At 36.8% G+C, this 59,172-nt stretch overlaps 6 protein-coding genes and 1 pseudogene across 7 annotated transcripts; 2 read left to right on the forward strand and 5 right to left on the reverse strand.

The window, feature by feature from the left end:
- Positions 1–780: 780 nt before the first annotated feature.
- LOC110701197 (DUF724 domain-containing protein 6-like) lies at positions 781–14,644 on the reverse strand. Its single transcript, XM_021878796.1, has 3 exons — positions 13,719–14,644; positions 1,504–1,947; positions 781–1,218 (listed from the first exon to the last, which is right to left on the reverse strand). Exons 1-3 carry the CDS (start codon positions 14,142–14,144, stop codon positions 1,198–1,200), a joined length of 891 nt encoding a protein of 296 aa, XP_021734488.1. The 5' UTR covers positions 14,145–14,644; the 3' UTR covers positions 781–1,197.
- A 1,343-nt stretch (positions 14,645–15,987) lies between these two features.
- On the reverse strand, positions 15,988–19,027 carry LOC110701198 (putative pentatricopeptide repeat-containing protein At1g56570). The gene is made up of 2 exons (XM_021878797.1): positions 18,223–19,027; positions 15,988–17,827 (listed from the first exon to the last, which is right to left on the reverse strand). The coding sequence occupies exons 1-2, from the start codon at positions 18,814–18,816 to the stop codon at positions 16,616–16,618; spliced, it is 1,806 nt and encodes a 601-aa protein (XP_021734489.1). The 5' UTR covers positions 18,817–19,027; the 3' UTR covers positions 15,988–16,615.
- A 585-nt stretch (positions 19,028–19,612) lies between these two features.
- On the reverse strand, positions 19,613–25,096 carry LOC110701199 (alkaline/neutral invertase A, mitochondrial-like). Its single transcript, XM_021878798.1, has 6 exons — positions 24,055–25,096; positions 23,349–23,514; positions 22,924–23,135; positions 21,418–21,911; positions 21,281–21,329; positions 19,613–20,353 (listed from the first exon to the last, which is right to left on the reverse strand). Exons 1-6 carry the CDS (start codon positions 24,778–24,780, stop codon positions 20,030–20,032), a joined length of 1,971 nt encoding a protein of 656 aa, XP_021734490.1. The 5' UTR covers positions 24,781–25,096; the 3' UTR covers positions 19,613–20,029.
- A 1,594-nt stretch (positions 25,097–26,690) lies between these two features.
- Positions 26,691–29,311, forward strand: LOC110701201 (psbP domain-containing protein 1, chloroplastic-like). Its single transcript, XM_021878801.1, has 3 exons — positions 26,691–26,924; positions 27,867–28,301; positions 28,857–29,311. The coding sequence occupies exons 1-3, from the start codon at positions 26,760–26,762 to the stop codon at positions 29,076–29,078; spliced, it is 822 nt and encodes a 273-aa protein (XP_021734493.1). The 5' UTR covers positions 26,691–26,759; the 3' UTR covers positions 29,079–29,311.
- A 96-nt stretch (positions 29,312–29,407) lies between these two features.
- LOC110701200 (AP-3 complex subunit mu-like) lies at positions 29,408–33,702 on the reverse strand. 2 transcript variants are annotated; one of them, XM_021878799.1, is made up of 8 exons: positions 33,401–33,702; positions 33,130–33,232; positions 32,910–33,020; positions 31,635–31,724; positions 30,870–31,117; positions 30,424–30,633; positions 30,116–30,323; positions 29,408–29,958 (listed from the first exon to the last, which is right to left on the reverse strand). In XM_021878799.1, the coding sequence occupies exons 1-8, from the start codon at positions 33,433–33,435 to the stop codon at positions 29,713–29,715; spliced, it is 1,251 nt and encodes a 416-aa protein (XP_021734491.1). In that variant the 5' UTR covers positions 33,436–33,702; the 3' UTR covers positions 29,408–29,712. The 2 variants fall into 2 exon arrangements, with proteins under 2 accessions (XP_021734491.1, XP_021734492.1); XM_021878800.1 differs by lacking the exon at positions 33,401–33,702 and having other exon boundaries at positions 33,147–33,232.
- A 1,020-nt stretch (positions 33,703–34,722) lies between these two features.
- On the reverse strand, positions 34,723–40,856 carry LOC110701202 (Golgi apparatus membrane protein-like protein ECHIDNA). Its single transcript, XM_021878802.1, has 6 exons — positions 40,660–40,856; positions 39,889–39,945; positions 39,561–39,764; positions 39,366–39,425; positions 38,956–39,082; positions 34,723–35,185 (listed from the first exon to the last, which is right to left on the reverse strand). Exons 1-6 carry the CDS (start codon positions 40,672–40,674, stop codon positions 35,097–35,099), a joined length of 552 nt encoding a protein of 183 aa, XP_021734494.1. The 5' UTR covers positions 40,675–40,856; the 3' UTR covers positions 34,723–35,096.
- Positions 40,857–42,203: 1,347 nt separating this feature from the next.
- LOC110701203 lies at positions 42,204–46,138 on the forward strand (annotated as a pseudogene).
- The last annotated feature ends 13,034 nt before the right edge of the window (positions 46,139–59,172 follow it).

Consider the following 59,172-nt stretch of genomic DNA (forward strand, 5'->3'; position numbering starts at 1 on the left):
TCAAAACGTCTTCTTGTTTGGCTGACCAAAAAATAAATTCTGGTTATTCTTGCTCCTCTGAGAATAAGGTGCTAGGTAAGTCCTTCCGCCTTCCGAATTGCGGAGTACAACTTATTAGGATTTTTGTCAACCAAACAACTTTCCAATATGCTCTTAGTCAAACGACCATAAAGCAGTCACAAATTTTCGCGGGTCTTATGTCTCTTAACCAAAAGCCAAATGAATTAACCCCCTGCCTTAACCTGGATCTAATACAATTTCATGCAGCAATTTTCCCTAAACCACATATGCATGTAACGCATCTCCCAGTTACCTATGCCATCTACATTGCAACAGCCTTGGCATATCCTCAAAAGTAAACCTCTATAACAGATAATGGATACCATAAAGTTGGTTATAAATGAGATCTGCAACTAACTCAAATATGGATGCACATCATGCAATTGAATGGAGGTTGTCTGCGTATTAGAAACCAATATTAATTATGGGAAGGTTGCCCACACAAGCACCTCGAAACACAAATCATTCAAGTTGACACTGGTAGCCTTATATGTAGAGCTAATCGAGTATGGTCCAGGCGGCTAGCCTAATAGGCAAGGCCCTTTAGGGGCTGTGGCTGTCGCCCCATCATCGATGGCAATGTATTGACCATTTTGGTCGAAGGCCGCCTGATGCAGTCTGTCCCTATTTCCACATGTTCAGGCTGACTTTTTTCATAGCCTGAATTGTCACTTGTCTCCATGGTCAATCTCAAAAGTGTGAAATCTAAGATCAATCACATAATCAGTAATCTGTTCTTGTTCAACTAGAATTTACAATTGAACAATGTTTGCAGCTTAATTGTATGGGGTTTTATTAAATGGAAATTCAATAATATACACAACAGCATCACCAAGGGAGGATGCCACCATTAACACATGACTAAGTCTACAGAATAACCATTACAATTTTGGGTCATCTTACCAGACCACTTGATAGAAATCACATTGAATAGGGAGCCATTGCTAATCAAGCTCCAGCAAATCGGCCAAAGTGTGATGTTAGCACACTATTCGGAGAAATTTCTCATTCTCACCCAAAGACAAAAACATGGCCTTGAAAAGAAGATGATGACAATCAACATATAGTTCAGAGTTTATAATACAATGGTTACCTACACATGGATCAGTTCAGGACACTCTACGCAGACCATTCTCTTCAGCCTGACAAGTCCATAGCCTGTAAAAAGAGTTCACTGAAATATTACTTCCCAGAAAAAACAGTCAAATATGAATATGTGAAATGAATAGATAGAAAAAATTTGGAACTCCTTCCAAATTCCAAGTGAATGAAGCTAGGAATGACCGAATGACCCAATTTGCCTTCTCCGTGGAAGTAGAGTATATAATTATAAGGAAATTAATGTAAAACATACAACTATCTCTTCCACGCAACAAAGCAATTAAAATGAATTCAAAGAGTTTTGCTGGGAAAAAAAGTTTGTCAGCAACTTATAGTTATTACCTTAGAAGCCATAACCCACTTTCCCTTGATCCAATCTTGATGCAGCCTCAGTTCATCATCCTTAAACTCCAGTTCCTCGTCAGTGGTTTTAAAGAAAACTTGATATTTTGAGCGACCAAGGAATTTGGAAATGATGCCCACCCACCACCCATCATTATAAAGGGCATCAACTTCTTCAAACTCCTTGAATTTGTCAATTTTTCCTGTCTTTGGAGGACGTGGCCTAATGTGCAGGGCATCAACCTCTTCTCTTACGAACTCTTTATCATCCTCTGTTTTAAGATCCTTATATTCGACAAGGAACTTGCCCTCCCCAAGCACCTCAACAACAGATGCAGCAAACCAAGCACCTTCAAAGCCATCTTCGTCACTGCTCACTTCAACTAAGCTTCCTTTGCAGAAATGGTTCTCTTCTTTCTCCATGTCTTCTGTTGGCAGCACTGCCTGCAGTCAAATTGCCAATTATACATAAAAAGCATGACAAGTAGTTAAAAAAAAAAGAGTAAATATGTTTAGTGCAAACTGCATGTATTGTTTCAGACAAATAGATAATCAGTTTGATCTAGCAAATTGGCAAAGAAAAAGCAAAAAGTAATCATCCACTGAACCTAATTAAAGCTTTTTGCTAGATTGGTCATCACCAATGGATTAGCAAATTACAATATCCAAATTCATTATTCTGATATGCGATAACAAATCACTACTTTAAGTGTCAATGTTTCCGATTATCCCAAGCAGAAAAATATGGAAATTATGGCTATATTCATCACATCTAGATGTCCTTTCATGGAAGACAAGCAAAACCAACAAACCAACACAACTAAAGGGAAATCTGCTTCATATCTTGAGTCAAACTCATTTAGCCTTCCTCAATTGTTAGACTGAGCATCATTAACAACATAGGGCCACTATGAGATCCAAATCTCAGATCTAAAACCTCATTAAAATTATTGATTTAGGACCACATCCTAAGTTATGGTGTAGCCTTCAATACAGAAAGTCATTAATAAAATGGGGCTTCAATCCTCCATATTGTGCTAGCAGGAATTGTGTAAACCCAGGTCTAAAAAGCCGCATCCAAGCCATCTTTGCGATTTGTGAACAAGATTCTGGCGTTATTCATCGTGGGATTAGCAATGAGTGCATAATTTTGAGTACACATATGTCGACATGTACTTGCCTAGCCATTACACATATTATACCATGCCTCAATTCATGATTTCATGAACAACCAGAGGCATGCACTTCTCTTTGCAGTGCTGCACATACATACTTATAGTACAGATATTTATATGAGACAGGATGCATACGTCTACAACTAGTGGCTTTATGTAACTTCAACCCTTTTATTTATCTTACTAACCAATGTTGGAGACTCTCAATAATCCAACCAGTATGATATCCTTACCTGACAATTAGATTATCTTGTCAACTCCTTAATTATTGTGATCCACATGTGTACAGGAAAACTCTTAAAAGGGAAAGAAAAGAAACTCACATGAAGAGTCATTTGCTCACAAAGGGGTTTGTTAGGCTTAAGCCTTGAGACAAGAACTATAACCAAACAAGATCACAAGTAAGGCCCCGTTCACTTCACCTTATTTTAGCTGAACTGAAATTATTTTTATTGAACTAAACTTATTTTTGCTGAACTGAAATTACTTTTACTGATTTTCTGTTATATTTCTTCTTTAAATTAACTAATTTTTACTGAAATGAAATTATTATGAATTATTTTTACGAATTGAACTTATTTTTGCTCAACTGAAATTATTTTTACTAAATATTTTTTTTAAGGTGAAGTGAAGAGGGCATAAATCGAAAACATATGAATACTATGTCACTTGGACTCGGATGGTGTCAAATTAATCACGGGTGTCCAACCATCGGACTCGCCCATTTTCTTGAAAAAAAGTTGTACTTTTAGTCAAAAATGAAGTGTCCAAGTGTCGGTGTCGACACGGACACGTGAGGTAAATGAAAGAGTCCGAGTAACATAGTATGAATGTGTATTTGTTATTTTGTAATGTAAAATGAAATGCAAAAGTTTAGAGAATTAAGGCAATTTGGTAACCACGAGAAGCACCTCAATACCTAATCTTGTCGGTTCTAAAAATATTCTCCATAAGTCAAATTTGAAAGCTATAATACACAAAATCGAACCATTTACAAATATTTGAGACCAAGTGTCGAATACAGTGATAGTAGGGGGTGCTTCCCGGGGTCATGTCATACAATGTTGTTGGAACCATATACGTTCACTAGTTGGTCACATAAAAGCCTGTTGAGGCCTTAAGTTAATACAAAACTGGGTAAATTGACATTATAAAGGTAAGTATATGATTCTAACCACCCAAATGACCTCCTAGAGTCTCATGGGGTCCATAACAGCACCCCATTCTCTCTAAAAGTAAAAATTAATCTAAATTGAAGGTAATAGTCAATGTTTTCAGACCTATTTAGGAAAAATTTTCCAAATATAAAGTGAATGTGGGGGATGTCCTCTAGGGACATATAAATTGGTTTTGAACCATAGTAGGCCTATTAATAAGTACATTGTTCTAAGAATAAATTAGGTTCAAATATTTGGTTATTTTGGAATTGCTTACATTAATAATTAAGAGATGTAAGAGATAGTTTCAATCTCCACCTCGTATCTATTAAGGTGTTAGAGAATCCTTTGTTATACAAAACAAATTTAACCATTCTACATACACCAAATCATACCACTCAAGTAATGGTAAGGGATGCATTCCAAGGTCATATAACATATTTAGCACTATATAGTAGCCTTGAATTTATCAAAGGCAGCGTCTACAATATCAACGAAATCGGTCGTTTAAAAGTGAAGTAGATGATTCCAATCGCACAAATGGCCTCAAAGAAACTTGTCTATACCATAGGAAACACTATGACCTTTTTCTTTTTCGAGCCCAAAGAAGTCGAAAATTGTCCAAACTAAAGGCTATAATCCATGCTTTTGGACCATTTTCGGAAAAATAAAATCCGAAATTTAAATATATGTTGGGGGTATCTCTTGAGGTCATACAAGTTGGTTTGAAAATACAAATTGAGATGTTGCTATTTCGAAATATTGTTGCATTGAGGTTTCAATCATCAACTTGATATTCTAGGGTCTTATTAAAGTGCATGGAGTCTTTCATTGGGTTATCAAACCTACTACACTCACACATTCACTACTTATCATCCCATTATGTTGTTGAAAAATGCATAACAAGGGTTATTTAAATATGTACATGTATCTAGAGCTGTCAATTCGGGTAAACGAGTTGGTTTTTGGTCAGGTAAGAATGGGTCGGGTCAACTCGAGTCAGGTTAATTCGGATTAATTCCATAACCCATGCGGGTCAGGTTTGGGTTAGGTCATGCTTGAGTCAGGTCATACTTCTTATCAGGATTGGGTCGAGTTTAGGTCGGGTTAATAATAGGTCAGGTTACATTCGGGTCGGGTAAACAATACGTCGGGTTTAATTCGGGTTTTCACGGGTTAAAATGGGTTAGAGTAATTCTCAAGTTCGAGTCAGGTTCGGTTCTAAGTCAATAATTTGCGGGTTAGAATCAGGTCGGATCATTCTTGGGTTTGAGTCGGGTTCGGTTCAAATCAATAATTTGCGGGTTATAATCAGGTGAGGTCATTTTCAAGTCTGGTCATTCTTGGGTTCAAGTCCGGTTCGGTTCAAGTTAATAATTTGCAGGTTATAATTAGATTGGGTCATTTTCAAGTCGGGTCATTCTCGGATTCAAGTTGGATTATGTTCAAGTCAATAATTTGCAAGTTACAATCACGTCAGGTCATTTCCAAGTCAGGTCATATTCGGGTTCAACTAACTATAAATAGATAATGATCATTTTTATCAAGCTAATAATTTCCTTTGACAATAATAGATACGGCAATATACTAGGGAACTATAGTCTATAATTTAGGAAGATAATTATCTCCATTAACCATACAACAAATATATACTATATTTAACTCTTAAATTTGAGGATGATGATCCTTTCTTTTGCTGGCGTGGACCGACTTGGTCTCTCTAGACAAAATGCTTTGACCAACAATAATAAGGTGGTCTAAGTTGCATTTAAGGTGATTTGAAATCAGGTCATGAACAATTTGGGTTGAATTTAGGTCGGGTCAATAACAAGTCGTGTTAATTTGGAGTCGGGTTACTAACAGATCGGGTTGAATTTTTGGGTCGGATAAGTAATAGGTCTGGTAAAATTCGGATCGAGTCAATAACAAGTCCGGTTTGTAACAGATTGGGTTAAATTCGGGTAGGGTTAGGAACTGGTAGGGTTGAATTCAGGTTAGGTTAGTAACAAGTCGGGTTAAATTCGGGTTTTAACGGGTTAAAATGGGTTTGGGTCAATTTTGGTTGAAGTCGGGTTCAGTACAAGTTAATTAAATTGGTCGTTGTAAATCGATAAATCGGCCGTTTAGAAGCAAATTGGATGGTTCCACACATCCAATTGGACTCCTAGAGGGTATTAGGGACCATGGTAAACATTTCGGCAATTTTTATTTCAGTGCGAATAAATGTCAAAAAATCCAAATTTGAAGACTAATATCCACGTTTTTTGAGAAATTTTGGAGGTTTCGGTGCCCGATGTCGAAAAGTCTTGAAATTTTATAGGATACATCTCGGGGTCATATAATGTCGTTTGGAACCATATATGATCATTATTTGTTGTCATAAATGTTCGTGATAGGCTTGAATTAATGAAATTGGTGCAAAGTGTAAACCGGTAAATTGGTCGATTAAAGGAAAATTGGTTGGTTCCACCCACCCAATTAGACTCCAGGAGAGTATTAGGAACCATGGTAAACATTTCGGCAATTTTTATTTTAGGGCGAAAAAAAGTCAAAAAAATTCCAAATTTGAAGGCTAATATCCACGCTTTTTGAGAAATTTTGGAGGCTTCGGGGCTCGGTGTCGAAAAGTCTTGAAATACAAGGGGATACATCTCGGGGTCATAAAATGTCGTTTGGAACCATATATGATCATTATTTGTTGCCATAAATATTCATGGTAGGCTTGAGTTAATGAAATAGGTGCAAGTTGTAAACCGATAAATTATTCGTTTAAAAGCAAATTGGATAGTTCCACCCACCCAATGGGACTCCCGGACGGTATTAGAGATCATGATAAACATTTCAGCAAATTTCCGGGCGAAAAAAAGTCAAAATTTTAAAAATTGAATGCTAATATCCACGCTTTTTGAGAAATTTTGGAGGATTCAGGGCCCGGTGTCGAAAAGTCTTGAAATTCTAGGGGATACATCTCGGGGTCATATAATGTCATTTGAAACCATATATGATCATTATTTGTTTCATAAATGTTTGTGATAGGTTTGAGTTAATGAAATCGATGCAAGTTATAAACCGGCAAATAGGTCGTTTAAAGGTAAAATGGATGGTTCCACCCACCCAACTGGACTCCCGATGGATATTAGGGATTATGGTAAACATTTCAGCAATTTTTATTTCAATGCGAAAAAAGTCAAAATTCCAAAATTGAAGGCTAATATCCACGTTTTTTTGAGAAATTTTGGAGGTTTCGGTGCCCGATGTCGAAAAGTCTTGAAATTCTATGGGATACATCTCGGGGTCATATAATGCCGTTTGGAACCATATATGATCATTATTTGTTGTCATAAATGTAATCCCTCGTATTTTTTAAATATTTTATAAATGAAAATTTATTTTATTTATAATATTTATTTGTTATTTTTCATAATTTAATTTCAAAAGTTTCAAATTATTAATCTGGGTTTATTTGAACAAATTATTTTATGCACTTTTATTCTACAATTTATGTCCAATCACACAAGCCTAACCCATTTGTTTACTTAATCGACCCATTATTTTTATGAGGCCCAATCTTTCTTTTTACCCTACAATAATTCTCTCCTATAAATACCCCATGAATCTCCAAAAATTTCCCACACAAAAAAGTTAGTCTTATTTTCATCCTCCTTTGTTTCATTATTTTGCTTAATGTTAATTTAATTGTTTTGGGTTTTGATTTTAGTATAAAGATTATATTTTTAGTATCAAATTATATTTTAATGGTACAAAGATTATAAATTTCAGATTATATTTATGTTATAAATTTCATATTTTATGAATATAAACCTAGGGTTTCAATTTATTGAAAATCAAGATTTTAGGGTTTTTATGAACAATTGATTTAGGGCTTTTATAGTAATGATGTTTTGAAATTTTGGTGATTATAACTACTGATTAGTTTAACTTAATTCCAGATTATTTTGAACACGTAAATTCGTGTTTTAATTTTTAGATTTTTGTTCGTTAATATTAATCCCGTTTTAATCCCGATCAGAGTCTGAACTCATCCGATTTTGATGAAAAAGTAGTGTTTTTCATGTGGAAACAACGTTTTAAGAAAGACTCATTACCTTTGGTAGTGAGCACTATCCTCTCGTGGCCAAATTCAGCTTCTAAATATGATTTTTGAGCAGTTTTTGATTTTATACGAAGTTTTTTTTATACTTAAAATATTATCCTTGAGTTTGATTAATAAAATTAATTATGTTTAAAGTTAATTAAACATAAATATATGTTTTTATTGAAGTTTTAAGTGTTGGAAATAGTTTCTAAGTACTACTTTTGATGTTTTATAAAGAGGGTTTAATCACCCATTAAAAAGGGAGATTATTAGGGGTTTTTATATAATTTTCAGATTTTTATTAGACTTTGAACTTGCTGTAATTTCATGTATAAGAGTGTATTTTAAGGTTTTTATGAAGAAAATTTAAAGAACTATATATAAGCCTTTAATTTTAACTAAAGGGAAGGTTTTAAAGTGTTGTTTGATTTGGATTTTAAAGGTTTTAAAGTAAGTTAGTATTGCTGTAAATTTGATTGATTGAGTATTGATTGAGATGTTATTATTTGGCTTAGGAGAGGAGTTTATTGAAGGTGATTTCTAGTTAGTAAAGTGGCATACCAATTCGTTTGCTCAAGGTACGTACAAGTTACGAAACCTTTCTTTTAGGTGCATGTTTAAGGACGACGGATCGAGAACTTAGTATCATGTATAGGGATGACTGAGTTAAATTGTTTGGTTATACATTGTGAATTTCGTATGACGTGCACTATTTTATATTGCAAGTATTATTTGTGCTCTAATTATGCAAGGTGCGCTTAAAGGCAAAGGTATATGATTGGTGTAATGATTAATTTATTACTCATTCATGATTATGCAAGCAGGATGAGTAAAGGAAGAATTTAAGTCTTCTAAGACGAGGTTTAGGGTTTTGGGGTGCCTTATACACTCAAGGTGTTTATACACCGAGGTAGTAAAGGAATAAATAATAAATGTTGCTTGCCACTAATAAATCAAGAATTGAAATTGAAAAGTTGTTTTACTTGATTGCATTGATATTGGATTGATTGTATTGTTATGCATATGAGTCATCACCAAGTCTAAACCTGTAAATCACGTAAAGTGCAAGATGGATGATCAATAAAACTCTGGATTGGTGCACTTCTGGAGTAATATGGGGTACATAGGGTATTAGCCGTGTACTTTTCTCGAGGCCGTCTGATCTACGAGTCTCTTATTTCAAATATTTTTCAAAACTAGGAGTTAGGTGAGATCTCATACTAACTACGGTCACGGAGTCGCGCCCGTGGTCGTTGGATGTTTATTGATGTTTCCGAAAGGAGGCATGGGGTTTTTCTTTTATTGATGTTCCAAATGGAGCATGGGTTGGACAACCTTGTCTATTGCGTAATCCAATGAATAAAAATAATGATTTACCTATTATTAATTATTGGAATCTTAGTAATGTAAGCAGTTGAGTCGTGTGTTGAGTCTATAATTTAATGATGCATGATGATTGATTATTAGTAGCATGTTATGGATTTCTTAATTTATTTCGCAGCTTGTATGTACACAGCTTCGCTGATTGCGTGCTTTGTGTGTCTTTCTTTGGTCATGGCCTTCGCCTTTCAATGACCCTATGACGATCCAATTTTTACACTTGTAATATTGGGGAGCAGAATTGCCACAGGTTCTTACACATGCAGCATTCATCAGGGTTGTGGGATCTTGAGTAGAGAGTTGGTTGTTTGCATTTTATTTCTTTTGCAAGTTTGAATTTATTTTAATTCGATTTTATTTGACACTATTTCTTTTGGGTTTGAATTTATTTGAACACTGAATTTAATCACTTACTACTTTTATTGGGTTTTGAATAAGGGCCTTAATGGTTCCAAATTGTATGACTTAATTTGGTTTCATTCGTTGGTATTGAAATTTATTTATAACTGATTTAGTTTTTCCGATAAAGCCTTAACGTTTGAACACGTGGCGGTAGCACGCCAGTAATTCTCTTGAATATTGTTCAGGGTCTTCACAGGTTTAAAGAGAGAATTATTGGGGTGCTACAATAAATGTTCGTGATAGGCTTGAATTAATGAAATCGATGCAAATTGTAAACCGGTAAATTGGTCATTTAAAGGCAAATTGGTTGGTTCCACCCACCCAATTAGACTCTAGGAGGATATTAGGGACCATGGTAAACATTTCGGCAATTTTTATTTCAGGGCGAAAAAAAGGTCAAAAATTTCCAAAATTAAAGGCTAATATCCACGCTTTTGGAGAAATTTTGGAGGTTTCGGTGCCCAGTATCGAAAAGCCTTTGAGATTCTAGGGAATACATCTCGAGGTCATATAATATCGTTTGGAACCATATATGATCATTATTTGTTGTCATAAATGTTCGTGGTAGGCTTGATTTAAAGAAATCGATGTAAGTTGTATGCCAGTAAATTGGTCGTTTAAAGGCAAATTAGATGGTTTCACCCACCCCAGTGCACTGTCGGAGGGTATTAGGGATCATGGTAAACATTACGACAATTTTTATTTTCGGCAGAAAAAAAAGTCAAAATTTTCCAAAATTAAAGGCTAATGTCCACGCTTTCTGAGAAATTTTTGAGGTTTTAGGGTCCGGTGTCGCAAAGTCTTGAGATGTTAAGGAATACACTTGGGGGTCATATAATTCCGTTTGGAACCATATATGATCATTATATGTTATCATATATGTTCGTGGTAGGCTTGAGTTAATGAAATCGGTGCAAGTTGTAAACCTGTAAATTGGTCGTTTAAAGGCAAATTAGATGATTCCACCCACCCAATTAGACTTACGAAGGGCATTAGGGACCATGGTAAACATTTCGGCAATTTTATTTTCGAGCAAAAAAAGTCAAAAATTTCCAAAATTGAAGACTAATGTCCACACTTTTTGAGAAATTTTGGAGGTTTCGAGGTCCGATATCGAAAAGCCTTGAAATTTTAAGGGATACATCTCAAGGTCATATAATGTCGTTTGGAACCATTTATGATCATTATAGGTTGTCATAAATGTTCATGGTAAGATTGATTTAATGAAATCAGTGCAAGTTGTAAACCGGTAAATTGGTCGTTTAAAGGAAAATTGGATGGATATACCCACCCAATTGGACTCCCGGATGGTATTACGGACCATAGTAAAAAATTTTGACAATTTTTATTTCCGGGAGAAAAAAAAGTCAAAAAATTCCAAAATTGAAGACTTATATCCACGCTCTTTTGAAAATTTTGGAGGTTTCGGGGCATGGTGTCTAAAAGCCTTGAGATTTTACAAAATAGGGGTCATATAGTGCCGTTTGGAAACATATATGATCATTATATGTTGTCATAAATGTTCGAAGTAGGCTTGAGTCAATGAAATCGGTGCAAGTTGTATACCGGTAAATTGGTCATTTAAAGGCAAATTGGATGGTTCTACCCAGCCAATTGGACTCCCGGAGTGTATTAGGGACCATTGTAAACATTTCGGCAATTTTTATTTCCAGGTGAAAAAAGTCAAAAAATTCCAAAATTGAAGGCTAATATCCACGCTTTTTTGAGAAATTTTGGAGGTTTCGGTAGAACTGTCAATTCTTATTAAAAAGGTCGGGTTTGGGTCGGTAAGAGTGGGTCGGGTCAATACTGGTTGGGTCAATTCAGATTAATTCCATAACTTATGCGGGTTGGGTTTGGGTTGGGTCATGCTTGAGTCAGGTCATACTTCTTATCCGATTTTGGTCAAGTTTAGGTCGGGTTAATATCAGGTCGGGTTACATTCGAGTCGGGTGAACAATAGTTCGGTTTAATTCGGGTTAAAACGGATTAGGTTAATTCTCGGGTTCAAGTCGGGTTCGGTTCAAGTCAATAATTTGCGAGTTAGAATCAAGTCGGGTCATTCTCGGGTTTAGTCGGGTTCGGTTCAAGTCAATAATTTGCGGGTTATAATAAGGTCGGGTCATTTTCAAGTCAGATCATTCTCATGTTTAAATCGGGTTCGATTCAAGTCAATAATTTGCGAGTTATAATCAGGTTGGGTTATTTCCAAGTCGGGTCATTCTCGGATTTCAGTCGGGTATTGTTCAAGTCAATAATTTGCATGTTACAATCAGGTCGGATCATTTCCAAGTCAAGTCATATTCGGGTTCAACTAACTATAAATAGATAATTATCATTTTATCAAGCTAATTAAACTCGGGTCGGGTTAGGACCGGGTCGAGTTGAATTCAAGTCAGGTTAGTAACAAGTCGGGTTAAATTGAGATTTTGATGGGTTAAAATGAGTTTAGGTCAATTTTGGGTCAAGTCGGATTCTGTTCACGTCAATAATTTATGGGTTACATACGTGTCGGGTCATCTCTAGGTCGGCTCGGGTTCAGGTCTCACATACTCGGGTCTAGGGTTGGTTTCAGGTCGGGTTTGGGTCACTTTTTTTTCGGGTTTAGATGGGTCGATTAATAATCGGGTTTGAGTCGGTATTTCGGGTTGAGTCAACTTTTGACAGCTCTGCATGTATCTATTCCCACAACCATATCCAATTCCATGTAAACTTAAAACCTTGAAACCTCCGCACGTCTAACTTTAAGACATGCACCTTGAATCAACACTATTCTTAGGGGTCGTTTGGTTGGATCATTTGAAATGGATTGGAATGAAGTTAGAATCCATTTCATCTAGTTTTTTGTTTGGTTAAGGTTTTTAGTAATGGAATCTCATACCCAAGGGCTTCTAACTCCCCCCATACCCACCCCTCCCTCCCTCCTTAAAAATTCACAATCCATTCAATTAATGAAGGATAAAATTCATTCTAACAAAAAAACCAAACAACTTTGGAGAAGTATGAGTTTTAGTATCCATAACTTTATAGTATAAGATTTCATACCAATCCACTCCAACTTGATGAACCAAACACCCCCTTAATAACACATTAACATACTAGCACAATGGCACTACTAGTAATTATACCTAGAGGTGGTGCGTGTACATGCATGTAGTGCTATTGCGCTTGTACACTCTTCACCAACACGACTATGATTTAGAGATTAGATCCATGAAGATTCCAAATGGAAATAACATAAAGATTAGAAATTTAAGATCTCGCACAAATGTAAAGAGTGTTTGAATTGTCATAAGTCAATGTCAACAAAAAGAAAGAAGAAAGGATATTATTTTTAATTGCAACAATTCTCATTTAAAAGCTTACCAATGTATAAATTCAATCATTAAAATCTTTTAATAAATATGTTAAAATTATACCTCCTCTAATTTTTTATACTTACAACACTTTTCTATTCACATTAGTCATATTTCAATCATTAATATCTTCAATTACTCATATGTAAAAATTATAAACATATAAAATTAAAACAATATGAATTGAGATAAATCTAACATGATCCAAATGACTATATTTTTGTTTAGCTATAGATATCAAAATAATCAAAGTGAAACATATAAATAATATAAAGTCAAACGGTTACAAGTATATATAAAAAAAAAAAGGAAGTATAAATTTGATATTATGAAAGTGTAAGTCAAGATGAATTATACTTGTATGTGACAATATTTTTCCTCAACTATCAATCATCAATTCATCATTCTAGTCAAAGTGCTATAAGTAGTAAAACAAAGGAATAATACTTTAAGAAATGAATGGTCTAAATTACTACATGCAACCTAGTATTTGAAAGGAAAAAAATTAGGATCTTCAACCCATAAAAAAAACACAATGCCCAAATCCACAAATCCACTAATATAGAAAACAATAAATTCAATAAATAATTTTATTAAATAAAAAAAAATTAATAAAAAAAATTTAAAAATAAAAATAAAATGCTCATACCTCTTCTTCCAATGGAGGAACCCAATTTCCATGAACCCACTCTCTATGGAGCCGCAAATCAGCATCTTTGAACTCAGTTTGCTCTCTTGTAGGTCTAAAATAGACAGAGTATTGACCACCTTGAAGAACTTGAGTGATGACACCTTCCCACCACCCATCATTGTATGAAACATCAACTTCATCATTCAATTCATAAACCCTTTTGCTTTCTCTTGGTGGGATTGGCCTAATTTGTACCAAATCGACCTTCTCTTTTAGAGGGGTTGATTCATCTTCAGCCAACAATGTCTCATATTCCACCATTACTTTCTTGTCATTTTTTGCAGGTGTTTTTACCACTGTTCCTGAGAACCACGCCCCTCTAAAACCATCTTCATCAATGCTGATTTCAACCTTTGTGCCCTTTTTAAATTGGAAATTAGCCATGCTTTTATGAATCTTGATTTTTGTTTCTTTATGATAAAAACGGGGGAAACCAAGTGAATTGAAGGGAAAGTTGATTTTTATCTTTATTTTTTTTTTTATTTTTTTAGTGGGAATGTTGATGGATATGTGATGGTATGGAGTTGTGAGGTGAGAAAGAGAAACAATTGGAGGGAGAAGAGAGGAGTTGAGGAAGGTAGGAATTAGGGATAAATTTAGGGTTTTAAAAGTTGATTTTATATAGATGTGATAAAAAATTGTGTTGGGTCGGACTTTTATATATAGACTTTGTTTTCAAACCCACAAAATAATGTCGAGCTTATAAGGCCCAAGGTGGCTTTTTGGGCTGTTATTGGATTATGCTCGAGTTTTAAACTAAAACGGTTACAAGGCTTATTTAAACCCGCATTTTTTCTAGGTCGAACCATTGATGAACAACTCTACTTTGTATTTGAAAATGTTTAAATTCAATGACTTGATTTGATCTGGTTTGAATCGATTATAGATATAGATACAATTAAACTAATTGTATTATTTTTTTTTTCCTATAAAATCTAGTTGATGGATCTAGATGTAACTAGATTCATCAAATTGAATGATTTTTTACTCAAAAAGAGAAGATATTGAATGATTTAGGATTCATGGTGAGGCGGATATAATTTAATATTTCCTCCGTCTTAGAATATCTGGAACGTTGAGATGGACACGTAATTTAAGTAAAGTTGAGTGCGACCATTTAATACATTTATTTATTGTAAAAATATTCCTTTTGATTTTTTTATGTGGCTGGAATTAATCCTCAAAAATCAGTGTGCCATGAAAGAGTAGAAGAAAATGGTTTTAAAAAATGGTCACATGCAATATTTAACAACTTGTTAATTTTTCTGGGATGAACGAAACTATGAACTATGCTGGGATAGAGGGAGTGTAAGCTTTTGAATATCTCAACTTTTGAAATTTAGATATTGTATAGGTTTGACATTTTATAAGGAGTGTAAATTTATGAAAATTTCACGCAAAGTATTGGACATATCTATTTGTTTTTTGGTGGATTGACTCATGGTGAAAAGAATCTTTATGACATAGTTAATTTGTTTACTTTATCTAACTCTTCTATCATTTTGGAATTTATTTAAATTTTTATCTATTTAAATCGGAATGAGAGGGGATTTGAACCTGCAATCTATCGTACAAATACCTTCGATGCTTTCCAGGATAAGACCTCGTTAGTTTAACAATTATTTTGTAAATATTCATTGTCAACATGTTATAGTTTGTTTTAATGTAATTGTTCATGATATACTGGTTTCTAATGGGCTATGGTGTGTTTCTTGGTTTTACATTGAAAGGGATTGTTGAGAGGGCACCAGAGATCTTCTCAGAGATTAAATTATATGTATTGATTTAAAATGAGTTCACTTTTACTAGGGTACTATGAGTGTATAGTAGATAATGATCAGCACCATTTCAATCACATGGTGAGAGAGAACAATATGGAACCAAATGTAAAAAAACTATGGATGCATGGTAGACCTCCTTGGATAGGCAAGTTCTCTACAAAACAGAGCAATTTGTATGCCTACGAAAACTGAAGTCACCACTTCAGGTGCACTGCTTGGTGCTTGTCAAAAATACGGTCACAACATTATAGGATAGCGGATTGGAAGGAAGCTCATTGCCTCGAAAGGTGATTGGACTGATGTACTTGAGATCTGGCACAAAAAGGGGTAATGTGGAGCAGAAAATACTCCAAAGTGGGTCTTTATTGAGGGCAGTGGCTGTGCTTGAGTTTTTAGGCAAATATTTGGTCACATCTTGGGACTAGCAAGATTAAAAAGTGAGTGAATTTGAGGATTAAATCAAACTGATTTGCATTAGCAAATACAAGTAGTTGAATAACAGAAACCTCAATCAGGCACATAATGTTACACAAGAATAAAGAATGTAACCTAGTATACTTTTCTGTATTTCTTTGTTTCAGGTCTAAAATATTTGGTTAGAAACAAAAATCTTCACTTTCAGTTGAAAAGTCCTCGCAACTGACTTGTGACTTGGGTTTTATGCTTCCTCGTTCAAAATTTCTATAATTCTCTATTCCGCCAGTCATTCCAAGACTATTTGCTATGAGATTACCAATCTTTTCTCCCACAATAAAGATGAAATCCATATACAAGTATAAGCTTCCTGTTTGTATTAACTGATGCACCAGCTGACATCTTAACTGCTTGACTTGTGAAATTATGATTTGGCAGCCAGAAATGAGATTGCCAGAGCATCCACCATATACCGGTGAAGCCAACCAACAGAAAGGATATATAATTGATGCCAGCAAGAAAAGTTGCTAAGAACGAAGCTTAATGAATGTTGAGCATTCTCTTATCCGATTCGCCCAAGCTTCATCAAGTCAAGTACCCTATGAACCTTTATCTAAAAGACTGTCAGTTACTGAAAATGTGATAGAAATATGCTCTTCACTATGTCCCAACTTCTAGGTCATGTAAAGAATAGTTTAGATCAGGAACATAGCCAACTGCTTCCATATGCAGAATCATCATGCTCAAAACCTCATAGACCATCTCAGTTTGATGTCCTAACTTATCCCCAACCGCAAAGCTGTAGACATCACTATTTAATTCAATCCAACTGCAACCAGGCTCTTTCCTGCCTCCTAATCCTTTCATTAATTTCCTCATTTTCGCAAAATCTTTCCATTCCCCTTCTGATGCATACAAATTTGATAACATCAGGAAAGTCCTAGCCATGTCCGGCCTTGCCTCTAACATGAATTGGGCAGCCAACTTGCCCAAATTTGGAAGCTTATGTGCCTTACAAGATCCAAGGAGTGCCCCCCAAACTGAGTCGTCAGGATCTACTGGCATATTTTTAATCAGTTCATAAGCTGCTTCAACTTTCCCAGCACGCCCCAGTAAATCCACCACACATCCGTATATATCCTGATCTGGAACCATATTATACTCTGTCACCATAGAGTTAAAACACCTAAGACCTTCAATTACAAGGCCAGCATGGCTGCAAGCACTTAATACTGCCATGAACGCGACTCTGTCAGGCCGTATGCCCGATCTGATCATTTCATTGAACAACTTGACAGCTTCCTCTCCATAACCATGCACTCCGTAAGCAATCATCATAGAAGTCCAAGAGACCAAATCTTTTAAGGACTGGAAATCAAATATTTTCCTAGAGTCACTAATGCTTCCACATTTTGCATACATGTCTATGAGGGAATTCGCAAGTGCCATATTCCTATCAAGGCCTCTTCGAAGAATATTCGCATGAATTTGCTGCCCACAATTCAAAAGTGATAAATCAGCACAAGCTGCTACTACACTAGTGAATGTGAAGCAATTGGGAGCAAAACCTTGTGACTCCATTAAGGTAAATACAGAGAGACACTTGGTGGAATTTGATCTTTTGTAGCCAGCAATCAAAGTGTTCCAAGTGATTAAATCCTTTTGAGACATCTCAATGAAGCATTGACTAGCTTCAGATAGACACTGACACCAACAATACATGTCTATAATGGAATTCATGACAGGGAGACTAGAATTAAGTCCATATTTAACAAGTGTAGCATGTAATTGCACACCGTGGGAACTTGCTCTAGTTAAAGCACAAGCTTTAACAGCAATTGAGAAACTAAAGGCGCTTTGCTCAGCTCCCTCCTGTTAAAACTAAAACAGCATTAGGAAGTAGCACAACCCATTTAGGAAAATAAATTATGTGGCATTTTAGGAAGCAATTAATTCACAATACCACTCTTCCCCGGAAAGTCTGCCACATTCAAATTACAGTTATGATTGTAGGATAGAATTAACTAAAAGGTTCACATGTTCCAAAAGGTTCCAGTATCATACTAACGATTATCATTCATGTTATGCTAGTGGGTAGTTACACTTCCGTATCCTCAAATAGACTCTTAGATACTAACAAAGATGATTGAACTCTTGGCTCAGCCAAATTAACTAACCAATCCAAAACACAAGCATTGCACTATGGGAGCAGCAAATTGAAAACAAAAAAAGATATCACCCCATAATATGAGCTTTTAGATACTTACAGATAACATCTGCTGAAAAGCTCTTAATCCACCATATCCATCACCTCGATGAGTGTATCCTGCAATCAAAGTTGTCCATGAAACACCATTTTTCGGATAGACATCGCGAAAAACCATGCAAGCTTCATTCATAGTATTACAGCATGTAGCATAAACATCCATCAAAGAATTATCAACATAAATAGAACCCACCAAACCATGCTTAATAGCAAGTCCATGAACTAAAGTCCCACAAGAATAACACTTCATCCCTTTACAACACTTTAACACACTAGAGACGGTAAAGGCGTTCGGCTTAACCCCTTCCTTCAACATCTCATTAAACACAGTCCAAGCTAACGAGTCATAGTTACAGGATGTATAACCAGCTATCATGGTTGTCCAAGCAACAACATCTCTTTCAGGCATTTCGTCGAACAGTTTGCGTGCATCCTTGATTAAACCCTTGTCAAAGTATGATTTGATGAGATTAGTAGCTAAAAAAGATGGGTTTTTGGGTGAGAATGATGGGTTACATTGGGTCCATTGAAGGGCATTGAGCACCATTGATGGGATTGGACGAATGTAAGGGGTTGATAGTTTGATAGTGTTCATCTTTTTTGTGCAACATCTGATTTTAAAACCCAGAAAACCAATACAATTAGTATTGATTCTAATTTTTTGAAGTCTGGTTTGTAAAGAATTTGCGCCAAGGTGTAGGCGTCTCAAATTTAGAGTTACCTGTCCAAGCGTTATTCAAGTATATTTCATGTAAGAAACTAAGAAAAATTTAGATTAGTGCTACTGCGTAAATACTAAATACTGTATTTTTTTTTACAAAGAATAAAATAAATAATACCAAGTATGTTGTTAGAAAGCTATTGAAATCTGCTTTCTAAATCAATTAGAATCAGGTTTAAATAGTTTGTATAATAAAAGATATGTCCGAAATAGTGGGACGGTGTTAGTTTTGGATAGAGTTTCGTATTTGTCTTATATCTTTTTCGTTATAGCTCGAAATTAATATATCATTACTTATATCATTTAATAATTTCTCATTTTTATCTTACCCCGTTATCCTTCTTGTCATTTATCCCTCATACAAAACACCACATAATGATGCGTTCGATTGTTAGAAATAAATGGTGGTAATGGTAATGATTTCATAAGTAATACGGTGTAACTTTGTAAAGAATGTTTCATGTCAATGTCCATGATAATGCTAATTCTTCTATAAGTACCTCATTTTCTTCACAAATTTTCATTATCATCCATTACTACATACATGTGGTATTGTGGTGATGAAAATTTGTAATAAAAACAAATGTTTAGGGGTAGAGTTCCATTGATATAGTAAAGACCATAGGATATCTTTGCAAAATTATATACAAATAATACTTGTACACACAAATCCACAATTATAACCTCTACTATAAACTACTTCATACAAACAATATCTGAACTTACAATTTACTGATACTGTCAAATTTTACAAACAAGAGTAGCTTTTAAACAAAAAAAACTTAAACTGAGGAGCAAGAAATCAGAAATGTTTGTATAAATTTCGTCCTATTTTTCTCTGTAAGATCACCCAAACTGGGTCAGTAATCATCAGTCACAGTATATACAAAAATATGGCCAGAGCTTCCTCAATGCTCTAGCAATCGAGCCAACTTTCCCATTAGCTAAATAATGACTTAAGGAAGCTACTGATTGACAAATTTCTGTGAGGGACAAAAAAAAACAACCCCCATTTCTCTAGCTAAGAAATACGTAGTATGTACTATACAATGTCTTTTTTTCAAAGGTATATCTGCCTCCAAAAATTCTAGATAATATGAGACTTTGCAGCCCAACGAGAGCACTTTTTGCGGCCACTTTTGGTTAACCCACAAACACAAATCTCCAGAAGCTCATAATCCTCATCCCAATAAAGCAAGGATGCCATATGTGGATTCTGCAGCATCATTTTGGAAGCGAGGAACCCAGCAATTGTCCAGGTTTGGTAAAGCCGTGCTTGCTTCCCAACAAACTTTCCAAAACGGGTATCGTAATATTCAGGCCATCGATCAGCAGGAAGCTGCTTTTCTGCCATTTCAACTGCCTTCTCTGCCAAATCTGTCCGGCCCATTTTGATACATGCCAATGTAAACTGAAATAAGATAGCAAAAGGTAAGATGGTTCATTCGAAAAGCCATACATATGATTCTGCATTTACAGACAGATGTTAATATCCCAACTTCGTAATAAGAAAGTTCCTAATAATATCTCAAATAGTAAGATATAACAAGCTTGGTGGGGAGAAGAAATTCCCCATATCTTAGGTGCTGGAGAAATTAGTACAAGATATTAAGTGATGCACTGAGGGAGGCATTCATGTAATAAAAAAATTAGTGAGCAATCAGAGTACAGACCAAGTCTCTTTCAATGGAAATCCATCACAATCAAAGACTGATACTTTGAATATTAACTAACGATGGCCTATCCAACATCAAATATACTGTCAATGCACTCTCAGGACAATATAAGGAAACACAGGTTGAACAAAACACTCATTTCAACAATTGTGAGTATTCCTCTCCATGGCAGCAATCTACCATAGCAACAGCCCACAATTGATCCAGTAACACAAAAGTACCACAATGTTTAACAATTCAACAACAAACATGTGAATGTGATTGCACTAAGACACAATGGCAATAAAATATTACACGACAACCACCTTCACGAGTCCATAGTCAAGTTGAGTAACATATACATAATTGATAATACCAATACCAATACCAACAACAAAATGTTCTGGGATCAGATAACATGAACAGATACAGGGTAAAAAAATTTGAGAACAAACACGAGTATTTTCCAGCTGTTTATCCTTAACCAAATTGGCCTTAATGAGTCAATGCAAGGACTGTAGTAGCAGAAACCCTAATCTGCTGCAGGGAAAGCAGGTAACAAATACACTTATCTACCATGTTCACATGGCCAAAAGGATGCATTGTCGATGGTTAAATATTTTGCTTTAATAAAAAAAATAAAAAATAAAAAAATAAAAAACAAAGATGTTGTTCAAGCCTACCTGCCATAGAAGCGTAGGCCAAGTTCCACCATTGTGATATGACCAAGGGCTGTGAGAACAAGATATCAATTCATGTCACTAGATAACCAAAGATTATAAGACACTCAAAATCAGAGAGATAGTTCAAAGAAACTCACGTATTCTTTGGGTCACTGCCTGTAATTATACGCCATTCCTCATTCTCCACAGCAGGATAACATATCTTTAGAGGCATCTGCCCAATAAAGTCATCCCACTTGGCTTCAATCAGGTTCAAAATTGCTTGATTCTGTTTTGGAGTACCCATGGAAGAAACGATACTCCAAAGATTTCCAAGTGTGAAGAATCGAAAATCCATGTGAGCTGGCTGAAGGTTACCAAGCATATATCCACCTTCACTTGGAATCCAATCCATCAACCAATGAGGGATTTGTTCAGGGTAAATGTTGAACTTGTTAATAGCATCCATGGAATATTCTTCTGTTTTATACCGGTAAATTTCATTGATCTTTTTCATGTCTACCCAATAGTATTCTCGGATATGAAAAGAGAGGGCACTCAGTCTATTATTGACAGCCCTGATGAGATTCTTAGATCCTTCATCTTCAACTAGCATCTCACGGGAACAGCGCAAGGCTGAGTAAAATAATGCCTATTAAAACAAAATCATGGATTACAAATTAGAAATGATTTCATTACATCCAAAACATCAACAATGATGATGCTGGTGAAAATTAAAAAAGAAACCTACTATTCATAGTTAAAAATGCAAAATGTGTAGAATGAGAAAATATTTAGGCTAGAAGAAAGTCAAGTAGTTGAGTTCCTGCACCTCCAGAGTCCAGACCTCCAGCCAGTTCAAGATTAGACCGGGTTTCATAGTTGCAAAAGTACTTATGACTGAGCCTTAGATCGTAGTTCTCCTACTATATTACCCATGGCTATACTAAAAATTGGGTTAGGATAAGGTAAACTACTATCCCTTCAGCCTTCTACGTTAACACCCCTCCATCACTTAAATAATGTCACATCACTTAATTAAATGTGACTATCAAGGTTCTATGTCATAGAAATTCCAGATACTACTCCCTCCGTTTCTAAATGTTTTTTACATTTCCATTTAGGGTGTTCCTTTTTATTCTTTACATTTAGTATCTTTCCTATTTTAGTCATAAAATTTGGACAAAATTACCCTTGTTTTATAATTTTTTTACTCAAAAGTCCTTACTTTTCCATGTGCTATTGTACTTTTTGTACTATTTTAATAGTTTTTCAACACTTATTATTACTCTCTCTCTCCTCTCTCCTCTAATTTCTTCACCCTACATGCTCAACATTGTATTTTTCAATAAAATTGTACTTTCAATCATTGAAATATTCCAATATACCTCAACTTTACACAATTTCTTAATAACCGCGCATAATTCCAAACGTAAAAAAATTAGGGAATGGAGGGAGTACTAATTAAAATATTAACGGCTAATTCTGTACAAAGAGGTCCTCCTCAAAGTTGAGCTTCAAACAGCTTTTAAAAAATCTGGGTAGCTAATCATAACAAATTCCAGAAGAATACCTAAATGTGGCTACAAACTATGAGCATGTCAGCCAAATTTGGAATATGACAATAGAAAAACTTCAATGCAAACAAAGAAATATGAACTTACTTGAATCTCAAGGGGATGCCCATGTATACCCATTCGTCGATCTATCATGCAAGATCCATCAGTGACCAGAAGTGTAGGAAACATATCAAACCCATCGCTTAAGCACAAATTTAAGATCAATCTGATTCCAGTCTGGACATCCACCCTCTCTTGCAGTGCGAAATCACCAGTGAGCTTTCCATAAGCCCTTAGTAAGATGATCCACCATAATCCTAGCAACATTACCAAAAACAAATAAATTCAAATCCAAAGACAACTATCGTCTCACAAGTTTAAAGCCTTAAAAGTCCTGATATTACCAAGTTTAACAGGAGATTTGAAGTGCTAGCTTAGGTAAGAACATAAGATTGACCATGAGTGTAATACTTCTCAGTCTAAAGACTTGCACTTTGTATTCAAAAATGATAATACGTATAAGTTCTTACCAGAATCAACTGGCGCAACACGACCAATAGCAGATTCACCAAAATCAGGATCTAAAACCTCTTCAAATTTCCCACTACTATCATCAAGTGGTACAGTCCTAACTTTGAAGCTTGCAGGCATCAACCCTTGTCCTGGGCTGTAGCAGTCAACAGTTTTCTCCCAACTCTGAGCACAGTCAGCGGGTATAACCATCAGAACAAGTATTGCATTTAATAACTGGTTTATTTCAAGGTATATAGGAAAACCAAATAAACACCAGGTTATAAAGCCCTTTCATAAGTGATCAACAATAGTCATACTGTGCATGAGGAAAGCATAAATATTGTACATTCAATTATTACTTTTTGGATATCACACATTTGCTGTTGGATTCAATAACATAATTATAATCAAAATCCTATAGAAAGGACAAAGCTTTAGAATCATGATTGTGAACATTATAATTAATATCTATCAGAAGCTGCCAACCCCCCCTGAGAGTACCACTGCCCCCAATACCCCTATATTCACAATCTTCCTCTGCTATCCCCGTTATTTCTAGACTCAAGAGTACAGATAAAATGTTTCGTTGTTCCCAAAAATCAACATGTTCAAAGTCTTCAAACAACCATTACGATAAATATGCAAGTAGAAACAATATTTAAAGATACAGATTAAGTATAGAGCACTTTGAATATTATAAACATAAAACAGATTCAGAATCACCTGCAGCTGCAAAGTATAGAGGAGGAAATTCTTGACAATCTCCCCTTCTCCCTTCATCAAGAAAGCGAGTGCTGAGGGGACAAAATCACGAAGAAACACCTGATCATAATTAAGCGGCGTTTTGTCATTTGGATCATTTGCAGCCACCGTCCCAACTGGGCTGTTGCAATAAGTGACAATGGAATTCCGCAGCAGCCTCCAAGCCTCTTTCTCAATCTCCGACTCCTCTGTCTTTCGACTTTCAACCCTTAAATCCTCATCACTCTCATCCTCAACAGTTTTTTCAATAACATCCCCTTGTTCCCCCTTTAAAATTTCTTCATCCTCAGTTGTTTTCTCAACCACAAACGGCTTAACATTCACCCCTCCCTTCAGATAAACACTCTCAAAATTCTTATCATTCACCCCGGGTTCAACCGATGTCGAATAATCCCTCACATCAGAGGAATCACATCCAACCAAAAACCTATTTCTACCTAATCCAACCATAAAACAAATCCTAGATTGCCCAAAACTTGGCTGATTTGAGCATAAATTTTTCTGGGTATGATGAAATTCACTTCGAAATCCAAGTAATTGAAATGGGTAGCTATGAATTTTGCGATTATAATCAAAAACCTTGAATTTCAACAAATCCCCACTTGGCAAATGTGGGCAAATTAGGGGTTGTTGAGCAAAACTCCTTAGATTTCTACATTTTGATAGGATCCTACAACTAGGTTTCATCTTCCCAAATAAGAAACAATTATTTCAAATAAGCAAGATAATAACCAACTAAATTCAGATTTTATGATAATATAAGAAATGATTCATACATATGAATTATGTAATAATAAAATTTGAAGCAACTTAAATTATGCTAATTCAAGCAATTTATTCGAAACAAAAAATCAGATGAATAATTAGAACTTACTGGGAAGAATAATCTGCGAATTAAGGCAAATGGGTAAAAAAAATGTCCGAAAATTTGGAGAGAGAAAATGAATTAAAGGCTGCGGATTTATAGACAACTCCTAATGTTAGGGAAGAAAAAAAAAAAAAAAAGCGTCGAATTTATTTAATTTTGGTTTTCTCGACGCCGTAATTTAATTTCCCACTATTTTTCATTGAAATTGACGGATTAAAAAATGGATAATGTAGATATTAATAATATTATCCGTTAACGTGTCATGTAAGAATTGAGTTTATTCGAGGTTTACGAGCCATTGTTATGAAGCCACGTTTGTGTTATGCTATTCGTCTTTTCATAAGGCTACTTTAATTTGCAAGTTGCCATATAGAAAAATAAAAATCTTACTCCAATGGAGCAAAGTATTTTTCGTAAGAGATAATGTCCATATATTCATCTAATCCAAAATTATAAACTGTAAATTTTTAATTTAATTTCTACGAGAACAAGTTCAATGAAAAAAAAAAATCAAGCAATTTAGGGTATGTTCACATTTACTGAACTGATCTGAATTGAACTAAACTGAACTGATTGGAGCTGAACTGAACTGAACTTATTGGAGCTGAACTAAACTGAGCTGAAATGAATATTTTATGAGTGAGAGAAATTAGAAGCTGAACTGATTGGAGCTGAACTGAACAGAAATTAAGTAAATGTGAACAGACCCTTAGTTAGAATGATTCGGGATTTCAAGGCATAGCTAATCCTAGACGTGAACAAATTTTGGGACGGGCTAGACCTAAACGTCAAATCTTATGCCCAAACCTACAAAAAAGTTGCAAGCTTGTCGGGCCAAAGCAAGCTTTTCGAGCCGGGTTAGGATTTATAACTTAAAATTTGTTTTTAGATATGCTCAAACCCCGCACTTTTTTGGGACGAATCGATTAGAGTTAGTGGGACGAGCCATAGTTGATCACCTCTAGCTAGCTTATCCTACAATAGTTTCGCAAAGCATATGAGTCAATTCCAATAAAGAGACTCAAATCGACTCAACCTCGTTATCTAATCCGTTATTTAATCCACCCCATATTATTAGCTAACCAATTCATGACCCTGTTTTCTTCTATAGAAAATGGAGTACTTCAAGTTCCTAATTTAGATTTCGTGCCATTAGGCAATATTGATAGACAATAATCCAATATGCATTTCCTCCCTTGCAAGGCTAGTACAACATCTAGATTTTCTATACAATTTAAAAGCATCCTCATTCACATAACTAAATCTATCATAGGTAATGTGTCTCAACTCAACTTTGAATATAAAGGTGTATACACATTAGTCTACCTATATAATTCCTAATCTGTGTCAAAAATATATAATCCCTAATTAAACCACTCCCATTTGTTGGACTAGGCGTCCCCTTAGCAGTTTTATTAAAGTTCAAGGCAACTCATCCGGTCATTCCATAGGTTGAACCTCTCACTTAATAAAATTGGCCTAACCTAGCCAAACGGTGGCAATAGTCCATGCATATACATCATCTTTGAAATTTGGCACAACCCGACATGAGTATTAGCTAGTTGGCTTGCCATTTTTAACCAATTTACTAAGATTTTAAATTTTTAAGGAACTTGTTATTTGCTAACACGAGTTACACGACATGACACAATATGAGACGAATTTTCATTGGTTCATTCCCGACACGGCCCGGTTAAACCCGAGGCAGGCTTAATTACTTTGTGCTTTAATCTATAATCCGTAGTAGTCTCTTGAAACAACACAAAGTAGGAAAGATAGTCCCAAGTAGATAACGAAGATGGCGTACATCATCATCTTCAAATCACTTCCGGCGCCTTCTCTCTCCTCAAGTTTTCTGCCCACCAACACAATTTCTTCCAGTTCTCAAATGGGGTCCTTTGTTTTCCCACATTTATCTCCTCAATTGAAGCCTTCTTTCAGGAGTTTTTGCAAAGCTCAAACTGTAAGCCTGTTTGCCATCTCCTTATCTTCTTTTTCTTATTCTCTGATTGTGAATTTTTGGTTAATGGGCTGTATTTTTACTTTTAATTATACTTAATAATGCTTTTATTTACTATATGTGCTTTAATTTCTGATTATTTGTGGCCTTTGTGGGTTTTCTTGCACATTATGAACTGCATTTGGTGTCATTGGTGATAGTAATGTATCATGTATGATTTGCTAAATGGGTGTAAGAACAAGAAACCCATTACACTAATTAGTAAAGGAATTACACATAAATCATGAATTGACCATCAAATTAGGTACAATCTGAAATTTTGATTAAGATGGACTTCCCATTTCCCAACATCACGTGGTTTAGTGGTTATGCCCAAAAGATTACAGGAAAAATTATATGTATTAATCAACCTTTGTGCTTCATAACAGTACCTGAATCCGACACCCGTATCCGAGTTCAGCATTACATATTCAGGAGAGGGGGAGAAAGTTTGAACTACATAGATGCAGTTTAGTTACTGAGAGCACCTAAACAAATGTGTTTTTTTGTTTTTTAATAATTTGATCAAATGTCCTGCTTAAAATAGGGAAAAAGACCTTGAGATGCCAGTATGTATTGGTTACTTGGCTTCTTTTTAGATTTTGGAGCTTGTGTTGTGTATTCTGTAGCTTTAATCATGTTGTAATCAAGATATACTTTGAATTGCAGGCAAATTCATCTGTCTACAGAATCGCCGTAAAGAATTGAATTTTGAATGTACTAATATAGACGTACTTTAGGATGCTCTTTGATCGGCTTTCTTGTATTGAACTTTTGAATCATACATTCATACATCTAGAGGTTCATTGCTTTAGCTTCTCCAATGATTCTCATGTATTTCATTAGTAACATTTGCATTATTACTGCAATGGGCTTCTCACAGGACATTTTCTACCATATAATCAGACTCCAACTTTTGCTGTCTCAAGAAGGAATGCAATGGTGGGGCTTTTCTCTGGATGCATTGCTACACAAATTATAACTAACGACCGTGCACAAGCTCTACAATCTGTTGGTTTCAGGGAGTATATAGATTTTTTCGACGGTTATTCCCTAAACTACCCTAAGAATTGGATTCAAGTGAAAGGTGCTGGGGCAGATATTTTCTTCAGGGATCCTTTTGTTCTCGACGAAAATCTTTTTGTGGATATATCTTCACCCTCATCATCTAAGTACAAGAGTGTTGAGGATTTGGGTCCACCAGAAGAAGCTGGGAAGAACATGTTGAAACAATATCTAACAGAGTTCATGTCTACCAGACTTGGTGTTCGACGTGAGTCAAATGTTCTCTCCACATCTTCTAGAGTTGCTGATGATGGGAGGCTCTATTATCAAATTGAAGTAAGGACCTTACTTATCTGAAATGTTGTAGACTGTTATAGTTTCATAGTTTGTTCTGATCATGTGTCTGGCTCACTTTGGCCTTGAACTAAACATTAGATGTTTACTCGAACATGAAATGAATAAGAGTGCTGGAATTTTAGGTTCAGATATTTAGGATTAGTAATAATATTGGCTTTCCTAGCATACTATATCCACTCAGATTCAGCAGAGATGGAAATATGATGTGTGAACTGAATTGGACTTCTGGCCCTAGGTCGTTGGCATTCTTGGCAAGTAGCTAAATAAGCTGAGCATGGCATTATGGTTCTGCCTTGCTTTTGATTGCTATTGTGTTGAGCTTGCAATTGATACTTAATAATGTGATGGTGTCTCCATTCTTGAAACTCTAGCTCGCAGGACAATCCATGTTCTTTCTATATCTATGAGCATGTCTATCATTCTATTACTTTCAGAAATCGTAGTATTGTTGATTTGTTGTCATATTGTAGCTACTGAGTATTTATGAATTTTGATAACTCGTTTGCTTATTTTGTATTGTAATGCCGTAAACAGGTGAACATAAAGTCATATGCCAACAACAATGAGTTGGCTGTGATGCCTCAGGAACGTGTGGTTAGGAAGGAATGGGATCGAAGGTACCTTTCAGTTCTCGGGGTGGAAAACAACAGGCTGTATGAGTTGCGGTTACAAGTACCCGAAGATGTATTCCGAGATGAAGAAAACGACCTTCGTCAAGTAATGGATTCCTTCAGAGTGAACAAGATTACTGCTTAATTTATTGTGTGGAATTCATTTTTTTTTTCTCAATTTTTACACAAAATTCAGTACAACAAAGCAAGTTTTATGATTCCAACTCCATCCATTGTCCTCCATTTCCAATCTCAATGAGCTGTATAATTTTGAATTACATTATTGCAATGTTAAGCAGCTCTTCTGTAATGATCATGAATGCAATTAGTTGTATTTGCTGGTCTATTTTAGCAGTTACTTCTACATTTTAGAATACAGTATCATGGGTAGAGAAAGCAAATCACGTAAAAAGATTTTATTAGCCTCCCGTTGCCATCGGAATTACAGTGGTAATTGGGAAAGGAGAGAAGGATAAAAGGGTCAAGAACTTGAACTTTTAAACCCTGTGAATCTCTATTTCCTTTTGAAGTCTACACACATGATACAAGTATCTCATAATAAATAAATAAATCAACTACTCTTAACACACCCAAAAGCTCTAAAGATGGCTCACACAAATTGATAAACTAACATCATGCAATTCCGAGCACCAAGGTCCAATGAATGATTGAGATACGAGGAGGAAACACCCTGTTTTCTGCAAAGCTTCAAGAAGACAGATGTTCTTTGTACAGTCGTTTCCCAAGGTCTCGGGGCACATATCCAGAGTCTTTTAACTTTATGACCTCACTTGATACTCCCCTGCTCGAGTTAGAGCTTTGAAACCCTTGTAAGGCCGATTTGCTACATTTGACACTTCAAGCTTATCTATTTTCAGGCCAGAAAGAGCAATACCCATGATACGGAACTCTGCTACAAAAGTTGGGAATACATGAAGCTTTTCCAAGCCTGCTTCAAGCATTAATGTTCCTGTCAAAGAAGGGGCTTTGTCCTTCGGTATTCCGCCAATAGACCAAGAACAGACCTGGATTTGTGTACAATGTAAGTTCATGGATCAGTCAAGTCTAACACCTCCCCCCACAGAAGAACAAGAAAGGAAAAAAACAATCCATCATTCATTCAAAGCTAAAAAAGTTAAGGTAATCTTTGTACTGATAGCTGGAATCATATAAAAGTGTTACCTTGTTAGCAAGGATGTCCACTGTTCCATGATTTGCTGTCAGATCTGAAGATACAACACAAGGGGGCAGTTGAAATTTCACTGTTATAGAATCGATTGTCTTTCCAGGGTCATGCCGCATTCCAACCATAACACTAACACGACATGCACCAGAATCTGAAGTGAATTGTGGTTTGACATATATCGGGGTACTCTTCAACTTTTTAACCCTGCAAATAGAAAAGAAGATAAAATATAGTAAAATCTCAAGGAATAAGGAAGCCAAAGCATGGAATAATTGGAAGTATATCTGAGTGTCTATATACTCGCCTGTAACTCATAAGCTTAAACTGTCCATCAGGTGGCACAAAAGACAAGATTTGATGTGACTCCCATGGTCGAAACCGGACACAAGGATGGAACCTTACATCATTTAAGATGCTGGGATTTGCAAATGATAATGTTAAGTCAGGGACACCTGAAAGATGGCAAGTGACTTGAACTTCACCATAAACCTCACACTTTACTAAAACGCCATCCCTGAGCAACATCAGCAAAGAAAATGTAGTTAAGAAAAGTACTTCATAATTGTTAAACTGTATCTAGCTAACGTCAAATTAGCACAAAACAAATTACCAGAAACTAATGCTTTGGCATTGATAACACTTAAAATAGACAAGATGTATAAAGATCATCAATTAGAGAACATCTAAGCCTCAATACACTATTAAATATTCCAGGACAAAGGGGAAGAACAATCAAATAAAAATGCTAACCTATTTATGATTGCATCCATTTCTTCAACGAGGTCAACATACACTTCATTGCTTGAATGCTTAAGTTCTGTTGTCCTCCATGGCACACATGATGCTGTTGCACCTGGGAGCGTGCCGCTAACATTGGAACTATTACCAGTCACAACACTCAATACTTTGCTAATAATGTTTGGTGGTGCAATCATCTCTCTCAGGATGTTAGGCTCTGTTGTCAGAGGAAAGCCATTATCGATCATCTCATCAAGAAGCTGCAAGGCAACTTGAGTCACTTTGAATTCTTGTTAGAAGCAAACCCCAAAGACAGCCTTGTACATATGAATAACACATATTACGGACTGATGGAATAAATTGAAACACAACCTTATATTCAAACTTCAAAGAGGTGATTCATGAAATCTAGCCAAAATGGAACAACTATACATATAGCAGAGGTGATTTACTATATGCCTATACGACAAAATCACATATCAATACTTTGCTACTATTAAAATTGTATATTCAATCTTCATTTCATTGAATCATAAACTCTAGGGTCTAACTTTCAATTATTGGGTGATAGGATCAAGAGAGAAGCATTACGCAAACGTTAAATACTGTCTACTAACTCAGAAATCTCTAAAGCAAAGACACATTAAAAATCTCGGGATGTTAGGCTCTGTTGTCAGAGGAATGGCCTAATTTTACTTTAGGAAATCCTGTAACAAGAGCACATAAGGAAGAGCAGGGGATAATGAAAGAAATAGATTACAGATAACTTAAAATTACCTCATACACAATAACAAAGTTGTCCTTGATTATGTCTTCATTCATTCCTCCAAGATAATCTGAAAGTACATCAGCTGCTCTGCAAAGAAACTAAAGGTGGAACAGTTAAAGTTCAACTGCAATGTTATTTATGCATAAGATGTAAAAAAGTACTAAACAGGGTGCATGATTTAAGTGCTCACAATTTGATGAGATCCAGCATTACCCAGAGTCTGCATATTTTGCCAAAAATTTTCATGTCTGACCACTAAAATTATTCTTTTAAATGGATAAGGAAAATTATCTCCGAACTAGAGAAAAAATGATAACTTAGACTCCCTCTCCTCCCCTTTCCCACCAAATCCTTGCTACTAAATACACTATAAAGTAATCTATCCACCCACGAACAATATAATACTTATTTGTGACCCACAATATTGTGAGTCACCATTATTAGGACTTACTTAACGGGATTGAGGGAGTGTGTAAATTGGTCCGTATGCCTCTCTCTTGCTACTTTAGCGCATTCCTTACAGAATAAGTAGATAGCCATCTCCAACCAATGGCATATATGCAGAATCACATGAGGATTCAATGAGAGTATGAGACTACTCCTAAACCAAGCACACCATTAAGGTTGGAAGGCCTAGGATAATTATATTAACTATGAAGTGCATTTTCTGATATGCCAAGAAGTATCAATCAGACATGTAACCAGTATAGCAATCAGCACATAAGAGCAAACAAAAATACAAGGTAAACACCATCTGTCAAATATTGTGCTAACACCACCAGCACCAAAACTACCCTAAAACCGAGCACATCGTTATGTTTGGAAGAAACTTGGATAATGATATAAACTGTGGGGCGCAACAGTTCCTGTACCTATATAACAGAAGTGTTAACCAAACCTAAGTTGGGAGTATAGCTTGCAGAAGCTTTAATTATTAAGGAGTAACTGTTACCCATATGCTAGAGCTAAAACTAGCAATGCAGTTTCTATTTCTCTTTTAACAAACGCAAATTGAGAAAAACATTGATTGTGATAACTGATTACCCTCCTACAAAAGGGTTAACGGGGCTTCGAGGAGATGAACACTCCTTCTTCGTCATTTGATAGAATTCCTTTTACAAACCTTGACATTGAGTGTCAATTCCAGTTCTACTAAAGGCAACCAAATAACCAACTACTTACTATATAAAAGCATACAAATTACCACACCTAAATTCAGTTCATTCTTTTGAAGTCAAACAAATATAACAGATATAATTTCAGCAATAAACAAATAATCTAACCTCAATTGCCATCAAAGGCGGCATTTCAACTTGAGAACAAGCTAAAAATATGATCCCATCGCGAACAATGTGGAAAATGTAATGTGTTGGTGAAGCAATCACTGATGGAAGCTATCACAAAATTCAAACAATCAACATTAAAATTATTGGGTTATTGGGTTAGATTAAATTGACATGAATTATGTAGAAATTATAATAGATGAAACAAAAATTAGGGTACCTTGGAAGAGGAATCACCTTGAGAATAGGCTTGATCCCAGAACCAATCACAAATAGACCGATCGACCCGGTGGCCGGTCAGCTGTTTTTCCAGCACAACCTCCCTAAATTCACAAGCACGAGAAGAAAAAAATTTAACATGTAATTGAAATTTTCATATGGGTATTATTGAAAACATTGATATTGAAAAAACCCAATTGAAATAAGTATGAAAGATTGAAAATTGTTGAAGGAATTGGGGAATCTGGGATTGTAAAGTTAAAGAATTTTACCCAGAATCTGATAAGATGAATATGCATTGTAGCATGTTTGTGTCTCTTTCTCAGGTTTTCTCTCTCCTGGAGATTTTGATGAGGTTCAATGGTTGATTAGATGTTAAAGCTTCGAACTTTTGCGTTGAGAAATTTAATATGAGTAGAATTTTAGATGTTGAACTTTGTTTGCGAAGATTTTGCTGTCACTTGTGAAAGTTGAGAGGAAGAAAGGACACTCCGTAAGAAAGGAGAAAACTATATTAAAAGATAATTTTTTTTTTAAGAAAAATAAATAAATTTATTATTGTTATTTTTTTTATAATATTTGGAAGGGTTAAGGAAAAAAAGAATTACTAAATTACAAATACAATTACAATTACATTGTCACGCATGGTCATAAATTTGTCAAAGTATTATGGTATAACTAAAACTTGAAATCGAATCTTGTCTACATCATTGTCTTTTGTGACTCTTTTTACATGAAAACTCACATATAAATAGTGATAAATTAGCTTATCTTGAAATAGAGGATGACCAACTTATAGATTAATATATTGACTTGTCCTAATATTTGTAAGGTTAGAGCTTTGATGGGTTTTGATTTTCAATCGATTTGCAAATTGAAACCCTATAAGTTACTCTTAAAAGGTTTGATGGGTTTTGATTGATATATTGACTTGTCCAAGAAGACGATGATTTATGTTTCTATTAAGCTTTGCTCTCCTCACGTGATATTTATTAAAACTTGAATTATTTTTGCTTAATTAAAATTATTTTTGCTCTTCGTATATCAATTAAAACTTATTTTAACATGACCAAACAAATACTTGTGCATGATGGATTAATAATACCCACAAGTCAATTTTTTAACCAATTACTCAGTTATTCATACAAGACTTCTTATGTTGTGCCATACCATTGCCCCCGCATGTCCCATGCTTTGGTGCCTCCTGTCTGGCTAAAATTGTACTGGCTCAGCTTAGCACAATTTCTCTGATGTTCACAAATTCATCCTAAAGCTAAGGTACATTGCACATTGTTTACCCTGTATTTCGTTGTAAGTCCATATAATTATGACGGGTGATTTGAATAAGCTTCCCTACTACAGCATGCAAAGTGCAACTGCGCAATGACAAAAATAAGCCACCAGAAGGAAGTTAGGAATTTAGCAAATTACAAAAGGTTACACAAAAAAAGGTCCATATGAACACCAAAAGTTATATGTCGGAGATTATTGGCACACTTGATACTTGAAAGCCACCTTCTTCATGCTTGGTGAGCTTCTAAATAATAGCTATGTATTTGTCAAAAAAAAAAAAAAAAAGCTATGTAAAACAAAATTGCAGGAGAATATTAGGTCTATTAGACAAGCCTCACGAGCACACAGGCACCAGAGACGGGAACTAGTTCTGAGATGAATGTGGCATAAGGTCATTGCACAGAGTAATGGAGAGTTGGGGGGGGGGGGTATTAGACAATCTTTCAGAGAATAGGAAAAAAAGATTCAAGTATCTAATTTAGTTGTTTATACAAAATCATTATGAATTCACGAAATTCGAGCTGCATCTTTACAGAAAATAGACACCAAAAATGAATTCAGTCAAGACTAAGTTGATCAGCAGCTGGCCCTGACAAATTCTTCAAGTATTCAGCTTTGAATATCTTCTACAGTTTGACATGTATGCATAAATCACACGTACGTCAATTTCCTGCTTCACACAACACTGAAGGCTGATTGTATAGTGGATGTAAACTGAGAAGTTAGTGTCTGGGTGGCAAATTGTTGGAATTGCTTCTTGGCATCTGCACAGAAGACAGAAAATCTCTCAGTGAACCAATCTAATTTTAAAATAACACAGCAAAGAATAAGGAAATCCAGACAAAGAGGGTTGAATCTTGAGGATAATACTAAAGAAACGATAGCATGGCCATGAAAAAATTCAAACAACAAAGTTTAGAACTGGAATGTATCAACTGTTTGTATCACAACCAGATTATTATCCATATCCAATTTCACAAGGTTGTTCTTGAGGACTCGCAATATAATCACACCATTTAAAAAACAGAACATAGTTCCACATGCTTTCCCAAAAATAATCCACTATTTCCTAGATAAGAGATAGTGCAGTTAGTTCAATCAGGCAATGAAGACCAACAATCTATCACCAAACCACTTAAACCCCTAAATACAATCACCTACATGGTTGCAATGTGAAGGAAGCTTGAAAGATAAAATCTGCATATTGTAAACCCAGGCAGTAAAAGTGTACTATGCCACCAAAACTTTTAGTTACTTGCTAAATGATAGTAGCACATAAACCTATCAACACAGAACGACTTTCTAAACAGGTCAAAGTAGATACGATAAGTTAATCTCTGAGATAGCATTTCTAATAAGAACAGAAAAAAGAAACTAACACTAACACACTAGGTGCTGTGTACTTCCCCCGGGATCCAAATCTAGAGGATGTTTCCAAGGCTGGAGCTAGCTAAAACCTAACAAATACAACCTCCTCTACACATGGAGACAAAGATCCCCACCCCTAATCTGATAATTCTTAAAATACTGATTAAGTTATACAGGACTTGAATCACACAACTATCCTTCAATACCTGCCGTCATTATCTGTGCACATATCAGAGCAATACCTCGCTGTGTGAAAAAATGATGTACGGAAGCCAAATTTGAAGGCTATACATGAAATCGAAGCAATTTAGGAGGTGTCGGGATCCGGTGTCAGAATGAAATTCTACGGGATGCATCCCGGGGTCATATGATGTTGTTTCAACCCATAAACGACCATAAGTCAACTACATAGAGGCCCCGTGGAAGCTTATAGGCAGTACAAGAGGCGTGTATGAAATCGGGTAAATTGGATGCTTAAAGGCAACTTGGATGGTTCCACCCTCCAAATTGGACTCTCGGAGGATATTAGGTTCTATAGGAAGCTTCTCGACAAATTTTATTTCCGGGTAAAAAAAAGTCGAAAATTTGCAAAATTGAAGGCTACAATCCAGTTTTTTTTGGCAATTTTGGAGGTTTCGGGACACAATGTCGAAAAGTCTCGAGATAGTAGGGGATACATCACGTGGTCATATAATGTCATTTAGTACCATATATGATCATTATATGTTGTTATAAATGTCCGTGGTATTCTCGAGTTTATGAAATCAGTGCAATTTGCAAACGGGTAAATCAATAATTTAAAGGCATATTGGATGGTCTTACCGACCCAAATGGACTCCCGTTGTGTATTAGGGTCCATGGAAAACATCTTGGCAATTTTCGTTTCTGGGTCTAAAAAAATGAAAAATTGTCCAAAATTGAAGGCTATGATACACGATTTTGGGTCAATTTTTGATATTTTTCAAAAAATGAACTGAATGCATGGGGTGACTCCTGAGATCATATAAGATGATTACGTGGCCAATCTTATTATTGCTTATGCGGGACATTCCTAGAGTACTTGGTGAAACTTGAGCCCATGATCAGCTCGAGCATGCCATGGCCTAGTGTCACGGTCCGAGAGTTTTGACACCGGATCGTGCGGCGCGCGCTTGTCTATTAGTGACAAGGACGCAAGCCTAGAGTAAGGGAGGTTCGTAAGCACACAGCAACATGGACCAAGGTATCTTAAGAAAGCACTCGTCAACCACGGCCCACGGGTGCTAAGTCGGGGCTTGTGACGGCCGATACTTCGAAGCGGGAACAAGCGGAACCGACTAGATGAGGGCGTCTTTTGAGGGTCTATTGGTTTGGTGGGGATGCTTTAAAACAAGGTTAGCACAATATCTATAAAGGCTTAAACAACACACAAGTCTTAAAGCAATAGCAACGGGGTAGAGAGCTTAGATTGAATAACCATTCGCTCCCTAAAGAGCTTTATATTGCATTAGTAGAGAATTACAAGTGAACGTTGAAATGACAGTAACACAATAATTCTCCCTAGAGCCTAGAAAATAAAAAGAAAGACTAAAGAGACATTACATAAGGGAAAATACAAGGAAAATAAAGAAGAATACATAATAAAGAGGTTGGATTCTAACATCTAGACATGGGCTCTACTGCCCAAAGGCAAGGCATACCATGGCCTAGCACAAGAAGCATGGCACAACTGCACGAGGCATGAGCACAAGGCATGGGATATGGGCACAAGGCAATAAAAATAAGAACACCTCTATAAAATTTCTACTTTTGGCAATAAAGGGTATTGTCATAGCTTGCTAAGAAAGGCCAAATAAAGGCATCTTAATACATGACAACAAGGGGTGTGCTAAGGCGCTGAGGTAGTAAGGTATGAATAAAATATCACTATGTAGTCTCGAAAATGAGTTTAGAATTATAAAATATCACTATGTAGTCTCGAAAATGAGTTTGGTCACATTATATGGCTATTTTGGATTTATGATGTAGAGGTAGTCAAGGGTTGCAAAAGATGGTTCCAATCACCTAACTTGACATCTCAAGGTCTTATTAAGGAATCAAGAATCTTTCATTAGGTTACCAAATCCAAACTCACCTATTATCATTGTTGATGCATGCATAAGTATTGCCTTAGTGGCATTAACCTCAACTCTAGTCTCATCCACCAATACATTATCATTTTAAAGCAACATACTAATGTTTCTCATCTTGGATAGGTCTTGTTAGTTCATCCAAAATTGTTGCAAAGAGGAAATGATTCAATGCCAACCCTTGTTGCAATCCAATCATACTACAGAAGTCTTTTGTTACCCCACCACAAGTTTTTACATTTTGATTTATAAACAAAAGCATGTAAACAATGCCCCTCATCACCAACTAAGCAACCCTTCCATTCCACAATACAACAGACCCCACAAGATCCCAGTGTCAAATATCCGTTCCCATATTTTCCCAAGCTTATCCTAAATTTTGGATTTTCCACCTATTACCCCTTTCCTACCCTATTATTGTCCATAGTGTCACCTCAAAGGGACCAATTGCTCCCTCTTTACACCATTAATTAAATCCCAAAACCATGACAACGTCAACTGTGGAACCTAATAACCTCTCGTTCATAGGGTGCACCCTCTATAATAGTTATTTGGATCATTTTTTATTAAGTCACATGCAACAGCCTCAATCAAACAGATACAAAAGGGATGGTCAATCACCATTTAGCATGCATAAGAAGAACCAGCAACACTAGGAAATGAATGAACCAAGACAAGTAGGAATATTAGCTGCAAATTTATCAGTAATGCAATTATGTGTCATCTCATACCCCAAAAGAATTCTCATATATCAACTTCTCATCAACATAAAGCTTCTTTTGCAATGGATCATATCATCACATATGATAAAACTGAGGGCTCACCCCCCCCCCCTTTCCAAAAAAAAACACCAAATTGCAAATTGATTTGCATATAGAAATGCAAAAGGAACCTTGTTAATTGCATTCTAGTGAACAAGTGATTATACAACCATCCAGAAAGGAACTTATATACTTCGAACTTTCCTCAGATTAAGCAACCAAAAAAGGGACACCACACAAAACTATCTTTTAATTTAGTTCAGATAATCAACAATGATGCACACAGATTTTACTCACCTTTGCGGCATTTAGTAAAACCAACAATGTTTGCAATGCTGAGAGACAAACACACTGCTACAACAAGGAGATAATCCGCTTGAAACCGTATCAGAGAAAATATTCCGAGAATGATCCAGGCAGCAGCCTACAAAGAAGAAAAAAATAACAAACCTGGACTTAGATAGCAATATACCAAAATCGACATCCCAACTTATATAAGATAGACATGTTTTGAACCATAATACTTCATTAAGTCCTTAACAAAGTTATTTTAGGTAGCAATTGTACCAATTCAGGAACAGGAAGTAATTTATTATTAGAGAGTATTTGTATTTGTAATGGCTCAAAAAAATAGATAGATATTTATTTGCAAGAAGGGACTACATTATTTTTAAAGAAAATAAAGTGAAATGAGGAACTTCACTCACTGTGAGATAAAGGCTCCACCAAAACAACCACGAGTCCTTCTTGTTCATACGAGCCAATGACTGTACAGCACAAAAGGATGAATTTATATAGAGAAACTTAAAAAGGCACGCCATTCAGCTAAGTAAAAGATGGTCAAGCAATACTCAACATGCAATGACTATCAGAATAAGTCTAGTGCAATAATGAGTACTTACCTCAGGATCAAGAGATTCAAACTTCCAGATACTTTCTCCCAAATCATTAATTTCATTCCACCACCTCAAACCAACCAAAATGCGACCACTTACATTCTTGACAACCCAAAAATCAAGAGCAGCAAGGAGAACAGTAACCACAAAGATAATCACGAAGTTATCGAAGAAAAGTGCAGAGAGAATGTAAAATGCTAAAGCTGCACCCTGCATAACAATACACCCATGATATTATAGTGTTGCCACATATACATAATTGAAAAAAAAAAAAAAAAACCATCTAGCACTAACACCAAGCGTGCCATCGGCCATGGGCTCTCATAGCACATACCTTGAAAAATACATGAAAGAAGCATGTCTTCGGGTTTGAATAGTTTTCAGTAGGAGCCTGCAAATTAGGAGTAGAATCATATTAATCATAGAAATGATGATATTTCAGGTTTCAATAAACTTTGTCACTCAAAGCTGTGAACTCGGGTAGTCAATTAAAAAATTGTAAGTTTCTAGTCCAAAATGAAGTGTCCTGTTTCCAAATCCATGTTAAAACATCGAAATTTCAATGCCGAATGGGAGACAGTTCTTAAAAATTAATCCCTCAAGTAAGACCCCTCAAACTATAGCAACAATTTTAGCAGCGGACGACCCAATTTGCCTAACTTGCTCTAAATATCTAAGCTATTAAGTCAATGATCATGGTCAACACCAAACAATACAACAAGATTATAGCATCAGAACAAATTACTAGCAACAGATCAACAAAATTTCCTAATATTTCCTACTACATTGACCTTCCAAACTTCTGACAACATTATCTTCTCAGAAAATGTTCATGCTACAATTACTATAAAATCATAATCGTAAAACACAGATTCAGCGCAAAATTCAAGACGAACAACATAAGTAACAACACTAAGATCAAGATCAGGATCAAATAAAGCTTAATAATCAAACAAAATTCAGTGTCAGATCTAAGTAATGAACAATCACAATCATAAACAAAATCAAAATCAATCAAATTGAATTCATCAAATTTAACCCTAGAACTTCTAACACACGAAAATCAAATTAAATCTTCAGATAGAGAGAGAAATAAAGAGATTACCTGGACCGGATCCATGGAGAAAAGCTAGACAAATGAAAGATTTGGCGTTGAAAATTGCGAAATTGTTAGAAATGGCTTCTTCTTTTTGTAATATCGAGGGAAGTAAAAGCGACCTTTGTTGCTTATTTCTCCTTCTTCCACCTCGCTCCCCTTTGTATTTTCTCTCTCTTGTTTTTGTTTGTTTGTGTTTGTTACAGTATACAGACGTATCAATGGTTTTACCCGAGCCCGACCCGCTATGAGAGGTGGAAGATAAGTTTGGGCTTGTGCTGTAATGATTGAGTTTCTGGGCTGACCCAATTTTATCTCTTAAAGCCCGTAATTGAATACTAATACAAAGAATATGGAGTAGGGATAGCAATGGGGTGGGTCGGATGCGGTTGATAGTACCTCCATATCCATACCTGCCTAAAAATATTATGCCCATCCCCGCCCCACCACCAGTGGCGGGTACAATATCCACATCCATACCCGCGCCCACCGGATACAAGATAGGATCCATCCCCGCCCCATCACCCACTTGGATATTCATACCCACCTCATACCCGCCCTAAAATCGTCTCAAACCCTTTGCCATAATGTTCTATTGTATCGATCACATTAATGATGATTATATTAAACTAGGTTAAGAAAATTGGGACTTTCATTATTCAAGCTTATTGGGTCTTAGGAGGTATCAAGTTTCATAAATTATCAACTCTTCTAAAAAAAATATGGTGCGGGTATAAGGTGGGTACGGGGCGGGACGGATATTGGGGGGTCTACTCTAAAATCCATACCCGCCCCATCACCCATAGCGGGTACACATTTTATACCCATCCTCGCCTCATCACCCGCCAAACCTCCCTCCATCTCCGCCCCACTTGGGCGGGGATGGGGCGGTCTCCCATTTAACCCGACCCACTGCCATCCCTAATATGAAGTATTTCAAAGATAATAAGTTTAAATACGTTTAAATTAGAATGTTTAAAATAAATAATTTTTTACAAAAAAAAAAAAAAAAGTTCAAGCACAACAACTTCAAATACTATTAAAATAAGTTCAGATAAAATAAGTCAAATAACAAAGATTGAATTAAAATGAATACAAAGTGAAGTTGTGAAGAGTATTAAAAGAGGAAGTGAAGGATTTCCTAAAAAATTAGTAAGTGAAGGAGAGCATGGACTTCCGGAGTTTATAAAATGGATTATTGGAATACTGCTATTATACTTTTGTTTAATTAACTTAATTAACATTTCTTTCTTTAACAATTAAATGTTACACTTTTTATATTTACGTTCAACTCAATTTAAGTGCTACACTTTTTTTTTGGAACAACTGACTAACCTCACACACAAAGTTATCCCTTCACAGTCAACCACGATTTATAAGTCATAAAACATGGTCATTTAATAGTTACTCCGTATATAAGTGATCCGACCCGAATAGAGACGAATGCGGCTATTGGGTAACAAGGGGAGGGAAAGGGTGTGGATGTTATAAACCGAAGTGTGGGGATGAGATAGGGTCATAGTCTTATCCTAACTGGTAAGAAAATGGGAGGGAGAAACCAAGTGAAAGAAAGAACACCACAAACTACAAAGATGATATTGATCATTAATATTATTAAGGCCAAACTTAGCCCACTAAGCAGTAGCCCTTCATTATTCAGCCATTGCCAAAAACCCATAAACTACTCTGAGAAACAATGGCTAGTAGATTGGTAGTGGTTCAACCAAACCAAGCAGCTTTCTTTCATTCTTCTCTCTCCTCTGACTTCAATGGCTGTAGACTCACCCACTCTGTTCAGGTATTTTCATTACCCAATTTAGGCTTTTATTACAATTGTTGTTACAAATTTGGGTGTTGATCTAATCTCCTTTTTTGCGAAATTAATAGTCACGTATACCATTTTGAGTTGATGTCATATATTATTAATCATGTACAAGTAGACTATTACATAATGCAGAAGTTAAGATAATGTGACAACTGTCTATGTACGGAAAGAATAATTGAAAATGGAAAAAATTGCTTCTTGCCCATTAAAGTCACATATCAAAATGAAATGTTGGTGGTGGTGTTATGCCAAGTTACAATGTATTAAGTGCTATTGCTAATTTATGTACATGTAATCCTGAAGTAATATTGAATTGAGCTTGATTGGAATATTGGGAAGTAATGTCTCATTAGCTTGGAATTTAACTACAGTTGTACTAACCTTGTTTTGCTACGAATTGATTTACTTGATGTTGGGTATTGTTGCAGTTCAAGAGAAATGTGGTGCAGCCAAAAGGAGCATTACATGTAACAGCATCAAGTGCCAAGAAAATCCTTATCATGGGAGGCACCCGTTTCATCGGTATATTCTTGTCTTCCTTGTCAATGAGGGACATCAGGTACTCGTGTTGAATTTAAATCATCTATCCCACTTTTTGCGCACTGATGAGTGTGCACGTCTTGATTGGCTCAATTACAGTAAGTTTGCTGTTATGCCTTAATTTAGGTGACACTTTTCACAAGAGGAAAAGCACCAATTGCCCAACAATTGCCTGGTGAATCAGAGGCTGATTTTGCTGATTTTTCTTCCAAGGTATGAATTCATCAACTTTATAACAGTAGTAATTTAGCTCTGTTCTTAACCATTAACTCATTAAGGTTATTTTAATCATAATCACATTACCTGATTCACAGATCCTACACTTGAAAGGTGATAGACAGGATTTTGACTTTGTTAAAAGCAGCCTGTCTGCAGAAGGCTACGATGTTGTTTACGACATAAATGGTAAGTTGTATATGTATGTCGCGATTACACACTTCACAGCTTGATGCATACTTGGATATTTACATATGTAGTGTCTCATTACAGGAAGAGAGGCAGTTGAGGTTGAACCAATATTGGATGCACTTCCAAAATTAGAACAGTAAGCCTAGTCTTTTAAACTGTGTTTCTTTAGGAGTCAGGCAGATGGATTCATACAGTCAAGGATAAGTCTGTCTTGACATTTTAAATTCAGAAAGTGACTTACAATCCATTCCTGTACTTACCAGATATATTTACTGCTCGTCCGCTGGTGTTTATCTCAAATCAGACCTCTTGCCACACTGTGAGGTAATCCAATGACTAAAATTACAGAGTTGCATATGTGATGTACACTGCACTGTGTCTAACAACATGGAGTTGGAACATAGAAGTTTAAACAGTTTATAGTATACTGTATTAATCTTACATTCATTGACATGACTGGAAACACTATATTTTCAGGCAGATGCTGTTGATCCAAAGAGTAGGCACAAGGGAAAGCTTGACACCGAGAGCTTGCTTCAAACAAGGGGTGTAAACTGGACTGCTTTAAGGCCTGTGTACATATATGGTCCATTGAACTATAACCCAGTCGAAGAATGGTTCTTCCATCGCCTCAAAGCTGGCCGCCCAATTCCTATCCCTGGTTCAGGAATTCAAATTACCAGTCTTGGTCATGTTAAGGTTAGCAAACACCTCACTGTTATCTGCTTTTAAATCATTATACCATCAGAAAGTAGTGCACTAGTATTGCTCACAAACAAACTATAGCCGCCTTTTTATGCTGTTTATCAGTGCTATCAGGTATAAGCAATCAGAAAATTGCACTTCATAGATAAATAATATGAAAAGAATACTGGCCTTGTTCACTTCAACTTATTTGTCAGATTTTTAAAAATGAATCAAAAATCAGGGAAGATCAATTTTAGTTAGAAATAGTAAGTTCAGTTCCGTAAAAATCAGTTGAAGATAACAAGGGCTATAGACTATATAGCTGTATAGATTATGTGCTTGCATGAAGGCAAGATTTACAACTCAAAGAGTAATAAAAGGGGAGTTGTATGTACTAGGACTTGGCAGATGCATTCGTAAACGTTCTTGGAAATGAAGCAGCAAGTGGACAAGTCTTTAATATTACAGGAGAGAAGTATGTAACCTTTGATGGACTAGCAAGGGCATGTGCAAAGGTAATGTTGCTGAAGTTTGAATTTGTGAAAGTTAAAACAAAGTCCTTTTATTAATACTGGAAACCAACTGTTGATTATCTGATTATTGTCTTGGTTATTTCGTTCATTTTTCAGGCTGGTGGATTTCCAGAGCCTGAGATTATCCACTACAACCCCAAGGAATATGATTTTGGTAAAAAGAAGCCTTTCCCATTCCGTGACCAGGTACCACTCGATTATGCTTGGATTTAATGTATCGTTTCTTCATCTTCATTATCCATGTGTGAAAGAGGAAACAGTATCAGAATAAAATGTTAAAGTTGTATAGCATAAAAAAAAGATAGACAAAAACCAAGAATAGACTAGCAGCAACAAAAAAAGTTCAACTGCACTGTAACACTAGGAGTCTAGGAGGTCTTTCCCTCTGTGCCATATATGATATGAAATTAATAATACGAAGTTTTAAGTTTGAGGATCATATCTGGAAAGGAACCTCTCTCATTATGTTTACAACTTCCTTTAATTTCTTAATGCAATGATATGCCCATGACTACCTTAAGTAGCTATAGCTGGTTGTGCCTAAGCCAAGCCAAGAGAAAGTAATAACAGCATAATAGTCCAACGAGTTTCTATCCAAAATCGGCCAGTTGACAATAGAAAGGGTGGCAACTTCACTTATTTGCCCATTCCTTTTGGTCCCTCCTACCATTATTCCAATGTATGACAATTTTTCTTAACCCACATGCATGCAGAGTAAATCCCCCCACACTCCCAAAGACCCACAATATGTTCCTGCAACAATTTCTAGGCCTTACCGAGTTACCGTCATGGCTTTCCTAGAAGAATTGTGGCATAGAAGCTTGAACATGTGCTTATAATCAGTATTTTCTTGTAACAAACTGACTACTTATTCCATCATAGTTCTATCCTTGCTAATTTTATTTCGAAACATCTATGGACCTTCCTGATGATATGCTGATTTCTCATAACTAGTCCTAATTCCTAAGTTTGTTTCTTAAATGCAGCATTTCTTTGCATCAATAGAAAAGGCAAAGAAGGAACTTGGTTGGACACCAAAGTTCGACTTAGTCGAAGGCCTCACAGACTCATACAGCCTTGACTTTGGAAAGGGAACATTCAGGAAAGCAGCTGATTTTGAAACAGATGACATTATCTTGGGCAAGACCCTTGCTACTGTCTAAGACAGTTTCTGCTATGATCAACCATTTCTTGTTGTAACCTACAGAGTACATTTTTTCGCGCTCTTCAAAATTTGATTAAAATATGAGATTAGTGTGGCTGGGTAATGAATGATGCATATATATTACAAGTAATTAGTCATGTCTAGTCTGGGACTTGTTTAATTAGCCCTCCAAAATCCAAATTGTGTTTTCTCTCAATCATGAAGCAGAGCTTTTGCACTGAAATATGTGATGGGCTATCCACTGGGCTTGATTTAAAAAGAGCTTGTGGAAGCCCAAATTCATAAGGCTTTTGGAATCTGGTTTGATCCACAAAAATGATTCCGTTAATATTTGTTGGCTCAATTAGTCAATCAATAGCACACAAATTTGAGTAATAATGTTATTGTTCAACTCCAAACATCCAATTTTAATTACTTTATTGTAGGTTTATTTCGATTATCCTCCGATCGAAATAAAACGTCTCTTTGGGAGGATACTATAGGTGTGGCCTCGCCACGATTTGTGGTGTAATCCTTGCTTTGTTTTAAATAAATGGGCTTGGCCCTCCTTTGCATAAAAAAAAAAACATTCCTATACTTTACGTCTTTACCGACCAAATCTAAAAACTATTACTCCGTCTATACTATTTTTAAATAGCCAACATCCAATAATATAAAAATATTACCATAACACGAAACCTCGAATTTTATGCATGGCGGTAAGCGTCGGTGGTTTACTCACATTTTTGTACCAAAAAATTAAATAATAAAAAAAGCATTATCTTAAAAAGTTTATTAGAATAATCATCTTATCCAAATTTTAGTCATACTAATACTAGAATTATCCTTAATTCCTTTAATTGTGGAGTATTATTCTAATCTTAAAATTAAATTTTATTATAATCCACCAACTAACAACTAACACCTAACACCAACTACTAGAATTAGTCTAAGATCGGTTGAAGGAAAGCGAAACGCCGTGATGTATGGCGAGGTTAACGTTGTTTACGGAGGTTTGAACTTGCCATGTGGGTTGAAGTTGGGCTTTCAAATGGTGGCATTTGGCACATTTGCAGACGTCACATACTCAAATAAATTGCCACGTATGTTTTTTGGTGGGTCCCACAAAATTATCTCCGTTAAGTTTTTATGACGGTAAAGTAATATGGACATGACACGTGCAGGTGTATGCTTACGTGGAGGTATAAGGTATGTTAGTTTTAGGGCCTACTATAGCTTTCTAAAATAAGGCATATGGAATTAAAGTTTGACTCTTTTGTTTTTGACTTTTTGTAGGTGATTTATCCTACTATCCTTTCATTTTTTTTTCAAAGGACGAATAAAAAAAATTCCATTAATATAATCTATTTAGTAGTATAATAAAATATATAAAAAAATGATATTATGAAATGTGCATTGTATCTTACTACAGTTGCAATTTTGGAGGCAACGGTGTAAGAAAAACTGGATTCTGAAAGGGGATAGTCCGTCAAAACTTCTGTTCTCTAAGGTCAAGGGCCGTCAGAAGAAAAATGAGATCTCTTCGTTACTTGATGACCGGGGGGTACTCCAACATGGGCATACGGATGTTCATCGGGTTGTTGTGCAGTCTCTTAAGAAGACCTTCAAAACTGATTTAGTGCCTCCTTATGATTCGTAAATTGATACTATTCTGCAAGAGTTAGACCTTCCTCGGTTTAATTCATCTCAAATCGCTAATTTGGAGCGTCCCTTCACACCTTCTGAGATTCGAACTGCCATGTTCTCTTTAGGGAACTGTAAGTCTCCGGGGCCTGACGGAATTACAGTAGAATTTTTTAAAACTCATTGGGAAGAGGTGGGAGATTCAGTGGTCCTGGGTATTCAAAGTTTCTTTCAATCAGGGTTTCTCTTAAAAGAGTGGAATCAGTCACTCCTTGTGATGATTCCTAAGATTGGTAACCCTACGGAAATGGCTCATTTACGTCCTATTAGCCTGTGTAACACAGTGTACAAGTGTGCGTCTAAGTGCTTGGTGGCCAGACTGCGCCAATATCTCCCCTTTCTAATCTCTGACTCCCAGCACGTCTTTGTTCAAGGCCGCGTTATGACGGATAATATTTTACTGAGTCATGAGTTAATGGAGAAAATTAACTGTTCCAAATCGGGCACGAATTGGCTTGCCTCAATCAAAATTGATATGAGCAAAGCATATGATAGAGTTCACTGGAGTTTTCTTCTGCAAGTCCTTAAAGCCTATGGGTTCCCGGATCGCTGGTTGCAGATGATTCAACAATGTCTGGCTACAGTTACTTACAAATCTTTGATCAATGGCACGACTTCGGATACCTTTAAACCACAATGCGGCCTTCGGTAGGGTGATCCCATCTCCCCGTACCTTTTCTTATTTTGCATGGATATATTATCTTGAATGTTGCATTTAGGGCATGATCTTAAGCTTTTTCAGGGAATCAAGCTGTCTAGAACCAGCCCTTCGATTTCGCATTTATTCTTTGCGGATGACGCTCTCATCTTCTTTCGTGCAACGACTACTTCCTGTTCTAATATCATGCAAATTATTCAACGGTTTACTAAGATTTCGGGAGAAGAGCTTAACTTGTCGAAGTCCTTGATTAAGTTTAGCCCGAACGTCTGGCCCGCCTCTCACGCAGAGTTCAAATTGATCTTCCGAATGAAGCATGTGCAGGTGTTCGATCATCACCTGGGGGCTCCAATCGATTTCGTTGGTATGAAGAAGGACCACTTCCAGTTTATCATCGATAAGATTAGTGGAAGAATAAATAGTTTGAATGTTGTTCGCCTGTCTCAAACCCAAAAGTTGATTTTCATTAACTCTATTCTAGTCGCTATGGCGTCCCATGTTCTCGCTTGCTATGAGTTACCGGTCTCTGTCACTGGGAAAATTGACTCCTTAATTATGCGCTTCTTCTGGGCGCATTCTGATACTAAAGGTATGCATTGGGTAAAAAAGGACACCATGCATCTTCCTCGCGGCCTGGGTGGCCTGGGTATTCGCTGCTTGTCTTCCTTAAACAAAGCGATGCTTATGAAACAGGTTTGGAGACTCTTTTCCAATCCGCAACTTCTTGTTTCCAAAGCTTTCGGGGCTCGTACGACCTTTCTTTCAAATAACCCGCATACTGGGGCTACCTTCACTGGTCGCCATTCGTACGGCCTTAGGGAATTACTTAAGGCGGACACCCTCTAAAAGCAAGGGTGCAACTAGAAAATTGGTAATGGTCGCTCTACTCCTGCTGGATCAGCTGATTGGGTCAATGGTCGGATTCCCGAGTTCAAACCCGGAATTTCAGCAACTACTGCTGCAGCGCTTTCCGTTAGTTTCTTCATCCACCCTGCTTCAACGGGGTGGGATACTGCTAAAGTTCTTGACTGGTTTGTGCCTCAAGATGCTTCAGCAATTCTTGCTTCAGAGACCCCTGATACGTCGCAGGAAGATTTTCGGTATTGGGTCGCACCTCGTCTGGAAGGTACTCGGTGAAAACTGGCTATGCAATGATTAAACATCAACTTTCTCTTGAGTTCTCTCGGTCTCCAGTTGATTCCTTTTGGAAAATTCTTTGGTCCCTCCACTTACAGCCTAAGTGGAAGTTGTTCCTATGGAAACTATTGCACCAGGCTCTAGCAGTTAAGGTGGAACTCCTCCGCATAGGGGTCCCGATTCAGGATGTCACTTTGTGACCTCTGTCCGTCGGAGCCGGAAGATTTACAACATATCTTTCGAATGTGTTTTAATGCCCGCGTTGTTTGGAGGGGTGGATGCCTTGGCATTCGCTCAGAATTTAATGGAGCCCTTTCTCTTTCAGATTGGATCCAAGATTATGTCCGACTTTTTATCAGTCAGGATGGGCCCTCGAGTGCTCGCTTAGGTTCCTTTGTAGGTACTCTTTGGAGTTTGTGGTTATGTCGAAATTCCAAGGTCTTTAGGGCAGGTTCTGCTTTAAGAACCTTTGACTCTCAGTTAGCAGAGGTCATGGAGACTCATTATGTGTTCGTTTCCACGGCCACTGTTGTTTCTTCCCATTCTGTTGGCAGAGGGGAGGCTGGAGATTCTATTCCACCTGGGTTTTATAATGCCTTGCTTGGTCGCATGATAGGCCGTCGTCGAGCCTACCAAAGATAAAAACCTAACTTGGTCTCTCTAATGGGTAGAAAGGGTAAGTAAGGGTCGATCCCACAAGGACTAAGGGGAGCACTAACAAATATCGATTTGTGATAAGCTAAGTCAAGTCTTTTTGGGTTATGAGTTATGAAGAAAAACTACAAACAATAATAAAGAGGATCTCGGGAAGGTATCCACCAATTAAGTCGTTCACAAACTACAATTTAACATACAAGATATAGCAATTTGGGGATAAAATTAGGGGAAGTCATCTAAGGCACCCAACTACTCTCTCAAGCTAGAGGGATTACTTGAATCATGAATACAACCTACTCTCGTGGTTACAAAGCATAAAACAAGTGTTAAAGCATAATCACGATGACATAAACATTCCCTTGATCGGAAATTCCTATTCTCATGGCATTTCGGGTCAATCAAGCATAAGGGAGCTAACTCAAGTTCATCTCTCGATCCTTCGTTGAGAAAGCTTAGATAAATAGTTCTAGCAATGGCCACTTACAAGAACTAACAATGAAACCACTTAAGCTCAACTAATTAACATCCCACATTAGCTAAATCAACACATACAAACAAGTATTTGTGAATTCATCAATGATTTCAACAATCCCAAGTAAAAGAACTACTCACAAATCATAATAAATTGCAAAACTAAAGGAATTAACAACTAAGAACATGAAACAAACACTAATCTAACATAAACAAGTAATTAAGGATGAAAAGATACAAAAATAAGTAAATAGAATAACAAAATAGGAGAGAGAGTAAGAAATTCTCATTGATATTGCAAGGAGTATCCAAATCTTCAAGTCTCCTTCCTTCAATTCTTCATATTCCAAGCTTTCAACAAGATTTTCTCACTTTCTCTCTCTAGAAAATGAGAGTTTCTCTCTCTAAAAACCCTAACCTAAGCTAAAAATAAACTAAGAATATCCCCCCTACAAATGAAGCTAAAGGGATATTATATAACCCCCAAGTAAAAGGACGGAGAAACCAAGAATCGGCTTTCTGGCGAAATAGTTTCGTTTCGGAAGGTCATAACTTCTTTATTACTCATTGGAATAAGGCATGTAAGTAGTCGTTGGAAAGCTCTTGAGATGAACTTTAATCTCCAATTTGAATCACTTCAAAAACTTGAGTAGAAAAAAAGTTATGGTCATTTGAAGTTTCCTAGGAAAAAATCCTTCCAAAACCCTTCCAAATGCTTTTATTTCACTCTTGGACACTTTTTCTTGCTTCTTTCATTCTTCCATAGCTCCCTTATTTCCTCTTCTTGTCTCAAACTTCTTTTCTTCTTTGTCCAAAAGCTTCAAAGTGCCATATTTATACCTAAATATGCACCAAAACACTAGCAAACCCGTGAAGCATGGATAGTACAAAAGATGCATAAAAAATACGATAAATCATGAACTTTGATGTCGATTAATAACGAAAACAAGGTTCAAAAGTACCCTAAAATCATGCCAAATAACAAGTTATCAAATCCCCCCAAGCTAAGATTTTGCTCGTCCTCGAGCAAAACAAACATGTCGAATCAAAGGAGGAAAACGACTTGCTAACATCAATCCAAGGAAAGGCAACAAGGAGGAAGCATAAATACACAAATCCGCATGGTGACAACCATCATCACTTTTAGCACAAGTGAGAAGCAATTTAAACCTCTAAGTCGCCTTAGAGGACGAGTTTTTATCTCGTGAGGGTTTCCATTGAGCTTGCCCCACAACTCACGCAAACCACAACACATCGTCAAAAATCACACAATTTCAATTTTTCGCCCAAGTCAACTCATCGGGATATGAGACACAAGCAAGACAAGTGAACAACTTTCAAGAATTACCAATCATACAAAATGTACACATGAGTTGGGGGTAGAGAGGAGAACTAAACAAGGTTGCACTAGGATACTTCCTTTGGCCTTTTACTAGTTCATTAGAGCACACCTAGATATTCCAAAGTTGTAACAAGCCCTCTTTCGGTTATAAAATCTCAAAATGCTAGTCCACCTCCCAAAATGCACACCCAAGGCCCCTTAACTACACTCTAACTCGGGAATTTCATAAGAAACAACAATGCAAACAAGGTGTGGGAGGCATCCACGAGTTGACCTCTAAAGAAGAGAATTTTTTTTTTAGAAGTTTTGGGGTAGTTTTTGTTCTCCCCTTTTTTATGCTCTTCTTTTTTTTATTTTTTTTTATTTTCAATGCCCTCGCCTCTTTTAACTGTGAGCGGCTCTTTCTTTATTGAGAACGTGTGGCTTATTACGCCACTTATTACACATGATACAAGTAGAACCAATTACCTAATAGAGTTTCATTTCGGGGAGGAAAGGGGACACATCAAGGGCACAAGGGACCACAAATTTATTCAAACATATCCTACTTGAGCAAATTAGACAATATCTTATACTAGGCGTGCAATTGAGCATTCATTGGCTTTCATTTCATATACTCCAATGCAATCAAGATTAATAGACCTCTAAATGACCCCAACTCGTGCACACACTCTTCTAAAAAAACTTTTACTCATCACTCAAGAGTCAAGCAAGCAAAACATATAATCGTCATTTGAGTCTCATCCTTGGCAATTTTTTTTATTTTTTAATTTTTTTTAAAGTTATATTAAAGAAAAATAAAGAAGACCATGAATATCCAAATGTACAACTATGAACGAATTCAAGATGTTAATTAGTTGAGCTTAAGTGGTTTAATTGCTTAGTTCTTGTATATGGCCATTGCTAGAACTATTTATCCAAGCTTTCTCAACGAAGGATCGAGAGATGAACTTGAGTTAGCTCCCTTATGCTTGATTGACCCGAAATGCCATGAGAATAGGGATTACCGGTCAAGGGAATGTTTATGTCATCGTGATTATGCTTTAACACTTGTTTTATGCTATGTAATTTTTCATTTCTTACTCAAAAAAAAAAAACTCCCCCAAAAATTCTCAAAATTTTGATTTTATTTTCTTTAGAGGTCAACTTGTGGATGCCTCCCACACATTGTCGAATTTGTTGCTTATTGTTTCTTGTGAAATTCCTGAGTTAGAGTGTAATTAAGGGGCCTTGGGTGTGCATTTTGGGAGGTGGACTAGCATTTTGAGATTTTATAACCGAAAGAGGGCTCATTACAACTTTGGAATATCTAGGTGTGCTCTAATGAACTAGTAAAAGGCCAAAGGAAGTATCCTAGTGCAACCTTCTTTAGTTTTCCTCTCTACCCCCAACTCATGTGTACATTTGTATGATCGGTAATTCTTGAAAGTCGTTCACTTGTCTTGCTTGTGTCTCATATCCCGATGAGTTGACTTGGGCGAAAAATTGAACTTGTGCGATTTTTGGCGATGTGCTGTGGACTGCGTGAGTTGTGGGGCAAACTCATTGGAAACCCTCACGAGATAAAAACTCGTCCTCTAAGGCGACTTAGAGGTTTAAATTGCTTCTCACTTGTGCTAAAAGTGATGATGGTTGTCACCATGCGGATTTGTTTATGTATGCTTCCCCCTTGTTGCCTCTCCTTGGATTGATGATTAGCAATTTGTTTTCCTCCTTTGGTTTGACATTTTTGTTTTGCTCGAGGACGAGCAAAAGCTTAGCTTGGGGGGATTTGATAACTTGCTATTTGATACGATTTTAGGGTGTTTTGAACCTAGTTTACTTGATATAAATTGCGTTTTGGTTCATTTTTACTCTATTATTATGCAATTTTTGTGTATCCTATGCTTCACGGGTTGTTGGTGTTTTTGTTGAGATTCTAGGTTCAAAAGAACGACCAAATGGAGCCCATGGATACAAAGCCGAGGTTAGAAGCAAGAAGATGGATGAAAGAAGCCAAGGAAAGGAGCATTATAGAAGAAACGATGAAAAAAAAGGGGTTTAGAAGACCCTGCACGGCTGTGCCAGACCTTGCACGTCCGTGCAGGAGGTTCCAGAAAGCTTCAGCAAGCTGCCAAGGCCTGCACGGCCGTGCTTAATCTGGCACGTCCGTGCAGAAGAGGGTGCACGACCGTGCCAGACTTTGCACGTCCGTGCAGAAGTGCTCCAGAAACTCAGAACATTCTGCCAAGGCCTGCATGGACGTGCCAAATTAAGCACGTCCGTGCAGATGTAGCTGCACGTCCGTGCCAATATCTGCACGTCCGTGCGGAACTGCTCGATTCTTAGCAGTACGTTCTGCCTCAATTCTGCCCCCTCTGCACGTCCGTGCCAAACTTGGCACGGCCGTGCTTAGCCTTGCACGTCCGTGCCAAATCTGGCACGTCCGTGCAGACCTGCAGTCGAACTCCTTCCTTGTTTTCTCCGTCCTTTTTATTTGGGGGTCATATAAATACCCCTTTAGAGCTCATTTGTACGGGGGGAGGCAGTTTTTCAGAGCTTTTCTCTTAGTTTGTAGTCTTAGAACATTAAATTCTCAAATCATTAGTTAGTTCTCAATTATTAGCTTGGAATTATTCAAATTCAATCATTGTAGAAGACAAAATCCACCATTGTTGCTCACCTTGAAGCTTCATAGTAACCATTTCTTACTCATCTTTTCTACTTCTCTTTACTTTGTTGTTAATTATTTGCTAGTTCTTGCATGTTTTGGATTGTTAATTAGCTTAATCCTTAGTTTGAATTTGTTCATGAATTGCTTGAAATCTTTAATTGCTTTAACCCCCATGGATTGTGAGTAGTCTAAATTCTAGGGTTTGGGCAAAACCCTCAATGTAGTCACTAATTACTTGTTGCATGTGCTAATTTGGTTGTTGTGGGATGTTAATTAGTTGAGCTTAAGTGGTTTAATTGCTTAGTTCTTGTATATGGCCATTGCTAGAACTATTTATCCAAGCTTTCTCAACGAAGGATCGAGAGATGAACTTGAGTTAGCTCCCTTATGCTTGATTGACCCGAAATGCCATGAGAATAGGGATTACCGGTCAAGGGAATGTTTATGTCATCGTGATTATGCTTTAACACTTGTTTTATGCTATGTAACCACGAGAGTAGGTCGTATTCATGATTCAAGTAATCCCTCTAGCTTGAGAGAGTAGTTGGGTGCTTTAGATGACTTCCCCTAATTTACCCCATTAATTTACCTTGATTGTTGCATGCTAATTGTGATTTGTGATGAAGTTGAGTGGTATAACCCAAGCCCTAGATTCCTCTTAATATTGTTAACCTCCTCTTAGCTTAGTTGAATTGTGTTAGAAGAAGTTACTAAAAACCAACCCAATTTAGAATTCGTTTAGCTTATTTAAACGGTAGTACTCGGTGGTTGATTCAACGCCTCTCTTGGGTTCGACCCTTTCTTACCCTTACTATTGTTAGTGAGACCAAGATAGGAATTATTATCCTTGGTAGGCTCGACGACGGCCTATCAAATTTTGGCGCCGTTGCCGGGGAGGCAAAGTCACATTGAATGTATTATTGTTGAATGAGACTAGATGTGTGTATATGTATAGTAGTTTTCTTACCTTAATTTTTGTTTATGTGTGTTTAAATTGCGATAGTCATTGCTAACGTTTTTCTTAGCTTTGTTTGACTTTGCATGACACGAAAGAGTAAGCAATCACCGCTTATTCCCGTTGATCCAGAGCTAAATAGGACTTTGAGAAACGTGAGGAGACTCTTGCAAGGCACACCCGAGTTTTCCATTGTATATTCGGATTCCGATCCGGAAGAGGTTTTTGGAACTAACGAAGAAGATAACATGGGAGAGAATCCTCCTCAACCATTGTTAAGAGACTCATCCGTATGATTCAAAGCGATCAATTCGGAGGTAGTCCTCATGAGTGTCCTTTTGCTCATTTGGACAACTTTCTTGAGTTGTGTACAACTATCAAGCAAAACAACATTTCGGAAGAGTTCATCCGTATGCACATGTTTCAATTCTCCCTCCGTGATAAAGCAAAACATTGGTTGAGAACGGTTGAAGAGGGATCATTGAGTACATGGGACGAAGTCACTAGAGCCTTTCTTGGAAAGTATTGTCCTCCGGAAAAGACCGCCGAACTAAGAAGAAAGATCACCAATTTCAATCAAGACATTGATGAAACATTGAGTGAAGCTTGGGAGCGTTTCAAAGATTACACAAGGAAATGCCCCCACCATGGTTTTACATCATGGATCATTGTACAAAGCTTCTATGACGGTCTTACTCCTATTTCAAGGGCCAACCTTGATTCCGGGGCCGGTGGTAGCCTCAAAAAGCTATCGGTGGACGATGCATACAAGATGATTGAAGAAGTGGCCAAGCATTATGCATATGGAGGTGATAGAAGGCAACCTCAAACAAAGAAGGGCGGAATTCATGATCTTAGTGCAATAGATCTTATTGCATCAAAGTTTGATATGCTAGCTCACAAGCTAGATCAAGCCACCCTCACACCCTCAAGCTCTTCCTCGCAAGTCATGTCTTGTGAGACTTGTGGAGGAAATGATCACTTGTCCTCTTATTGCAACTCAACGAATCAAGAGCAAGCGGCGGCAATTGGGCAAAGGAATGAACAATACTCCCAATCCCACAATCAAAGTTGGAAGCCCCAACATAACACGGGATGGAAGCAATACAACCAAGGCCCCCCACAAAATAACTACAACCAAAATCAAACCCAACCTCAAAACCACTACAACCAACCTCAATCACAAAACCAACAAGCTCCATACCGCCATCCCAACCAAAGGGATCAAAACCACCAAAGATCACAATATAACCAACCCGCTCCTCCTCCTCCACCTCCTCAAAAGACTAGCCTTGAGTCCGTTCTTGAAACTTTCATGACTCAACAAATAAGGAACAATGCGGAGATGAATGCAAACATCCAACAACTCCAAGCACATAATAAGATAATGGAGGGCCAATTGGCTCAAATTGCACAACAAGTTGGAAGTTCATCCTCCAATCCTAGTGGTCACTTTCCAAGCTCAACGGTAGTGAACCCAAAGGAGCAAGCTAAGGCTATCACTTTGAGATCGGGAAGGGGTTATGAGGGCCCGGTTATGAGTGAGGAGGAGACACAAAAGAGAGATGAGGGAGTTGTGGTGAGAAGTGAGGATGATTTTGAAAATGAAGTAGTTGAAGTTGAGAGAAAAGAGCAAAAGAGTGATGAGGGAGCCACAAAGAAAGACGAGGGAGATGAAGAAAGAATAGAAAAGCCCCCTATGAGAGTATATAAGCCCCCCATTCCGTTTCCTCATAGAATTGTAGAGAAGAAGTTGAATGAGAAGTTTTCAAAATTTCTTGAAGTCATGAGAGGACTTCAAGTGAACATCCCCTTTCTTCATGCTATGTCACAAATGCCTACCTATGCAAAATTTTTGAAGGATCTTCTATCCAACAAGAGTAGGCTTGAAGAGAGTGCAACCATCTCCCTTCCTAAGGAGGTGAGTGCAATCATCCAAAACAAGCTTCCCCAAAAGCTTGGTGACCCCGGTAGCTATGCAATACCGGTGAAGATTGGAGATTTGGAAGCTATGGATGCTTTATGTGATCTTGGGGCAAGTGTGAGCTTGATGCCCTATTCTATTGCAAAGACCTTGAAAGTTGGAGACTTGAAACCAACAAGAATGTCCTTACAACTAGCCGACCGCACGGTTAGGCTACCTTTGGGGATTCTTGAAGATGTGCCAGTTCAAGTTGGAAGAGTATTTGTGCCGTGTGATTTTGTAGTAATGGAGATGGAAGAAGATTCAAGAGTACCCCTCATTTTGGGGAGACCATTTTTGAACACCGCGGGAGTGGTGATTGATATGAAGGAAGGAAGATTGACTTTAAATGTGGGAGATGAGAAAATTTCATTTTCATTCTCACAAACTTTAAAAAAGCCATTGATTGATGAAGTTCATAGAATTGACACATTGGAGAGGGACTTAGAAGAGTTCCGAGAAAGATTGTATGAAAGAGATCCTTTACAAGCTACCCTAACGGGAAGCTTTGTTGAGGAGGGTGAAGAAGCAAAGGGGTATGATCTCTTGCTCAACCAACCTTTGGCCCACGAGATGATAAAATTTGAAGTGCTTAACGTGGAGGCAAAAGAGGAGTGGACTACGCCTCCTCCTAAGGTTGAACTTAAACCCCTTCCCCCTCTACTTAAATATTCTTTTCTTGATGATAGTGAGAATTATCCCGTTATTGTCAATGCTAAGCTCGATGACACCTCTCTTGAGAAACTCCTAGTTGTTTTAAGGAAGTATAGAGATGTCATTGGGTACAAAATTGATGACATTAAGGGGATAAGTCCCACCATATGCATGCATAAAATTCTACTTGATGATGATCATGCTTCCTCGATTGAGCACCAAAGAAGGCTCAATCCCAATATGAAGGAAGTGGTAAAAAAGGAAGTTTTAAAACTTCTTGAGGCGGGCATAATCTATCCTATCTCCGATAGTAAGTGGGTTAGCCCGGTTCAAGTTGTGCCTAAAAAGGGAGGCATGACCATCATCAAAAATGATAAGGGTGAGACCATTTCTACGAGGTCGATCACCGGGTGGAGGATGTGCATTGATTATCGAAAATTGAATAAATCCACCCGGAAAGACCACTTCCCACTCCCCTTCATTGATCAAATATTGGAAAGACTAGCATCACATAGTCATTATTGCTTCTTGGATGGATACTCGGGATTCTTTCAAATTCCAATCCACCCCGAGGACCAAGAAAAGACTACATTCACATGTCCTTTTGGCACCTTCGCATATCGAAGAATGCCATTTGGGCTTTGTAATGCACCTTCCACATTTCAAAGGTGTATGATGTCTATTTTTTCCGACATGCTTGAATCATCAATTGAGGTATTCATGGATGACTTTTCTGTTTTTGGTTCATCTTTTGACACTTGTCTTTCAAACTTGATTAAAGTGTTAAAAAGATGTCAAGAGGTGAACTTAGTTTTGAATTGGGAGAAATGTCATTTCATGGTAGAGGAGGGAATTGTTCTTGGTCATGTGATTTCTAGTAGGGGCATTGAGGTAGATCGTGCCAAGATTGAAGTAATTGAGCGCCTCCCACCCCCTAAAAATGTGAAGGGGATAAGGAGCTTTCTTGGACATGCGGGTTTTTACCGCCGGTTCATAAAGGATTTTTCAAAAATCGCAAAGCCGCTCACTCAATTGTTGGTAAAAGATGCCCCTTTTGTGTTTACTAATGATTGTCAGCTAGCATTTGATAGGTTGAAGGAAGCCTTGATTTCGGCTCCTATAATTCAACCCCCTAATTGGGAACTTCCTTTCGAGCTTATGTGTGATGCTTCGGATTTCGCCGTTGGGTCT

The sequence above is a fragment of the Chenopodium quinoa genome, unplaced genomic scaffold, assembly GCF_001683475.1.
Source record: "Chenopodium quinoa cultivar QQ74 unplaced genomic scaffold, ASM168347v1, whole genome shotgun sequence".
Taxonomy (NCBI): domain Eukaryota; kingdom Viridiplantae; phylum Streptophyta; class Magnoliopsida; order Caryophyllales; family Amaranthaceae; genus Chenopodium; species Chenopodium quinoa.

What these genes read in the sequence shown, in the direction of transcription:
- LOC110701197 (XM_021878796.1), bottom strand. Translation starts at nt 14,144, where the DNA reads ATGGCTAATTTCCAATTTAAAAAGGGCACAAAGGTTGAAATCAGCATT. An exon ending in TTCCTCCATTGGAAGAAGAG is followed by an intron (nt 1,948 to 13,718) that starts GTATGAGCATTT and finishes ATTTGACTGCAG; the next exon opens with GCAGTGCTGCCAACAGAAGA. An exon ending in AGTGGGTTATGGCTTCTAAG is followed by an intron (nt 1,219 to 1,503) that starts GTAATAACTATA and finishes CTCTTTTTACAG; the next exon opens with GCTATGGACTTGTCAGGCTG.
- LOC110701198 (XM_021878797.1), bottom strand. Translation starts at nt 18,816, where the DNA reads ATGAACACTATCAAACTATCAACCCCTTACATTCGTCCAATCCCATCA. An exon ending in CTTTTCAGCAGATGTTATCT is followed by an intron (nt 17,828 to 18,222) that starts GTAAGTATCTAA and finishes TAGTTTTAACAG; the next exon opens with GAGGGAGCTGAGCAAAGCGC.
- LOC110701199 (XM_021878798.1), bottom strand. Translation starts at nt 24,780, where the DNA reads ATGAAACCTAGTTGTAGGATCCTATCAAAATGTAGAAATCTAAGGAGT. An exon ending in TCTATACTTTGCAGCTGCAG is followed by an intron (nt 23,515 to 24,054) that starts GTGATTCTGAAT and finishes GACTGTGCTCAG; the next exon opens with AGTTGGGAGAAAACTGTTGA. An exon ending in GGCCTACGCTTCTATGGCAG is followed by an intron (nt 20,354 to 21,280) that starts GTAGGCTTGAAC and finishes ATCTTATTTCAG; the next exon opens with TTTACATTGGCATGTATCAA.
- LOC110701201 (XM_021878801.1), top strand. Translation starts at nt 26,760, where the DNA reads ATGGCGTACATCATCATCTTCAAATCACTTCCGGCGCCTTCTCTCTCC. An exon ending in GTTTTTGCAAAGCTCAAACT is followed by an intron (nt 26,925 to 27,866) that starts GTAAGCCTGTTT and finishes CCATATAATCAG; the next exon opens with ACTCCAACTTTTGCTGTCTC. An exon ending in GGCTCTATTATCAAATTGAA is followed by an intron (nt 28,302 to 28,856) that starts GTAAGGACCTTA and finishes TGCCGTAAACAG; the next exon opens with GTGAACATAAAGTCATATGC.
- LOC110701200 (XM_021878799.1), bottom strand. Translation starts at nt 33,435, where the DNA reads ATGCTACAATGCATATTCATCTTATCAGATTCTGG. An exon ending in CGCCTTTGATGGCAATTGAG is followed by an intron (nt 31,725 to 32,909) that starts GTTAGATTATTT and finishes TTCCACCTTTAG; the next exon opens with TTTCTTTGCAGAGCAGCTGA. An exon ending in ACTTTGTTATTGTGTATGAG is followed by an intron (nt 31,118 to 31,634) that starts GTAATTTTAAGT and finishes GTTGCCTTGCAG; the next exon opens with CTTCTTGATGAGATGATCGA.
- LOC110701202 (XM_021878802.1), bottom strand. An exon ending in TCTTTCATGTATTTTTCAAG is followed by an intron (nt 39,765 to 39,888) that starts GTATGTGCTATG and finishes ATTGTTATGCAG; the next exon opens with GGTGCAGCTTTAGCATTTTA. An exon ending in TTGAATCTCTTGATCCTGAG is followed by an intron (nt 39,426 to 39,560) that starts GTAAGTACTCAT and finishes TGTGCTGTACAG; the next exon opens with TCATTGGCTCGTATGAACAA.